This window comes from Balaenoptera musculus, chromosome 10 (assembly GCF_009873245.2).
Source record: "Balaenoptera musculus isolate JJ_BM4_2016_0621 chromosome 10, mBalMus1.pri.v3, whole genome shotgun sequence".
Lineage (NCBI taxonomy): Eukaryota > Metazoa > Chordata > Mammalia > Artiodactyla > Balaenopteridae > Balaenoptera > Balaenoptera musculus.
The window spans coordinates 772,479-833,809 of NC_045794.1; the positions used below are offsets into that span (position 1 = coordinate 772,479).

Sequence of the window (61,331 nt, forward strand, 5' to 3'; positions counted from 1 at the left end):
TAACAATTACTGGGGGCCTTTCATTTCTAGGTGGTTGGGTGCCTGGTTCTCTGTGTGCACTCACCTGAGGGGTTGGGGGTCGTGGTTACACACTGCACAGGAACAGATGCGGGAGTGTTGGGGATATTGCTAAATTGTCCAACAGATGCAGGAGCGTCGGGGATATTGCTAAATTGTCCAACAGATGCGGGAGCGTCGGGGATATTGCTAAATTGTCCAACAGATGCGGGAGCGTCGGGGATATTGCTAAATTGTCCAACAGGTGAGGGAGCGTCGGGGATATTGCTAAATTGTCCTGAGCCTTTCTTGTTCTAAGTAGCAGGGTCTGTGGGTTCTTATGTCCAAGAGAGCAAATCTTGTGACTATTTAGGATATGGCCACTAAGACCAGTAAAACTGTATGGTTAACTTCGGCAGCCATCAGCACAAACAAGCTGGTTTATTTTATTTTATTTTATTTATTTATTTATTTATTTTTAATAAATTTATTTTATTTTATTTTTATTTTTGGCTGCGTTGGGTCTTCGTTGCTGCGCGCGGGCTTTCTCTAGTTGCAGTGAGCGGGGGCTACTCTTCGTTGCGGTGCGCGGGCTTCTCATTGCAGTGGCTTCTCTTGCGGAGCACGGGCTCTAGGCAGGTGGGCTCAGTAGTTGTGGCGCACAGGCTTAGTTGCTCTGTGGCATGTGGGATCTTCCCGGACCAGGGCTCGAACCCGTGTCCCCTGCATTGACAGGCGGATTCTTAACCACTGTGCCACCAGGGAAGCCCCTGTTTCATTTTTTTAACTATGTAATTGTCAAAAATCTAAGAACAATGTTATGAACTCTAAAACCCATCTTCCAGATTCAGCAGTTATTAACATTTTGCCGCACTTGCTTTGCTTATCTCCCCCCCACACTTTTTTTTTTGTGGCGCTAAGATTTTAAAACAAATCCCTGATTTCTTGTCGTTTGAATCCTAAATTCTTCTGTGTGTATCTTTAGGAAAATAAGGGTATTTTGAACATAAGCAGAATGTGTGTGCGATGAAAGTGGCTTGACTTAGCTGACGCCAACAAAAGGAAAATGACAAACAGGTTAGGTTGGATTTTTCTGACAACTGAAAAACATCTTGTATGTTAACAGACAGTTCATAAAGTAAGAAATGGGATGAATTTTTAAAAAGAATAGTGTTCAACTTTGTAAATCCAAGAAATGCAGATTGAGAGGAGATAATCACTTTTTTGAACTTTGAAATTAACAAGATGTTTGATACTTGACAAACTCTTTGATACTGTGAAAATCATCCTTGGCCATCCTTAGCAGGGTCCATGTGAGTTGATACTGTTTTGGAAAACAACTTGTCAGTAGGTATTATGTCATTGTAATGTTTGCACTTTTTTGGCTTATTACTCTTGCTTTTAAGAATCTAGCTTAAAAGGGCTTCTCTGGTGGCACAGGGGTTAAGAATCCACCTGCCAATGCAGGGGACATGGGTTTGAGCCCTGGTCCTGGAAGGTCCCACATGCCGCGGAGCAACTAAGCCCGTGCGCCACAACTACTGAGCCTGCGCTCTAGAGCCCGCGAGCCACAACTACTGAGCCCACGCGCCTAGAGCCCGTGCTCCAGAACAAGAGAAGCCACCGCAATGAGAAGTCCGTGCACCACCACGAAGAGTAGCCCCCGCTCACCACAACTAGATAAAGCCCGCACGCAGCAACGAAGACCCAACGCAGCCAAAAATAAATAAATTAAAAAAAAAAAAGAATCTAGCTTAAGGAAAAGTCCATAATATGGAAAAATCAGTAAGCATGAAGAGTTCCTTATAGCATAATTTGTAGTAGCAGAAATGTGGAAAAACCTAAATGTCTGAAATAGGGGAAACCTAATGTTAGCGGAGTATTCACTCAGGATATTATGTAGCCAGAAACATGTGTAGGTGGTAGGTCTGTGTGTATTGATATGGAAAGGTAACCAAGGGATATCAATGAGAAAAAGGAAGACAGAAAAGAAAGCACAACATAGTACCATTTGTGTGTTAGCTAAAAGGTAAGAAAGTAGAACCATCCATGAAAAGTTTCTGGAAAATACACAAGAGGGAATGGTACTGGGCGGAGGAGGAAGCAAGAAACTTAATTTTTTTCCTATATCGTCTGTAGCAATTGAGTGTTTTTTAAAAAAAAACTCTGTGTTGTTACGGTAAAACAAAATTCTAAAAGATGGTTATGAAGGCTGTTGTAACAGATAAAAATGCTTCATGTCAAGCAAAAAAAACAAGATGCAAAATTGTACATGTAAGGTGCAGTCATAGCCGCGTGACGAACGTAAGAATAGAGAAAGGAGGTGAAAGGAAATACTGATCGGTTGTTTTAAAGTGCTGGGCTTATTTCTGAATTTCTCTATTTTCCAATTTAAAAAATTCCTTTATATTAATTATGTAAAAATAACTTTAACAAAATAGCTATATGCTTAAAAATACCTGAAAAGGCTTAATTCTTTGTTGCAGATGGATTTGCCCTATCGGCAACCCCAAGCCCTCACCTCGCGTTCGAGGCCCCGGCCGGCCCGAGGGTGGGGATGAGGCTCCCCCGTCCCCTCTGCCTCGACTCAGGGGCCGTTCTCGTCTCCCCTCCGTGCAGAGCCCTCCCACCTTCGGGTTCCTGTTGGACATCGATGGGGTGCTGGTTCGGGGCCACCAGGTCATCCCCGCCGCGAGGGAGGCCTTCCGCAGGCTCGTGGACCCCCAGGGGCAGCTGCGGGTGCCCGTGGTCTTCGTCACGAACGCGGGGAACATCTTACAGTGCAGCAAAGCCCAGGAGCTGTCAGCCCTGCTGGGCTTCCAGGTAAGGAGCAGCGGAGACAGGAGGCTGAGGACCTGCTTCCCGTGGAGCCCCCTCTCCAGCCCCGTGTCCCCTGCCCTGTGGGGGGACTATATGGATGAGCCCAGTACACATCTTCCTGCTGGAAAAAATAACTTGAAGTTCAAGGCCAAACTCAGAGGGCACAGCCTCATCAGCAGGGTCATCTTTTATGAAAACGTACATGTTGAGCACAGAAGTCCCACCTGTGGACTTGGCCATTTCCATCTTTCCTCCTGGCCTCAGGGTCATGTGTTTCTAAATCTCCGTGCACCAGGTGGGACTCTGAAGTGACAGCCCTCGTTTCCCATAAGTAAGATGACACAGCTCGAGCTCTGTCCCTCGCCACCCACCTGCGGCTCCCACCGTCCCCGCATTGACACGTTCTTTGTTGGCAGTGGATTTGGTTCTTGGAAGGAGTCCTTTGGAACCGAGAGAGTAAATCCCATGCTGATCAGCTGGGAGACACTGCTTGGGGAGGAGACCGGTTCCTACCCTGGTGTCTGGACAGTGGGGCCGTGCAGTTGCCATTAGCATAAATGCTGAAAAGCCAGGTCTTTACGTAGAACTGAAAATAGTCAGAGGTGGAGGCGGGTCTGAGCTCATGCACGAACCCTGTGGTTCCCAAGTCGGGCTGAGAAATCGGGGTGTTGGGAGCTGGGCCGGTGGGGCCCATGGTGGCCACATCTCCTGCGGGCTCTGGTGTCCGGGTCCCCTCACACCTGTCGGGGCAGTGCTGGAAGGGTTGGACCCCCCCTTCTGGGCAGGTTTATCCTTCCTGGGCCAGGGAGCCAGCTCCCTGTTCCCGCCCTCACATGCGTGTCCTCTGCTGTCCATCTCTCGGCTGCCCTGCAGGTGGAGCCCGACCAGGTGATACTGTCCCACAGCCCAATGAAGCTCTTCTCGCAGCATCACGACAAGCGGATGCTGGTGTCTGGGCAGGGGCCCCTGGTGGAAAATGCCCGAGCGTATCCTTTTGCTGCTTCCTGCTCTGCTGTCCTTGCCCGGCTGAAAGGACCAGGGTCAGGAGCTCTGGGCGCCTGTGGGAGGGAGGGAGGGAGGGCACCTCCCAGGGTGGCCAGCCCTGGCGCCCGGGGGTTCCCGAAAGCCAGCCCACCTCGGGGCCTGCTGGGCAGCTCACAGAGCAGATTCCTGCCCGTTCCCTGCAGAGTCTGACTCACTGGGTCTGAGAACCCAGGCGGTTCTGTGGTTCGATTTGGGACCCACGGCTCCCGGTGCGCGTCTGCAGGGAGCTCAGCCGCGGGCGTGTGCTCAGCGAGGATGTGTCCCTGCTCTCAAGCAGCTCGCTCCTCTGCTGCTCCCGCAAACCCAAGGGAGCTGAGCACCGCCTGTGCGTGGCCGCGTGCTCAGGGGCCAGAGCAGCACGCGGCCGGTGCTTCATCAGGGCTCCTGCTTGAGGGGGCGGAGTGACACACCAGGAACAGTGCAGGAGTGGTTAGGACGGCGTGTGACCAGAGGCTGGAAAGAGCAGAATGGGTCCGAGTGTCACAGATGCTGGGGGGGGACCACCCTGGAGCGGGGGTCACCTGTGGCTTCATGGGGGCTGGCTGTGCCACAGGAGGGGACGTAGCTGGGGAGCCTGCCGCGAGGAGGCTGGGAGGATGCCCGGAGCAGGAGGCCGGGATGGGGTCGGGTGGGGAAGGGGGCCAGGAAGGACGGCGCTGGGCTCAGGAACCTCAGATGTGAACGCTGAGGAGTACGGGTCTGTGCGGGTTTTATTGCTGATGGAAGCGTCATTTTGGGGAGGTGTGTTTTGAGGTGATCTGAATCTGCGTCCAGTTAAGACTGCCAGTGGGGACTGAGGACGGGAACACGGCGGCAGGTGTTGGAGGGTAAGGCTGCAGTGGGCGTGCTCCCCACGGCCTCCCTTCTGGCTGAATCCGGTCCATCGTCCAGATTGAGCTCCGGTCTGGCTTCTCCAGACTCTGCTCAGCTTCCTCCCCGCCGAGGAGTCTCCTCTGAACTGTCCTCAGAGCCCTGGTTCTCGTGGCCCTGGGCCAGCGTGAGCTCGAGGACAGGGCTTCCTGTGTGCCTTTGCGCGGGCGGTGCCCAGAGTAGGCCAGGCCCCCGGGTGTCCCCACTGCCTGCGCCCACGCCTGCCGGCAGCGCTCCTGGTCGGCGCTGGCCTCACGGGGCTCTGTCTGAGGTCGGGGCGGGTGGGGTTGTGGTTTGCGGTGGGTCCCTCACTTTAAAGGCGTCTCCCCGGCACTGGGCGGCTTTGCTTCCTGACCTCCCTCCAGACTGGGCTTCAAGCACGTGGTCACAGTGGACGAGCTGCGGGCGGCCTTCCCTGTGCTGGACATGGTGGATCTGCAGCGGCGGCCCAAGACCACGGTAATGGGACACGCTCGGGCCTCCCCGCTGGCCCTGCAGCCCCTCCCGCTCAGAGCTGCCTTCTCGGAGGGGAGGGCACGTCTGGCCGAGGCCTTTGTTCCCAGACACACGTTGTCGGGGGTGGTGAGCAGGGCTGTCCCCTCTCTTTCCAGAGCCCTCGTGTCCCCTCCAGGTGGGAGTTTTGTGATTTACCAGCTTTCCTAGAGTCGCTTGGAGAACCGCTAGTGTTAAGTTAGTCTCTGCTCTACTGTCCGGGAGCTCCTTACAGAGGGCTGGCCTGGTGGGAAGCGGCTTCCTGTGAAAGCACTGGCGGCTGTGAGCGTCTGCTCGGGTTCCTTTGGGTTTGGCTCATATTTGAACCTTATCTTTCCCAACCAGCGGTCACGGGGCCTCTCGTTGACCCTCTAGGGTGACCACCCGTCTCCTGATGCCCCTTCGCCCTCCCCTTCCCTGCGTGAACTCTGCGTCTATCACAGAGTGCCTATCACCGCCTGTTCGAAGTCAGTGCACGTCAAAGTTTGATGAACCGCAGTTACAAACAGACAGGCCTGCTTTTGTTTGTCTGTGTAGCTCTAGTCCCCGCCCGAGCTTTCCGAGGGCTCCCCCGCCTTTGAGCTGCGCACATTATGTGCAGAACCAGGTGCCAGAGTTGGCATGGCTCTCAGAGCAGCGCAGAGACAGCCCCGCCCCCTGCCCAGGGACGCGGCTCGGCCCAGGTCTCAGCTGGTTCCTGGCAGAGCCGAGGGCAGGGGAGCTGTTCCTAGAAGGAGCGGGCCCTCAGGCGGTGGTCCAGTGATGGCCCTGCCTCCTGAGTGACGTCAAGCTCCCGTCCCTTCCTGGGCTCACCTCGTCCTCCGCCACCTGATTCCAGACCCGCACCTCCTGTCCTTGCTGGAGGAGGACAGCTGAGCAGCCGTCCCCTGGCTGACCTACACACTTGGTGCCCGCCGGCCTGGGGTGTGGCCGGCCTGAGCGCGCTCTCCTCCTGCCCCCGAGGACCTCTGCCCTCTGTCCTGGCCGTTTCTCCTCGGCCTGGGCTAGACCGAAGGGTCTTCCATCTGTCAGGCACGGGTCTCTCCTCCCACCCCTTGGAAACCGGGCGTGGAAGGTGACCGTGGCATTGACGGGCTTGTTCTTTGTCTCTCGCAGCCCCTCCCAAGGAACGACTTCCCTGCGATCGAAGGTAATGAGGTCCCTGCGTGATGTGGGCGGGCTCTCCCTGCAGGCCCTGCAGCCTGGCGGTGTGGCTGGGACGTTGGGCACTGGGTCTCCTGGGCTCTGGCCTCGGATCTGCCGGTCACTACCTCTGAGACATTAGCTGCTAATCTTTCCTTCCCCGTGTCACTTGCCCTGTTGTTCCAGAAAAATCATAAGTGTAGAAAATCTAAGTGTGGAAAGGTGCCTAAGGTAACCTGGTCCAGTGTTTCTCAGCCCTATTACCCAGTTCTCCCTGGGTAACAAAAATATTGTGATGTCCCCTTTACTACCCTAAATGAATTCTTTCCTATACACAAATATTAAAAATTAATTAATTCATGGTAAAGCCCTAATTGTAATAGGGAGAAATAAAAGGAAACGTTTTTTAGTAAGGTAATCTGCATTTCAACATGTAGTAATTATCCAAGAAGGCATAATTAAGTAGCAAAATGATTATACCAAAAGTAGAATCCCCATGAATGTTACAGCTACAAATGCAGTGTGTTTACAGGTGTGTTTCATTGGTGACTCAGAAATTAGGAGCAGTGTTGTCACTGGTGATGTGGTTTTCCAAATAACTCTTGGTATAACTTGGTATAACTCTTGGAATAACTCTTGGTAAAGTTTTGAAAAAATAAAGTACGTCTTCTCTTGACTAACATAATAGTTGCATTTTTGGAAAAATCAGTGTTTATGAAAAGTCTACCAAAAATACTTTGTGTGGAATGGAATTAATGTTTAGGCTCAGTTAATTATAAGCAAGTTGTTCTCCTGTGTGAGTGTCAGCTATGAATAGACGTGGGGAAGGTTTTGATTCTGCGGAACTGTCCTGAGCCTCTTGCATCCCAGTCTTCTCCCGGTCCTCCCCAGGAGTGTCAGTCATTGCGACAGTGGAAACATCTCCCGGGGGTGGCCTGCCCGCTGGGGCCACGGTCTGGCCCAGCTCCCCGGTCTTGAAGCTGGCCTTGGCAGCGTACGTGCGGCATGGCTTCCGCGCTCTGTCAGGTCGCGTTTTTTTTTTTATTTTTATTTTTTTAAATTTTTTTTTATTTTTGGCTGTGTTGGGTCTTCGTTTCTGTGCGAGGGCTTTCTGTAGTTGCGGCGAGCGGGGGCCACTCCTCATCGCGGTGCGCGGGCCTCTCACCATCGCCGCCTCTCTTGTTGCGGAGCACAGGCTCCAGACGCGCAGGCTCAGTAATTGTGGCTCACGGGCCCAACCGCTCCGCGGCATGTGCGATCTTCCCAGACCAGGGCTCGAACCCGTGTCCCCTGCATTGGCAGGCGGACTCTCAACCACTGCGCCACCAGGGAAGCCCCCCAGGTCGCGTTTTTATCCTCCTCCCAGTAGTGGGCGTTGTCCTCATGTAGCTGAGGAAGCTTAGACACGGTGAGAACTGGCCCCCAGTCCCAGAGGGACGTGGACAGCGTCAGGCCTGTGACCCCGTCTCCCCGCCATGTGGCCAAGTGACCCCTGGGGCTTGGGGGACGTGGCCGGGCGGGTAGGGTGCTGGGCAGGGCGTCGGTCATCAGGGGCTGCTGCTCCTCTGCTTCTAACCCTCGGGACATCCTGGTGGACACACTGAGGAGCCCTCGGGAGCTCCTCCTGGGACCCATGCCCTCAGCGGGGCCGTGCAGCCCAGGCCTCCCGGGGGCCTTTGCGCCCGGCACTGCGGCTCACCCCACCCCCGCTCTGCAGGGGTGCTCCTCCTTGGGGAGCCCGTGCGCTGGGAGACGAGCCTGCAGCTGATCATGGACATCCTCCTCAGCGACGGGAACCCCGGCACCGGTCTGGCAACGGCCCCCTATCCCCACCTCCCTGTCCTGGCCAGCAACACGGACCTCCTCTGGATGGCCGAAGCCAAGATGCCCAGGTGAGGACGCGGGGTCCCTGCCTTGGCCCTGGGGGCCACCTCCAGCTGCCTCCTGGGCAGGCCTGCTGACGGTGCCTCGAGCCGCCCCAGTGCTCTGGGCTCAGACCCCTCCTCTAGGCCCTGGAGTTGCCATGGTAACCTGGCCTCCGGGAGCGGTCTCCAGGGTCACTTCACATACTGATTGATAAACGAAAACTACCACTTACTGAGCACGGAAGGTGGATCGAGATGGTCTTTAACCCCTGGCCCCGTTAGAGTCTAACAGGACATGCTTTTTCTGGCTAGTGGAACCCAAGTGATGCTTAGTTCCTGTTATCCAGCTGCCCTTCCCTCCCTGCCTTCACCCTGTGGCGCTGGCTCTTTCACTTCTTGGTTTCCTTCTGCCCATAAGACGTTGGGGAGGGGAGAGTAGGAGTGATTCCGAGGCCCCTGGACCAGTCACTTCCTCAGAGGCCCTCAGGCTCCAGGCAGGCCCCCACCCCGTCCGCCCTGGCACTGAGCACAGCACAGGCTGCCGTTTTGCTGGCCCTCAGGTTGCCTTCCTGGAAGGGCAGCTGTTGGTGCTATTTGGCTGCTCTTGTCTGCGAGGCCAAAGTCTGGAGTTTCTTCCCGTGCCCTGCCTCCCAGTGAGCTGTGTGGTGGATCCGTCACTGAGGGCCTGAGGGCCCAACACTGAGCCCAAGGAGATGGGGATCACCGTGTTCTCTCTCAAGTGCATTTCTGCAGCTCGAGGTCAGGTATTTTTTCTGGAACATTCTTCCTAGAGTTCGGGTTTGCTGACACTAGGTGAAGGGGGTTGGTTATGTAGGCTGTGGACTGAATGGCAGGAGGCAAATTACTATTTATAAAGCAGATTTGAGATCACTTTTTCATTCAATAATTTCAAAATTGAAAGTAAAATTCAGTATATAAATAAGTGACACTGAAATGTAACTTCAAGATACTGAACAGTATCTGATAGGATTTGATTTAGCAGCAAGGGATGAAAACCCAAAAGAAAAGAATCTTAAATGAGATGGAAGTTTGTTATTGTGAAAAAGTCCACCCATCAGGGACACAGGCACCTTAGCCTTTTACTATGTAATCCAAAAGGGCTGCCTGATCTCCAGCCATCATGTCAGCATTCCAGGCAGCAGGAGGGAGTACGGGGAGGGTAGAGAAGAGTACCCCCTCCCCAGTTTCCAGGCTACTTTCCAGGAGGTTAGTCCAGCACTTGCGATTTCATTGACTCTTAGGCTGTAGCTTAGTACTGCCCATACACTTAGCTGCAGTGGGGGCAGGGAGGATGCTTTCTGACACTCGGTGGCAGTATGCTCAGTGAAATTGGCACCAAGGAGTGAGGTGGGATGCCAGCCAGTATTCTGCCCAAGTCCAAGGCAGAATTGAAGCTGGGTCTCTGGTTCCAGCTCCACACCTTGGGCAGGTTACTCCATCTCTGGGCCTCAGTTTTCTCACCTGTGCAATGAGGAGAATGAACGCCATCTCATCGGGCTTTTCTAAGGGTTGAACGTGATGTGCCATCTACAGCACTGGGACAGCGCTCAATAGACGTTGCCAGATAGTCGCAGGCCATCAATGCACATCCTAAGTGTGACGGCTTCTCACCAGAAGTGATTCACTTTGCCCTGTCACCGTGCTCTGTGCCACCGCGAGAGGGTGGCACACAGGGCATGTTGGAGCCGTGGGGCCTGGGGAGGGGACCGAGCGCGGCTTTTCCTCTGGCAGGTTCGGCCACGGCACCTTCCTGCTGTGCCTGGAGGCCGTTTACCGGAAGGTGACGGGCAGAGAGCTGTGTTACGCGGGCCTGATGGGCAAGCCCAGCCTCCTCACCTACCAGTATGCAGAGGGCCTGCTCGCGAGGCAGGCGGCGCGGCGGGGCTGGGCGGCCCCGATCCGGAGTCTCTACGCCGTGGGGTGAGCCCCGCACCCCTCCTCCGCCCCCCGCGACGTGCCCCCCTTCCCCGGTGCTCACCCCTGGCCCCCGTGTCCCTGCTCCTCTGTCCCTCGAGACGCACCCCCCCTCCCCCAGTGGTCACCCGTGGGCCCCTGTGTCCCCGCCCTTCCACCCCCTGCGACGTGCCCCCCTCCCCTGGTGCTCACCCCCGGCCCCTGTGTCCCCGCCCCTCCTTCCCTGGAGACGTGCCCCCTTCCCCGGAGACGTGCCCCCTTCCCCAGTGGTCACCCGCGGGCCGCTCCCCCCCCGCTGTCCCTGCACCTCCACCAGCGCACTGAACTGGGCCTTCTCTCCCCAGTGACAACCCCATGTCCGACATCTATGGGGCCAACCTGTTCCACCAGCACCTGCAGACGAGGCGGGAGGGGGAGGCCCGGAGCTGCACCTCCATCCTGGTGTGCACTGGCGTGTACAGCCCCCAGGCCCCAGACCCCGTTGCTCCCGCCCCGGGTGGCGAGGGGCCTCCGTTCCACGGGCACCGGGACCTTGGCTTCAGCCCGGGGCTCCTGCAGGCGGCCCACGTGGTGAGCGACGTGCACGAGGCCGTGCGGCTGGTCCTGGGCAAGGAGGGCTGGGCTCTGTAGCAGGGAGGGAGGTGGGCCTGCTGGCCGTCCCCTGCCCCCCCTCCCCGCCAGCGCGGTGACACTCTCGCTCCTCCTGGGCGGGGCCGCACGATTGTTCCCGGGGTAGCATTTGGGTAGCAGCCTCAGATTTTTCTAGGCTGGTTCCTGTCTGCCTGTGCTGGCAGCCTGACCCCAGGCTCGTCCTCACTCTGGGGGGTCTTCTGCAGAAGAGGAGGGGGTGCCCGCCTCTGCCCGCTGCCAGCGCGGGCTGTAACTCACTCTCAGACACTACTTTTTGTGGTGGTTTAGCTTATTGCCCAGAGACTTTGGACTTATTTTTTTAAGTTAAAATAATTGTAATAAATATTCATTTTGCTGTCTCTTGTGAAGCTCTATCTGGAATGCACTAAAAAGTCCTGTGGGGGAAGGCTCGTGGGCTGGCGGGGTGGGTGACCTTGAGGCCCCAGCACTGGCGGTATTTCAGTCCTGTGAATGCTGACCCCAGCCCACCCCAGTCTGGGCCGCGAGCCCCGAGGCCTGCCGTCGACTTAGCCGCTTCCCTGACGTGGAAAGAAAGAGGAGCTTTTCCTCTGGTGACTCTAAAACCGTGTGTCTCGTACTCCTCCCTGTCGCAGTGGTTCAGCGAGACCCGTCGGTGCCGGCCCATCTAACTCCAGCAGCGCCGGCCGGCTGCTCCCTCCCTTCTCCACACCCTTGTCCCTGGGCAGCACCTGGGCTCCAGGGAGAGGTGAGGTGTGCCCTGTCCTTGAGCGCCAGGCCTGGGCCAGCCCACCTGCGAACCCAGCGCCCCAGACAGCAGCTCCTCCCCGCGTGCAGCCCGGCCTCACCTGCAGAGCCGCCCGGGCCGGGCCCCTCCAGCCCCCGACGCCCCCGGCAGCCTCCCCACCGCTCTACCCCACAGGCCCAGTCAGATGGGAGGTTTGGCCTCTCAGAGGGTCAGGCCCCCTGTGACTTCTCACCACAGCACGGGTGCCCCCCTTCCATCCTGTGCCACCACTTCCCCCGCCACGTTTCGTGGGTCCCCCATGTGCCCTCCTGCCTCAGGGCCTCTTGCACTCGCGGTTCCCTTCCTTCCGACATCCGCGAAGCTCTGTCCCTTTTTAAGGATCTGGGAATTGTCCCCTCGGAGAGACTCCCTCAACTTCCTATAGAAAGCAGCACTCTGGGACTTCCCTGGTGGTCTCGCAGTTAAGACTCCGCGCTTCCGCTTCAGGGGGCACTGGGTTCCATCCCTGGTTGGGGAACTAAGATCCCACGTGCCGTGCAGTGCAGCACAAAAAAAAGACAAAAACAAACAGCGCTCTCTGCTGTCCTGCATCATGTTCCCCACGGTCCTTGTCACCCCATGACCTGTATTTACTCCTTATTGTCCGTCTTCTGCTAAAGCACGAGCGCTGTGGACTGTCCACGTTGGTTCGTTCTCGAGTCCCCACACCCCCATGCCGGGCACTTGCAGACCCTGTAGGGCGTCCCACATCACAGGCAGATGTGGCTTCTGGCCTTTCTGTCACTTGGGGGTGGGCTGGGGCCCTAGCTCCCCGCTCACAGCCATGTAGCTGCGGGCGATCCTCTCCCCTCTCCAGCTCCTTCCTGTGTAGACTGGCGTTGGCGATGTGGACTTCACGAAGGAGCTATTTTAGGTGCCTCACTGTGTCATGTAGGATTTTGTTCAGCTGCCTGTTTCAGAAGCCTGACCACAGTGGCACGAATGCTTTCTGAGCGTCAGGACATCCGGAGCAGGCATCTCAAGCACTCCGCTCGCCCACCGTGCTGGCGTGCAGGCCCGCCCACCTGCAGCGTAGCCCCAGCATCCACGGAGAGGGGAGGAAAGGGCGAACACAGAGCAGGTGGGGCTGGACTCCCTTTAAAGAGCTTTCCCGGAAGGCCCGCCTCGCTGGGGACTCCAGTCCTGTCCGGCTGACCGGAGGCGGGTCACAGAGGCGGGGACCGGGCACACCATTGTGCCGACAAAATCAGGGCTTGTTCGTGAGGAAGGCGAGTAGAGGGGACGGCGGGCAGGTGGGCAGCAGTTCAGCCCCTGGGACCGAGCTCTGCACTGGCTCTCCGTCTGAGTGCCCAGAGGACGTGTCTGTTGGGCCACTGAGCCACTGGGTCGGGAGGCCTGCGACGCACATGCTGGCCTTTTCCAGAGCACCTTACACAGTCATCACTAGTCCAAGGTTAGTCAGAGCCTCTCAGAGCCCCTCGCGGAGACACGGTTCTCACCACCCCGGTTTATAAATGAGGGCACGAGGCAGGCCAGTGATCCTTTCCTTTCAGAAACACTGACTGAAGACCCGCTTGCTGCCAGGCCCCGTGCCGGGCGCCACAGCAGCGACCAGCCATTGGCAACCACACCTGCCCTCGTGGGGTTCGCCTGGTAGTGACCGCGCGTCCAAGGTCAGTTAGGAAATGGAGGGGCTGGGCTGACAGCTGGGCCTCCTACTCGGCATGTCCTCCGGGGACCCCGCCCGCCCTCAGCCAGCCCACTGTCCTTCCCGTGAGTCCTGGAGCAGCTGCGGTTGCGGGTGCAGCCCCGCGAGCCCCGGGGGTTCACAGGGGTGACTGGGGAGCGGGGCAGGAGTTGGGAAGTCAGCCGGGTGTGGCCGCGTGCCGAGGAGTCTTGCCAGAGCCCAGGTGGGAGGGACGGGGTGACAGCGTCTGTGTGCCTGCCCCTGGCTCTGCCCCGTGGCTGGCAGCTGCTCTCTGGGGCCTTTGCTCTCCCTTTCTTACTCCTGGTTTCCTGAAGGGGGCAGGAGCCCTTCCAGACGGGGTGCAGGAGGGCAGGCGGCTGCAGCAGCATCGCGCAGGTGCGGGGCCAAGGGCAGCCCTGGGCACTTGGCTCCGGACGGGTCTCATTGCTCAGGGGCTTTGTCTGGACCCTGGAACCAAAGCCCACAAGCAGCCGCTTCATTACCCAGCCTGACTGAGTGAAAATGTTATCTTCTTGTGTTTTGAAGGAGCCAAGTGATTACACACGAGACGCTGTGAGTCACTTTGAACAGGAAGTAAGTGCACGTTTATAGTAAAGTGGTCAGCCTGGAGCAGGACTGGACCGTCAGGTGCCCACTTGGGTCTCCAGTGCTGGACCCCGGCACTTTCTCAGTGTCCCCATGGTGGTGGCAGCTTCTGGCCTCCTGAGGACACCTCTGGGCTAAGGCAGGTGGGGAGCTAGCAGGTAGTCAGGGCTCCCAGCAGAGCTAGGGTTGCTGTAGCAACCAGATGCTGCCTTGAGGGCGGGTTTTTAAAATATCTTGGCTATAATAGTTTTTTCCCCCCAATCTCTCTGTCACTTCCCCCGTGCCGCGTGGTGTGGCGAGGCTGGGTCGCCCGGGGACGCCTGCCTGCTCTCTGCCTGGGGCTCCTGGCAGCTTCTTCGGGGGCTGGATGTGGGAGGAGTGTCTCCGGGTGTGAACTGCTGCGAAGCTGTCAGGGCTTCGGCTTTTGCTTCCAGCCTTCTCCAGCTCTTGGATCCAAAAACCTTCTGTCATTTTCTCTTTTCGGGGAGGCAGAGAAGAGGGGTCTAGCTTGAAACTCCCACCTCCCCCCCCCCAAAAAAAAACAACTCCTCTCCCTCCTCCCACTCTGGCCTATACCCCTACCAGAACAGCCGTGGCATCCTGGGACCACTCTCTGGAGGGGGAGGGGTGTCTCCTCTTGTCTGCTTTTTCCTTTGGTGTTTCTAACTTCCTCTTTTGGCTTCATTTATTCACTCAACAAATGCCTGTAGAGCACCTACTAAGCCCCTGAAAGAAATGAAAAACTGCCTTGTCATGGAGAAGTTCATCCCTGTCTTCATCTTGGACTTGGTCCTATCAGATTTCAAACTTTTTTCTAAAGTTACAGTAATTAAGACAGTGTTCTCTTGGCAGAGGGAGGGATACAAACCAATGAGACAAAACAGCACTCAGAAACACATATATGAAAATATGGCTTAACAAAATAAATGTGTGTTTTTTGCTCATTTCATAGGCTGATGTGGGCTACGTGCTGTTCTTGGCCTTTCCCTCCAGGTGGTGACTCGGGCATTCAGGCCCCTTCCATTTGTGATGCTGTCATCTTCAAAGAGGGAGGGAGGGTGGGTGAACGTGGAGGGACTTGGGTGAGACCTGGTCTTGGTGGTCAGCACTTCTGTCCGTGTCCACTGGCCACACACATGGTTCCAGTGCCACTCCCAAGAGGGCAGGGAACGTGAGGGAAAGGAAATGGGATCAGTCGGCATCTAGCCTGTCTCTGTTGCCCTATTGCTGTTTACTAGGATAAAGAAAATTGGATTTGCTTAGTTTTGTTTAAATTCGTGAATATATGTTGCAATTTGTTTCTGTATATTTATTGAGTTGATCATAAATGTTTTTCTCCTTTAATCTGTTCATTTGGTAAATGACATTCATAAATTTTCTTTTCATCTTTAACTCTGCCTTTCATTCCTGTGATAAAACCTAATTGGCTATGTTATATGTTGCTGTCTACCATTAGCTAGAATTTCGTTTATGTTCATAAATGAGACTGGCCTGTGCAGTTTAACTTTTTTCTACTGCCTTTGTTTGGTTTTGATATCAATTGTATTAGCCTCATAAAATAAATGGTGACACATTTCATCTTTTCCTATTTTTGGAACAGTTAGTTTAAAATGGGATTATCAGTGCCTTGAATATTGGTAGAACACACGAAACCATCTGAACCTGGTAAATTTTGGAGGGGAGACTTAATTATTGATTCAATTTCTCTAATAATTAAATGTATATTCAGACTTTTCTACTTAGTTTAGGAAAGTCATGTTTTTCTAGGGAATTTTCCATTTTTCTCTAAGTTTTCAAATACAGTGGTGTAACATTGTTCATAATATTCTCATCATTAAAAATCTGTTTCTGTAGTTAGACATCTTTTTCATTCCTATTATTGCTTTTATGTATGTTTTCTCCCTTTTTTTCTTAATAAATCATGTCAGATCTTTGTGTATTTAAACATCAGTTTTTATTATTTCTGTTTTTATCTTTAATATTTCCTTCTTTATGTTTTCATTGAATTTACTTGTTCTTTCTCCAATTTATTAATTTGAATGCTTAGCGTATTAATTTGTAGTCTTTCTGCATTTGTAACAAACATTTAAGGCTATAAATTTTCCTCCAAGTTTTGCTTTGGTTGTATCTCATTCATTTTCTCAAGTAGTATTTTCATGATCATTTAATTCTAAGTATTTTCTAATTTTTGTGCGAGTTATTTGGAAGAATGTTTAAAATTTTCCAACTGTTTGGGGAGTGATTGGTGATATTTCTGTTGCTGTGTTCTAATCTAATTGCTTTGAGGTCAAGGAATATAGTCTGTACATGGTCAGGTTTTATAAATGTTGCACATATATTTGTAAACTATGTGTGGTATCTAATTTTTTGTAGAGTTCTACATTCAGCCATTAGATCAACCTTGTGTTTAAACTTGTATATGTATTTACCAATGTTTTATCTGTTTGATCTGTTAATTACTGAGAGATGTGTTTACATCCCCCACTATAATTAGGTATTTGCCAATTTCTCATTATAATATTATCCATTTTGCTTTATATATATTTTAAGCTATGTTATTATGTACACGCAAGTTCAGAATTTTGCTGTCTTTCTGGAACTTGGTTCTTTTATAGCAGCAAATACTTATATAGTACAACATGCCAGCATTTTCTAAGTGCTCTCAGTATATTAATTTACTTATCCCTCATAATAACTCTAAGAAGTAGGTGCTATTATTGTCCCCATTTTACAGATGAGAAAATTGAGGACAGAGAAATTAAGTAACTTGACCAAGGTTACCCAGCTTCTGAGTGGTGGAGTCAGGATTTGAACTCAGATAGTCTGGCTCTAGCATGTGTGCCCTTAACTACTGTACTATACTGTCTCCTTTATCACTATATGGTGAAATTCTTTATTTCTAATAATTTTCTTGGGTATAAAGTTTATTTTTTTCTTTTCTTTTCTTTTTTGGCCACGCTGTGCAGCATGCAGGATCTTAGTTCCCTGACCAGAAATTGAACCCGTGCCCCCTGCATTGGGAGCACGGAGTCTTAACCACTGGACTGCCAGGGAAGTCCCAAAGTTTATTTTTTTCCTAATGTTAATATAGCCATGCCAGTTTTTTAAGTTAATATTTGCCTGGTTTATTTATATAAATGCATTAAAAAATATATATATATATATGTCTACATATTTTCTTCAGCCTTCACTTTCAATCTGTCTTTTTGTTTTAGAGATATTTCTTATATAAAAGCATATAGCTGGGAATTTAAAAAAATCTAATCCAATAATCTCTGTTATTTAATAGGACATTTATTGTGATTACTGATATATTTTGCTTTATTTTTTACCATCCATTGCACTCTGGCTTCTGTTATTTCTGATGAGAAGCCTGCTGTCAATCTGACTGTTGTGTTGTGATTTACTGTCTGGTTTCTCTTAAGATCTTTTCCTTTAGGTGCTCTCCAGTTTCACATCCGAGCATCTGGGAGCATATTTATTTTTATTAATCCTGTTTAGGATTCATTGAGATTCTCAAATCTGTGGATTGGAGAAGTTTTTTCACCAGCTTTGGAAAATTCTCAGCCAAAATTTCTTTGTTATCTTTCCCCCACTCTTTCAAGTTTCTCCTTCTGGAACTTCTATTAGGCATATTTTGAATCTTCCCAATCCACCCACCTTGTCTTTTGATTTCTTTTTATTTGTTACAACCTCTAGCTCTCTCTACTGCAGTCTAGAGAATGTCATCAGATATGTTATAACATTTACTAAGTCTCTTTAGTTGCCTCTAATCTGCTGCTTAATCCATCTTTTATTTATTTATTTATTTATTTATGTATTTATGTATTTATGGCTGTGTTGGGTCTTCATTGCTGCACGCGGGTTTTTCTCTGGTTGTGTCGAGCGGGGGCTACTCTGTTGCGGTGTGTGGGCTTCTCATTGCGGTGGCTTCTCTTGTTGCAGAGTACGGGCTCTAGACGCGTGGGCTTCAGTAGTTGCAGCACGCGGGCTCAATAGTTGTGGCTCGCGGGCTCTAGAGTGCAGGCTCAGTAGTTGTGGTGCACGGGCTTAGTTGCTCCGCGGCATGTGGGATCTTTCCGGACCAGGGCTCGAACCCGTGTCCCCTGCATTGGTAGGCGGATTCTTAACCACTGCACCACCAGGGAAGTCCCCATCTATTAATCTTTTTCAATGACTATATATTTGAAATCTGAAGTTCTTTTTAAAAAAAATCTTCATTTTTTTTGTAGTAAGAGATTTTTTCTCTAGTATAACATTTAATTCCATTAATGATTTTTAAACTGTTTTTTAAACATTTTCTTAGCGGTTGCTCTAGGGCTAATAATATACATCTTAGTTTATGATTTATACCAATTTAGTTTCAGTGAGATATAGAAACTATGTTTCTATATATTTCTGTTGCCCTCTTCCCTTTTTAGTACTATTATTGTTGCACATATTAGATCTATGTATGTTACAGAACACAATAATACAGTCTTATAATGATTACTTTTATATAATTTTATGTCTTAAAGAAGCTGAGGTCTACTCCCCTATGGGAGAGAAAGTATATATTTATAAAGTTTGTCATACTAAACTTATTTACCATTTCTGGTTCTCTTCATTTTTGAGGATTCAAGTTACCATCTGATGCCAGATCCTTGCTTTTTTACAGTTTCGCTCCCACCCACCTCCTTTGTGCTCTTATGGGCAAATATATTACATTTTTATATATTAAAGTTCCAACAATGCAGTTATAATTATATGGTTTTATGCGATTGCTTTTTTTTTTTAAGACAGTTTTTAAAATAGCAGTTTTATGTCCACAGCAAAATTGAGAGGAAGGTACAGAGATTTCCCACATACCACCCGCCCACCACGGCCCATATGCATAGCTCCCCCCAGCCCTGCTATCAGCATTCCCCACCAGATGGTACATTTGTTATCATCAAGGAAGCTGCATTAACACATCATCATCACCTGAGGTCCATGGTTTACATTAGGGTTCACTCTTGGTAGTGTGCATTGTATGGGTTTGGACAAATTATACTGATATGTATCCATTACAGTATCATACAGGGTATTCTCACTGCCCTCAAAGTCCTCTGGGCTTCACCTGTTCATCCCTCCCTCCCTCCCTCCTAACTTCCGGCAACCACTGATCTTTTTCCTGTCTCCATAGTTCTGCCTTTTCCAGAATGTCATATAGTTGGGATCATACAGTATGTAACCTTTTTCAGATTGACTTCTTTCATCTAGTAATATGTATTTAAGTTTCCTCATGTCTTTTCATGGCTTGAGAGCTCATTTCTTTTTAGTGCTCAATAGTATTCCATTGTGTGGATGTTCCCCAGTTTATTTATCATTTCACCTGCTGAGCCAAGCATCTTGGTTGCTTCCAAGTTTGGCAATTATGAATAAAGCTGCTATAAATATCCAAGTGCAGGTTTTTGTGTGGACATAAGTTTTCAACCCCTTTGGGTAAATACCAAGGAGCATGACTGCTGGAAAGGAATATGTTTAGTTTTGTTAAAACTCCAAACTGTCTTCCAAAGTGGCTGTACCTTTCTGCATTCCCGCTGACAACGAATGAGAGGTCCTGTTCTGCATCCTCACCAGCATTTGGTGTTGTCAGTGTTCTGGATTTTGGCCATGCTAATAGGTGTGCAGTGGTATCTCATTGCTGTTTTAATTTGCATTTCCCTGCTGACAAATGATGTTGAGCATCTTTTCATATGCTTATTTGCCATCTGTATATCTTCTTTGGTGAGGTGTCTGTTAAGGTTCTTCGGCCCATTTTTAATATTGGGTTGTTTGTTTTCTTATTGTTGAGTTTTAAGAATCCTATGTATATTTTGGATAACAGCCCTTTATCAGATGTGTCTTTTGCACACATTTTCTCGCAGTCTGTGGTTTGTCTTCTTCTCTTGGCAGTGTCTTTTGCAGAACAGACATTTTAAATTTTAATGAAGTCTAGTTTACCAATTCTTTCTTTTATAGATCATGTCTTTCTGGTGTTGTACGTAAAAAGTCATCGCCAAACCCCAAGATTTAGGTTATTTCTCTTGTTATCTTTTGGGACTTTTATATTTACTTTTGCATTTTACATTTAGGTATGGAATCCATTTTGAGTTAATTCTTGTGAAGGGTGTAAGGTCTGTGTCTAGATTCATTTTTTTGCTTGTGAATGTCCAGTTGTTCTAGCACCATTTGATGAAAAGATGGTATTGCTTTTTAACTAAGTTATAAGAAAGGAGAAGAAATACATATTTACATTATTTCCTATAATTACCTATATAATGACCTTTACTGGCAATCTTTGTTTGTGTGTGTGTGTGTGTGTGGATTTGAATTATTGTTTCCAGCCTGAAGAACTTCCTTCTATATAGTATTTTTTATAAGGCAGGTGTGCCAGCAACGTTTCTCAGATTTGTTATCAAGAAATGTATTAATTTCACCTTCAGTTTTGAAAGACAGTTTTGCTGGGTGTAAGAATTTTGTTTCACCTTTCCTTTCAGGACTTCTAATATGTCATCCCTCTGCCTTCTAGGCTCCACTCTTTCTGATGAGAAGTTTACTGTCACTCTTCTTGGAATTCCCTTGTTTGTGATGTGGTTTTTCTCTTGCTCTGTTCAAGATTTTCTCTTTGTCTTTATCTTTTAACATTTTGATTGTGATGTGTCTGGCTATGGATCTCTGCACTTAACCTGCTCAGAGTTTTTGAGTTTCTTGGATGTGTAGATTAATGTTTTTCATCAAATTTGGGAAGCTTTCAGACATTATTTCCCTGAATATCTTTTTTTTCTGCTCCTTTTTTCTCTCCTGTCCTTCAGATGCTCCTATCGTATGTATGTTGATGCAATCAGTTGTGTCCCATCTCTCTCTGAGGTTCTGTTCCTTTTTTTCTTAATTCTTTTTTCTTTGTTCTTCAGAGTGTTTAATTTCTATCAATGTATCTTTAAGTTGGCTGATTCTTCTGCCAGCTCAAATGTACAGTTGAGTCCCTCTTATTAGTTTTATATTTTAGCTAATGTACTTTTCAACTCCAAAATTTCCATTTGGTTCTTTCTTTTTATTATTATAATTTCTATCTCTTTATAGACATTCTCTATTTGATGAGACATTGTCAACATACTTTCCTTTAATTCTTTAAACATGGTTTCCTTCAGTTCTTTGAATATATTATAATAGCTGCTTTGGAGTCCTTGTCTGGTAAATCCAATATCTGGGCCCCTCAGAAGCAGTTTCTGTCGTTTGTATTTCTTTCCTTGTGTATGGGTCACACTTCCTAATTCTTTACGTCTCATAATTTTTTGTTGAAAACTGGGCATTTAAGATCATATATTGTAGCAACTCTGGAAACTGTGATCCCTTACCTCCCCCATCCCCAAGCCAGGATTTTTTGTTATTGGTACTTGATTTTTTGTTATTTAGTGATATGGGTGGATGAATTCAGTGAGGTCTGTTTTTCCTGTCGTGTGAAGCCTCTGATGTGTACACAAATCTCCCTGCCCCCTGGGATGGCCACAGTGTTAGCTGGGTTCTCATTGACTGTCTTTTCCCCAATCTCTTTGTTAACCTTCGGCAGCTCTACCTCTACTGGTATCACACTGAACTGTTAAGCTCCACTAATTGCTACCTGATTGCTCTGTTATTTTTGACAATGTCCTGGGACATAAACTGCTCCACATCTGATCTGATAAAGTTGGGCCCCTTTGCAGGGGTAGTTCTTAAGACCAGTCTTTGAGGCTTGCTCTGACCCCAGCTGGTTTCTTTTCAGCTGTCTCTCTGTTAAACTCCTGGCTGGTTTGTTTCACTTGTTCCATCAGGGAACGACCAGCCTCCTTTAAGTGACTCACCACCAAGGTCTTCCTTCTTTTCAGTAGTGCCCTTAGGCTTCAACTTCCCTGCACTCTGTTCCAAGTGAGCCAGTCTCCTTAGCCTGAGCTACAGAACCCTCTGTTTCTACACCCAAGGCAAAAGCTCCATGCCAACACTCTGGACCTGGGTACAGCAACCTGCTTCTCTTAGAGTGATACATCTTTTCCATGAGTTGGAAGGGGATGGGAGGAGGGGGTCATAGCCCCTTGTCTTCTCAGTTTGCCTCTCCCTGCACAGAACCTCTACCCTACAAGTGAGCTGGGACAGGTGATTGGCTCAAGGTAACCAAGGCCTGCCACACCTAGATTAGAGCTTCCAGTCTACAAGTGGGGACTGGGTGGAGGTAGGGAGCCTCAGGCCTCTCAGCTGTGCTTTTGTGGAACAGAGTTTCTGCACATGAAGCTGTGGGGCAGGGAGAGGGGAGATGAGAAATGCAGTGACCAGCCCCTCCGGAGAGAAACTATTGTCCTACACTCAGAGATGGGGAGGAGGGGCCCCTTCTTGGCCACACTCACCTGGAGGTGAGTTTCTGCCACACTGAGCTGGGGGAGGGAAGGGGACAGGTTGTGGCTTCAATGCCACAGACTCTCACTGTTCTTAATGAGATTTAGCAGATTTCTTGAATAAACGTTTTTCCATTTGCTGTATGCCCTAAGACAATTTTCAGAAGTTTTAAATGGGGGAATTCCCTGGTGGTCCAGTGGTTAGGACTCCACACTTCCAATGCCGGGGGCCCGGGCTCAATCCCTGGTCGGGGAACTAAAATCCTGCAAACAGTGTGTCACAGCCAAATTAAAAAAAAAAAGAAGAAAGAAATTTTAAATGTTTTTTTTAAATTTATTTTTTATTGAAGTATAGTTGAATTACAATGTTGTGTAAATGGTTGTTTTTTATAATTTCCACCAGTTATGATTATTTCACTGGGGAGAAAATTCACAGAGATCCACACACTGTGATTCTTGGATGTACTTTTCCCTGCCTTATTCTTTCTTTTTTCTCCACTATTCTTTTTCATAGTATTTTATTCTTTTTTATGCTCTTAATCATTGTAAACCTATTGGTATTATAGCCATCATCATCTGAAGTTCCTGGGGGGGTCTAATCTTGCTATATGTTTCATACACTGGCTTTCATTCATGATGGGTTATTTCCTTCTGTGTTTTGCAATTTGGTATTGTGAACTGACTTTTACTGGTGCTTTATCTGTGGGAATCCTCTAAGTCTTGGTTTGACGGTATGTCCCCCCAGAACTGTTCTGTATTTGCTTTTGCTAGGTATCCATGGTTATTACCAGCCTACAACCAATATTTATGTTACTTTCTCAGCTTGAGATTGTGCAAATCTCAAATCTATGGGTGGTATAGTCCAATGGTTATGAATTCCCAGGAGAGATTTTTATGCCACTTCAAACCTAGGCCAATGCTTATTCATTTGCCTGTGGCCTTCCTGTTTGGGTGGGAGATCTATTTTTCTGTTCACCCTTTCACTGAGTCCTGGTTTTATGTAGGAAGCTCAGCTCTGTGTTCTTGTCTCATTTGGGTTGAATGCCAGGTCTCCTGTTTCTGTTTGGCTATTAAATCCACCAGTGCTGCCCGAGAGGACATGCCACAGTGATGGAATTGCTCTGTATCTGCTGTTCCGTGTAGTAACCACCAGTCACGTGGGGCTTCTGAGCACTTGAAATGTGGTGAGTGAGACTGAGGAACTGAATTTGAAATTTTAACTTATTTCAAATGATATTTATTTATTTTTAATTTTATTATTATTATTATTATTTATTCATTTATTTACTTTTGGCCTCACCATGCAGCATGCAGGATCTTAGTTCCTTGACCAGGGATTGAACCCGGGCCCCCTGCAGTGGAAGCACGGAGTCCTAACCACTGGACCGCCAGGGAAGTCCCAGTTGATATTTATTTAAATACATTCAGATTTAGGTAGCTGCTTGTGGCTGGTCCCCACTGTATCAGACCAACCCCACATCTGAAGCATCATGTACTTCACTCGCCATTCCAGTTTCCAGTTTCCTCTTCATGGATGGCCCCAAGGGTTCATCTTACTCTCTTAACTGTGCATTTAAACTGTTCAGTTTTACCTGGTGTTTTTGGTAAGCTGGGAGGTCTTCTACATTTTGTTCACAATATCGCCAGAATGGAACACAGTCTCTGCTTCCATTTTCTCTCCCCTCCAGCCCATCGGTTCTGCTGCAAAGTAATTTTTCTATGGTGCAAATCTGTCCATGTTACATGTCTGCTTTCAAGAGATCCCTGTTCTCTCGGAATGTAGCCCAAGCTCAGCCTGGCCCCCGAGGTCCTCTGTGACCTGGCCCTGCCTATCCCCTCAGTTTACCCGTCATGCCCTTCTCCTTGTACTTCACACTGAAGCCAAGGATCCGTAATTCCTCAACGGTGCCTGGCTCCCTCACGCTGCGGGTCCTCCGTCCATCCTGCTCCTTCTCCCTGAAATGCCCGCCAGTCCTGAGTCCACCTCCCAGCTGCTAGCCAGCATCTGCTTACCTTTCCCAATAGTCCTCATGTCCTTTGCTCCTCTAGGCCCCATATAGAATTTGGCCATAACCTTCACAATACTTGACTGTGCTTTCTTGTTTATGTGTCTGTCTCCCTCCCAGCCTGGACGCCTAGGAAAGGACTTGCTGTTTCTAGCCTCTGGAGCCCTGGCACCCAGGCCAGGGGCTGAGTGACACCTGCAGGCACTGATGCCGGACCTTCTCCTTTGCCCACGAGGGTAGCGGCTCGCTGTGGGCCGTCCATGGGGTGGCCCAAGCCACAGGCTGGCTCCGGGCCTTAGGGGCGCTCTGCAGTGGGGTAGCTGGAGTGTTATTGTGACAGACTCTCCAAGGAGTTCTGAGGCTTCAGTTGCTAGTACGCTGAAGCTTCGCAGACCCGTCCTGCTCCAGCCACAGCTCCCTGCCCACTTCCCTTTCATTTCTGGGAGCCGGCGCCATGACTGTGATCGAGCACCAGAGGGCCTGCTGTGCCTTTCCACGGGGAGCCCTGGTGAGGCCCACATGCTCGTCGACGGCGCCCTTTGCACCTGCCCTTCATTCTCGCTGTGGGAGTGAAGAGGGCAGGATGACAGACAGACGCTGGGCCAGTGAGGACCGGGGCTTGGTTCAGTGCTGGGAGGGCTGGCCCTGCCCGCTGAGCTTTCCTGGGCTGCTGAGATGACGGGGGCATCTCTTCTCCCTCCCGGCCCATCTGCCGCTGCTCCAGGAGGATGAGGGTATCAGGTCTCCAAACGAGCCCCGCCCGTTTAACAGGTGCTCAGGGAAATGATTTTTGGATTGAAAACTGCTTAGTTTGTCCCTGACTCCCAGGATGCCATGCTAGGCTTGTGAGAAGGAGCGTGGTAGGTGGGTGAGAGTACTGGGCTGGGAGCCAGAGGTCTGCCCTGGACGAGCTGTGTGGCTGGGAGCAGGGTGCCCTCCTCTGTCTCTGTCCCCAGGTATCGCATGTAAGATGTAAGCACAGACCTTGGGGGCTTAGGAGCTGCTCGGTGACGGTGTTTTCCCTTTTCCAGATCCCTGTGGGATGTTTGTACTCACTTTATATACAAGAAAGCCTTAACTTCCTTCTTCTCATCCTAGCCACACCTTTGTCAAGCCCATCACGGGCTGAAGCAAAGGCTCTCTGTGTATGTGTGTGTGCATGTATGCGCCCAAGTGTGTACACAGATTAGACATAACCCAGCGCAAAGCCGAGGTCCCTCTGGTACTCGGACCACCAGCATACTCTGTCGTGTGCCCTGATTTCTTACCCTTATTATCTGTGGTCTTTTTATTCAGAGCCTCAGACCTGAAAGAAATTGGGTTAAAGAATCTCACACGGAAGTTACTCTGAGCAATTGAAGTCCATTTCCCAGAGATGCAAGGATAACTTCAAGGGGCTGGTACAACCCAAGTTCCCAGGGAGGAAACCCGTCCTCAGGAGGCACGCTGGGCGAGGGCTGGCCTGACGGGCAAGGGCAGGAGGGAGCTGGGCGAGTGGCCAGGGCAGCAGGTCTGGGGTGGGGTGGGGACAGGTTCACCAGTGTTGCCAGAACTGCAGCCCAGTTCTCAGCCTGCATCAGCTGCTCCTGCTGCTTCTACTGCTTCGCTGACGTGAGCAGGAGTTGTGGGCCAGCTTCCAGGTTAGCGGCTGCCTGGTGTTCTCCCTGGGGGACAGCTGGGAGCCAGGCTGTGATCTGTCCCATTAGCAGTTGGCAGCTCCCAGCCCGCTTTTTCACCTGGACCGGCTCCGTGCTGACATCGCCGGACCCGCTGTGACGCTCATGGATGCGGGCCACCTGCGCTGTTTGCTCCCCCCTTGCCCCGTGTGGGTGGCCTTGGCGCCAGCGGGCAGGGCTGAATCTCTCACACAGTGAAGCCTGTGACCAGCTCCAAGAACCGCTGCTCCCAGCGAGAGCCGCTCTGCTCTCTGGCATGTCGCGAAGCACAGAGCTGCCGGGGAGCTGAGCTTGGAACGTGGCCTCGGGAGGGGCTCCAGCCCAGAAAACAGTCATTAGTGGCCTGTGCTGTGAGTAAATGTTCCCGGGGCTTGAGACGTGAGCTAAATGGAATTGTGATGATAACACCTTTATCACACTTTAACACACTCCGTACCAGGCATTGGGCCAAACCCTTCGAACTCATGACCTCTCTTAATAGAACAGCCTGGGAAGGTAGATGTTGGTCCCTTTTTACAGTTGGATAATCCTAGCTAGGGTCAGAGAGGTGAAATAACCGGTCCAAGATCACACAGGCCACATGGCAGAGCTGAGACCACACTCCAGAGCTCAGCTGCCCCCCACACCTGCTGGGCTGCATGACGACTGGACACGGACCCGGTGTGTGCCCGGGGCGGGCTGCAGGCGCTAAACCCCACATCTGCCGTGGCTTGGTTGTACAGAGCTGTGCGCTTGTAGCTGCAGGGCTGCTGTGTTTCCGTCCACGGCCCCGTCTGTAGCATTCACCATCGCTGCTTTGGGCCTATGTTTCCATGGAGGCACCTCTAGGTGTTTAATTTCCTCTGCTAGCTGCCTCTTCCTATTGTTTCCCATTCCCGCTTTAAGAACGTCAGAGAATACTGAAAACCTGCTTGGCTGGGGCCACACGCACCGTTCTTTTACTGCTCCTTTCTTCCCAAGCATTTATATTCAGAGAGCTGCTCCATTCACTGGAAATTGGTACCTCCCCCCGGGGTGGTCACTGAACCCAGAGCGGGGCACATGAATATGTAGAAATATATGTTTGGGGCTCCCGGTCCTGGTCCTTGTAATCAGTGCGGCCTGGTTCCTCCTTCGGTTTTCAAGGGCCTTAGGGAGAGGCAGGACGGCCCAGCGGAAAGGGCACCCGACGAAGTAGAGGCCAAAGCTGCCCTGGTGCCTGCAGAGGTCTCAGCCTGGTGCTCAAAGGCATGGTCTACACTGAGACCAAAGCCACCCGGTCCCTAACGCCCCAGGGGTTCAGCTGGTGGGACCTCGGCGACCACCTCCCATCCCGCCGCCGGGATCCCATCGCGCCCCTCCGATTCCGACGCTGCGTCCTCCCCGCCCCAACTCCGCGCCCGGGCACCCCTCCCCTTCTTCCTGCCTGCACGGCGGCCGGGCTTTCCCGCCTCCCGGCCCCGAATCCAATCCCGGTTTCCCCGCCCCGCCCCCAGCTCTCGGCTGGGCCGCCCCGCGCGCCGTCACCGCCGCCGTCACCGCGCGTCGGCAGCAGCCCGCGCGCGCCCGGCCACGGGGCTCGGCTCCGGTGCGCGGCTCCGGCCGGGTAGGCGGGAGGGAGCCGAGGACAATGCGCCCCGCGCCCGGCGCCCCCCGCGCGGCCCCGCCCCCCGCCCGGCTGCAGCCCCGGTTCCCGCGCGGCCGGAGCGGCTCGGGCAGCAGCAGCGGCGGCAGCGGCGGCGACACCGGCAGCGGCAGCGGCAGCGGCAGCAGCGCGGGCGCCGAGCGGGAGGACGACGACGAGAGCGCCAGCATCAGCAGGCCGCTGGTGCCCGCCGGGCCCCCGGGGAGCGCCGCCACCTCCTGCGCCTCCACGCCCACCTCCCCGCGTAGCATGACCGCCGCCGACCTGGGCGCGGGCGCCGTGGCCGGGGCCGTCGGGGGCGCGGGCGGCGCCAGCCCCGGCCCCTCCTGCCGTTCGTGTTGCTGCTGCTGCGGTCGCCGGGCCCGGCCGGGACGCGGGGGTGGGCGCCGCGGCTGCGCCCCCGGCCCGGGCTGCCGCTGGGGCTACCAGGCGCTGTCCGTGGCGCTGCTGCTGGCGCAGGGCGGCCTGCTGGACGTGTACCTCATCGCTGTCACCGACCTGTACTGGTGCTCCTGGGTCGCCACCGACCTGGTGGTCGCGGCGGGCTGGGCCATCTTCTTCGCCAAGAACAGTCGGGGCCGTCGGGGCGCCGCGCACACCCACCACCCGCACCACCCGCACGCCGCGCCCCTGCACCTGCCCGCCGCCCCCGCCGCCGCTGCCGGGGCTGCGGGAGCCAAGGCGCGCGGCGGCCGCGGGGGCGCGGGCGGCCCGGGGCCGGCGGGGGCGGCCGGCGCGGCCGGCGAGTTCGCCTTCGCCTACCTGGCCTGGCTCATCTACTCCATCGCCTTCACGCCCAAGGTGGTGCTCATCCTGGGCACGTCCATCCTGGACCTCATCGAGCTGCGCGCGCCCTTCGGCACCACGGGCTTCCGCCTCACCCTGGCGCTCTCGGCGCCGCTGCTCTACTGCCTGGTGCGGGCCATCGGCGAGGCGGGCGCCACCCCCGGCTCCGCGGGCCCCCTGCTCCTGCAGCCCCAGCGGCACCGCGCCGCCGGCTGCTTCCTGGGCACGTGCCTGGACCTGCTGGACAGCTCCGCCCTGGTGGAGCTGATGCTGGACGGCCGCGCGCCGCTGCCCGCGCACCTGCGCTACCTGCTCCTCGCCGCCTACTTCCTCGCGCTCGCCTCGCCGGTGCTCTGGCTCCACGAGCTCCACGCCGCTGCCGCCTCGCCCCGGGGCCGCGCCTCGCGGCCGGGAGGCTGCAGCCGCCTGCTGCGCCTGCTGGGCGGCTGCCTCGTGGACGTACCCTTGCTGGCGCTGCGCTGCCTGTTGGCCGTGAGCTACCAGCAGCCGCTCTCCGTCTTCATGCTCAAGAACCTCTTCTTCCTCGGCTGCCGCGGCCTGGAGGCCCTGGAGGGCTGCTGGGACAGGGAGCCCCCAGCGTCCCCGAGTCGGGCCTGGGTGGGCTACGGCGCTCCGCCCTCCGCCCCGTCGGCGCCGGGAGCCCCCCAGCTGTGCCACTGCGTCTCGGAGGACGAGGGGGGCGCCCACGGCTACGTCAACACCCTGGCTGTGGCTTCCCAAAACTGAGGGGTCTGGGGGCTTGCTCTGGAGTTGGGAGACCCCGCTCCCTGCGACCTTCCCTCACCCAGACTGCATCAGCCTCTGTTTGGGGGAGGTAACTGTTAACAGGGCTGAGAGCCAGGGCGCCCCTCTGAACCCCTTGGGTCAAGACTGCTTGGAAGGAGACAGCCGCTAAAGAGAGGGGGGAGGGTCGCCGGCTCTCTTCTCCTCTCGACGCCCTTCCCCGATCCTGGCCTCCAGGGGCGGGGCACCTCTGCTTCTTGCTTCTCCCGCCTCACCCTAACTCCTCTCCCTTGCGGGGGAGAATCGAGGAAAGGGGGGCCCAGGGCCTTCGGCCACCCCCCTTGCTTGGACGTGCCAGCTTCTTTTAGGCTGTGGTTAGTGGTCCTTGACCCACACCTTGAAATGACCCAGAATCCCATGCTCCCCTGATGTGTCCATTGCATTTCTTCCAGATGGCAGATGCAAAGTCTGTGTGTGTGTGTGTGTGTGTGTGCGCGCGCACGTGCACGCGTGTGTTGTCTCCTCGTGTCCACCCTGTGCCCCTCACAATCAGCAGGAGATCTGGGGAGGCCCGGTCCTCCCCACCACACACTCCTCATTCCTACCCGGATCTGTGGCCATGAATTCCCAGACAGAGCTGGGCTCCTGGGGGCTGCCCAGTGGCCCTCCTCCGAGGGAGAAGCTCACCCAGGATCTTCCTCAATGCCACTCCTTTCCTCTCAGCTGGGGGGAGGGGAGGGTCCATACTCTAAGGACCAAACTACACCCTTTCTTGGGTGTCTCTACCTCCGTGCTTTCCACTTGTGTCGCATCACACACTGATGCTGCTTGCAAAAAATGACAAATACTCAGATGTTGCATTCAACGTGGCCACTGGATCCAGCTGGGGTTCGGTGCCAGTGTTATTACAGGGTCTGTGGAGGGTCAGCCATTGGCTGCCCTCCCTCTCTCCCTCCCTCTGTGCCCATAACTCCTATCCTTCCTGCAGCTGGTTGCTGGCTGGGTCAGATCTTGGCTCAGAACAGCTTTGGTGGGGTTTCTGGATAGAAAACCACGTAAACTGGGCCTCCCATGGGCCCGCAAGAGTCGGAAATCCACCTCCCCACCTGTCCTTCCTTTAGGAAGCATGGTGTACATCAGAAAGGGCGGTGGTGACCTTTGTCCTCTGCTCTGGTCACAGGAGTCTCTAGGGAAAAGGCAGGCTGCGTGGAGTAGGGTGGCTAAGCCCCACTTGGCCCAGCCTCCCTCCCTAGTGACAGGGCACATCCAGGGGTTGCCCACGTACAGTCTTGATGTAGGACCTCTCTCAGCATCTTTGAGGCAGGATGAGTATTTTGGGGGGAGGTCAGAGTGCAGGAAGAGTTGAGAGCCAGGCCAGGGGTACCTACTCCCCTCCACCCTGCAGTAGGATGGGGCTGGGGGAGGTTGTAGGAATCTGTTTCCCTCCCTCCTTGTGCCTGGAGAGCTTTGTGTGGTGTAATAAACTCTGGACAAAGGGCCAGAAGTCATGGGTTGTAGCTTTGACTCTGTCACCCACTAGCTTCAGTGACTTTTGCTTTCTGGGCCTCCGTTTTGCACTTGGGGCTCCTCTCTCTCAATTTCTTGGGGGCTTGTTGACAGAAGACAGAGACACAGACGGGGCTGATGGCCTGAGCCTCCCTGCTCTCGTGGGCGGGGCGGGGAGGGAGAAACATGTTTGCACTCAATGTCCCTGCTCCCAGCCCCTTGCACACCAGGTCCAGGATCAGCTGGTTGGATTTTGCAACTAATTGTTCTTTTCCTGCCTTCTCTCCTCCCCAGGACCCCTCTTCTTGCCCTTTGAATTCCATGTGGTCAAAGTTCTGGGGCCCAGACCCTGGGGGACCCAGGAGCTGCTCCCTCTGTTCCCACACCCTCTCTCCAGCTTTGCTGTTTCTCTGCTACCTAATCTCAGTGACTGAGAAGGACTTTGTGTCCGAGCCATGGCCCCAGGCCGGCCCCCTGCCCCACCCCTTCTCCTGTTTGGATGGCCGTCTCCCTGCTGAGTGACCGCTGCTGCGACATCTCCAGGGTGTCGGGTATTCTGGTGGGAGGCTGTGGTGGGTTCCGATGAGCTGCACTTGCCGGCACCCGGCTGGTCTGGCGGAGGCCAGGCCTGTTCCGGTCCAGCTGCCAGCCCCACTCACCCCAGGACAGATGTCCTCTTCGCGACACTTGGTGCCAGCCCTTGTGCTCAGGGGGTCAGCCCCTGCCTTCTGGGGTGTTTTTCTTGAGTCCTTTTACTTACTTCCCTTGCCCCATTCACAAAAAGAAATGCCCCGAAAGTTTCATTTTTCTTGTTTTCTAGGAACACCTGTAGTGCGGGGTCCAGCCAGAGATGCTGTGGTGTGCCTAGCAGGCGGGGGGCACGCCGTCCCCGGGCCCGCGCCCGCCGTGCAGGTCACGGAGGAGAAGCAGCTGGGCTCGGGTCCCGGGCTGCCCGCCTCCAACGTTGGGCAGGTCAGGCTGTCCTCCCCTGAGCCTCGGACTCCCTTATCTTTTTGGAAAGGGCTTGGACCAGACCTTCTCTAAGGACGTCTCCGAGTCCATGTGTTTTTGTGGAAGAGAGCGAGCTGGCAGTCAGAGCCTGGAGGACGGAAGTGGCACCTCGCTGGCATTTATCACGTTCTTTTCTCCTTCTCTTTTTAAAAATAAAACCAGCTTCTGTTCTGAAAATAAAAAACTTGAGACTTGTGACAAGCTTCCTGTGTGGTTTGTTTTAAGATCTTTCCTGTCCTGGTTTCCTTACTCAACTCTTAAATGTCACCGTGACATCTGTCATCATTTTGCAGGTCTGTGTTAACATTATGGGTGCACCTTGGCTACTTCCTTCCAGGCGGTTGGCGGGCTCTTGAGGAAGCGGCGTTGGCCTTGACCCGGCCAGCCTGGTGTGGCCCAGCCAGGCTTCCTCAACAGAGCCAAGTCCCCTGGGCTCTCAGCCCGAGGGTGATTCCCCAGCTCCTGGGCTCTCACTCCTTCTTCCTGAGAATAACTTGTTAGAGGGGGAAAGGCTGAGAAACGACTTTTTAAATACTCTGCCCTTCTCTCCCCAGCCAGGAGCATGAATTCTTATCACGAAGGAGAACAGGCCATGCTTGTTTGTTTTCAACACAATGGGGTCTGGGGAGTCTAAGAGAACATGGGGTCTGCACAAAAATAAGACTACGGTTGGACTTCCCTAGTGGCGCAGTGGTTAAGAATCCGCCTGCCAATGCACGGGACATGGGTTCGAGCCCTGGTCCAGGAAGATCCCACATGCCATGAGGCAACTAAGTTCGTGTGCCACAACTACTGAGCCTGTGCTCTAGAGCCCGTGCTCTGCAACAAGAGAAGCCCCCGCTCGCCGCAACAACGAAGACCCAACGCAGCCAAAAATAAATTTTAAAAAAAGACTACGGTCGTTGTTCTTTAGCACAGAAACAGCCGGCACTATTCAGGCGCTATTCAAACGGTGAGGCCAAGGGCCCGCCTCGCTTGCCCTGCCTGCCCCCCAGCTGGGCGCTGGCACCACCCGGCCTCCAGGGCCGTCCCTCACTTATAAGACAGCAGCGATGTCCCCTCCTTCACAGGCTGCAGTAATGGGGCGATATGTGCAAAAACGGTCCTTTCCGTCAAGACATTCACAATCGTAATGGGGACAAAACTTACACGTACAATAGTTTCAGAACAGCAAAGACCGTGTCTTCATTTCTCCCTAAATGCGGATGGACGGTAAGGTGACCACCTTGACGACGTTTCTCGTGGCTGAGCTGCCCCTCGCCTGCTCAAGAGGGGAGGTCGTGTCGGGTGAGTCTGGCCCTGCAGCCGGCCTGTGCTCCGCTGGCCGGCCCCTCCGGGTCCTCGCAGCCCCTCTGGGGAGCTTCCCCTCCAGCCCCGAGCCCAGAAGGATGGAGCCACTTGCTGGAGGTTGCACTGCGGTCAGGAAGGGAATCCGGGTCTGAACCATGTCCGTCGGCCGCGGGCAGCCTTCGGATGTGGCTTCCCTTTCGATGTCAGGTTCTGGCTAAAGAGCAGGGGCTGGATCCACATCCTGTGAGTCCCGCAGGACCCCAGTCAGGCTGCAGGCGGACTCTCTTCTCAGGAAGGGAAGGAGCCAGGGCGCTGAGTCACACTTAGGCGTGAAGAACCGAAGGTGACTCCCCCCAGGAAAGGGTGCCTGGGTATGGGGGGCATTGGACTAGACTTCTCCCATCCTTCCCCGTTCCTCTGACAGGCAAGGCTGGTCAGTACGCTTGGGCCCTCACCGGGCAGGTCTTCGCAGGAAGGCCCCTCCGTTGTTTACCTGGGAGGGGAGACTGCCCCCCGCGGAGCGCAAAGGCTGTAGGATGGAAACCGCCGTCGTTCTGTGAGCATCGCACTCTCCCTTCTTTCTGATTCAAAGGTAAGCAGGAAATCAGTAAAATCCATCACACCCGGCGTTCAGAGGCCCAGCTCAACCTGCTGAGTGGATATTTAAGGGATGAGCAAAACACCCTCCAAAACCTGAGGACCTTCCTGAGCAGAAAAGAGAAGCTGATTCAGAACCAACGAATCCGGCAAGGTCCATAGCCCCACATAATCATTCCTCGTCTTCCTACAGGAAAAGCCGTGGACATCCACGAGGGTCATGTGGCCGGGGGTCCTCCTGCCTCCTCGAGTCCCTTCTGTCACTCTGTCCAGGAGAGGAGTCCAGGGGTGGCGGTCACAGACCACAGGACATGGGCTCTTGGAGGACCTCTCTGGGTGAGGCAGGATTTTATTAGCCGAGGTTCAGAACAGCACGAGAAGAGAGGCCTGGCCTTATTCACACTTGATGCTCTCGGTGTTTGGCAAACGGCTGACACCACATTCAGGCTGACGGAGTCTCCAGCACTTGCGGCCAGCTGAGACCAGTGTGAGACTGGGGGCTCTGGGGGAGGGGGAGGGGGAGTGGGCGGAACAAGGTTGAGCACCTGGGGAACTTCACAACTCCGTTCACACCCTCCATGTCCACACAGGCACACCACGGAAGGGAGATTAGTGCTTGCCTAGCGACGGGAGGTTGGGGGTTGGGGTGATGATTAGGGGCTGGTTTCTTTGGGGGCATAAGAAAAATGTTCCAAAACTGATTATGCTGAAGGTTGCTGAACTCTGAGCCCCTAAAGCCTTGAACTGTACAGGGTCCATGGTGAGTTGTATGAGCTGTGAATCCTATCTCAGTAAAGCTGTTAGGAAAAAAGGCAGGAGCCCTGCTGATAAAGGGAACATAGTGGACAATGCCAATTGGGGACATCTGGCCTCAAAGGCCAGCAAAGCAAGAATCTGAGGTCTGTGGGGAAGGCGATCCAAATGGAGAGTGTGCTCCCGGGACCAGGACCACGTGGGCTGGCCATCCTGCCACAAGGCAGAGCCCCGGCTCCAGCTGCGGAATCCACACTCTGCACGTTGAACATGCGCTGACTGGAAGCAGGGGGACCGTCCCAGAAAGCCTGTGGGAGCCTGGACCCAATGACACCCACCTGCATCATCAGAGGGGTGGCGCCTCAGAGGCTGGTGGATGGGGAGGCTCAGCTCCTCTGTCCCCGTCTTAGTCCCCTCGGGCTGCTGTAACGGAACACTGCAGACTGGGCAGCTTATCAACGACAGAAACACCCCTCACGGTGCTGGAGACTGGAAGTCCAAGGTTAAGGTGCCGGCAGATTCCTGCTTCACAGACGGCCGTCTCGCTGTGTCCTCGCACGGCAGAAGGGCGAGGGGGCCCTGTGGGGTCTCCTATAAGGGCACTCGTCCCGTCCACGAGGCCCCACCCATGCCCTCACCTCCTCCCAGAGGTCCTCCCCAACACCATCACATTGGGGATTAGGTGTCAACCTAAGGATCTGGGGGGACACGGACGCCAGTCTATAGCACTCCCGCACCTGGTCCTTTGCTACCAGCGGGCTGGCTGTGAGCTATGCACTGTCCGGGGCCTGGGCCTCGAAGGCCTGCTGCTACCAGGCACAATCTCACCACGAGAAAGGCCTCTGCCACTAGGAACTTCTTGACCTATAGCAACGTGTGACTCGACTGCCAGGAATTCTAACCTGAGTTAACAAATTTATTCATTCTTTCATTGATGAGCTCTTTCACACGCATGCGTGCGCACACCCTGGTATCTGATTTCCCACCGAACTTCAGAATCCTCTCCTCCGGGCAGGAGCCTGGAGCTCCAGTTCAGGACTCAGGTACAGGCAAAGAGAACCCTCAATCCCAGGGGGGGACCCCAACGTGCACAGGGCTGGGGGCTCCCTGTGCTTCCCGAGCTCGGGGGCTGCAGCCCAGGGGCCCAGCCTGCAGCCCCGAAAGAATCCTCGGCCATAGGTCTCCCGCTGACCAAGGCCACGCGTGGGCTCAGGCCCTGCTGATGCCGTCAGGGGCCACGACCCTCACTTCTATCTGGTCTCTTTCCGAAAATGACTGGGTGTGTTTGGCCCTCAGCCTCCTGACGGCAGCAACTCATCCTGGTGAAGGAGCCCCAGCCACACCCAGCCTGGCCCCGAAGCCTCCCCGGGCTGCGCCCACCGCCTCGCCTTCCGCGGCAGGCTCGGTTACAGCCCTGCCCCGCTCGCCTGCGGCCCTCGGCCCGGGAAACGAGCTGCTCCTTCGGCTCAGACATGTCCTCCTCCAGAAGCTTCTCCCTGGGCCAGGTGCCCCTTCTGCAGACTTCACGGCCCCGGGCGAGCTTCTGGCAGCCTCTGCATCTCGCGCCCCACCCCATGTGCTACCCCGTCCCTCTCACTGGACGGGCCGCTCCTTGATGGTCAGGGCAATGCCGGGCACAAAATAAAGGCTGAAGGAACGCATGACGGACACCCAAGGACACTGCCATTAGCTCCTGGGAACAGGCTGTGGATTCTCGTGGGGAAGGTCACGGGAAGAAAGGTTAAGGGGACAGAGTCAAGGTGTTTACGTTTTAAAGGTACACGTCTCACACACGAGCATACACACGTCCACACGTGCACACCTACGGACACACGTGCTCACTGCCCTGGGCGGGGGAGGCCCCACACGGCGGCCCCTTGGGCTCCAGGCCAGGGTTCTTGCGGAGCTCCTGGAGGAAGAGCTGCAGCTGGAGGCGCCGCAGGCTCTCCAGGCCCTCGAGATACAGCGGCTGCGCACCCGGCCCCCTGCCCCCGTCCCCGTCGTCGTCGTCCGGGAGCTGCGGGGAGCTCCTGGAGATGTAGCCCTGGTCCGACTGCACCGACCGCCGCTGCTCCTCCCCAGGGCGCGCGCGCATGTCCTGGCAGCTCGGGCTCTGCTGCGGGGGCGGCAGCACGGAGCCGTCCGGCCGCCCCGCGGGGCTGCTGCGGACGGGCGGGTCCTCGGGGTGCACAGGGAGGAAGAGGATGCTGTTCCGCCCAGGGCCCCAGCCGCCCAGGAGCGGGCGGGCCTCGTCTCCCCCAGCCAGGGCCAGCCGGCTGGCGGCACCGCTCCTGACGGCCTGAGGCACGGGCTCCACCGCCTGCGCCGGAGGGGCCCTGTCCACCGGGACCACCGTGGTCTGGAGCGTCTGGGCCGCCGGCTGCTCCTGGGGCCAAGGCTGGGGCTCCAGCCGCGACGGGCCCCCTCTGTCCCCCGCGAGGAGCAGCTCCACCAGCAGGCTGCCCTGGGAGGCGGGTTCCAGCACCAGCAGCTCCTGCCGGACGATCCCTCCTCCCGGCGGCGGCTCCTCTAAGGCCTCCTCATCCAGGGACGGGAGGTCCTGGTCGTCTGCCAAGCAGAGGTTCTCGAGCTGGAACCAGTCGGGGCACTGGGCCTGCCAGCGTCGGAAGCGCTGCACGGCCTCGCGGAGCTGCTGGCCGCCGGGGCTCTGCAGGTAGTTCTGGGCCGTGAGCACCCCGACGCGGTGCATGCGGCCCGGCCCGAACATCTCCAGGTCCTGGATGCGGAAGTAGACCTCCTCAAACTTGTCCATGAGCGCGTAGCAGGAGGTGATGTTGAAGAGCTCGGGGATGTCGGCCTCGCAGCTGACGTCACTGAAGTAGCAGACGATGTAGGGGCCGAAGCAGGCCGGCCTCTTGAAGTCCGGCAGGATCATGTTCATGGCCGCCGTGAACAGGTCCCCCGCGGGCTTCCCGCAGTCACAGCGAAGCTGGACGGTGGCGTCCTCCCCGCCGAGGATGGCCTGCCACTTGGCCCGGGTGCCTCGGGAGCACAGGACGATGACCTTGGAGTTGCCCTCCACCACCTCCTGCTTCCGGCGGCCCACCCAGGTCATGACCCCCGCCTCCGAGATGGCCTGTTCCTCCAGCAGGTCGAGGGCCACTTCGGTGCCGCACACGGTGAGCAGGAACTGGGCGAACTTTAGGACCACGTCCACGTAGAGGGGGTGATCGGCCGAGTAAACGATCCACACCTTCCTGGGCTTCAAGGGTGGGGGGCTCAGGCTGGTGGCAGCGGGCAGGACATCTGAGGGAAACAAGGGAAGCCAGGCCGAGGGGTCAGGCATGTCGGCGCTGACCACACACCACAGGCCGGGGACAGCCCCGCCCGGCTGGCCGGAAGACTCCCGAGCCCCAAAAATGCAGCCGAGACCTCAGAATAAGCCCAAGGTGGCTTCCTTGCCTGTGCCGGCTGCCTGCAAAACAGCCTGTGCCTTCGGGGAAAAGAGTCTCTCTCTCACTTTTTTATCTGGCCTTTAGCCTACATGTTAATTAAAATTGCTTTTTTTCCTTACAAGACACAAAGGCCCGTTTATGGAATACACACAGCTGCTTTCGGGAGGACCTCTTTTCACAAAACACGGTGCCTTTACCTTCCCCTCCTCGTTCAGCGATGAGCAACTGTAAGCCCAGCCTCGCTGTTTGAGGTCCCCTCTGTTCGGAGCTAGAGGTGGGTCCCCGGCAGGTGCCATCTCCCGAGGGACAGGAGCTGACCGCGTAGCGCCTCCAGGCCACTGCGAACGGACTCACCCCAAACCCAGGCCGCCCAAACCGGGAGGTGCCCACCTGTGCATCTGGTGCCGTTTTCATATTTTCCGTGATGGGACCCTGAAAGGAAAAGAAATGCCGGAAGTAATACTCCAGAAGTGTCCTTGCAGGAAGCACAAATCTTACAAGATGGCTCAGAACGGCTCTTTTGGAAGAGAAACAGGGACCAGCTCACAGGGGCACCTGCTGGGAGCTCTGCCCCACTCCCGACCAAGGGAGGGGTCGAGGCAGCACTTCTTAGACGCTCTGGGCCTCTGCAGGGAGACCGTCTCTCCCATGACCGCTGTGTGACCTGCAGGAGGTATCAATGCCTCTGAAACTCAGCTTCTTCCTCTGTGAAATGCGTCTGTGTGTGAAGTGCCCGGTACACCCCACCAGCTGGGTCACAAGTATTCTGCAGCACTGACACGGCTGGGACCCCCAGAATGGTGCCTGGGAGGTTACACCCCAACAGTGGCCATCCCCAAGCAGAGCTCCCCTTCAGGGAAAGCCCCTTCCCCAGACGTGTCCTTTCAGGAGGCAAAAGTCTTCCGAGATGCCTCCAGAAGTAGAGCCACTGGGCCCCTTAAATTTCCTCCTGGTATTTTTTTTTTTGGCTGCGCCTCGCGGCTTGTGGGATCTTAGTTCCCCAACCAGAGAGTGAAGCCAGGCCCTTGGCAATGAGAGTGAGGAGACCTAAGCACTGAACCGCCAGGGACGTCCCTCCTGCTGGTATCCTGAGGGTGACGAGGTAAACCAGCGTGCTTAAGTGACCACTCCGTCCTGGGGCAGTGAAGGGCCCCGTGGAGCAGGGCTGACCACCAGAGCCATGTGGCCAACGAGTACGTTTGGAACCTTGATTTCAAGCCCCACCCTTTGGGCCTCTGCCTAGAACTCTTTGAGTTCCTCCCTCGCCCCGAGGAGCGGGCACTTCGGGAAAAGGTCAGACGTGCAGCACAAGAAGCAGACGGCCTCCCGACACCTGCAGAGACCTGGACGGCTGGACCCTCCCAGGGAACCTCTGCAGAAGGACCCTCTCGACAGGTCTCGCGCCCGGCTGGTGATCTTCCCCAGCATGAGCTGTGGCCACAGGGGAAACGGCCTCCCAGACCGGGGTCGTAGAGGGGCAGGGAGAGGCTAAGTCCCCACCCCGAAGACCCATGTTCTCTCCTGCTTAGATCGTGGCCAGAGAGGGCCGCAGCCGGAGGGAACCGATGCTTATTAACAGGCGGAAGGGCGGGGGTGCGTGGGGCTGTGAGCACAGTCTCCCAGCTGGTGCAGCGAGAAGGGGCACGGGAAGAGGGGCGGGGCAGAGGGGAAGCCCCAGGTGGGCCCACAGCCCCTGCCCTTACCCGGCAGCCGCCAGGCCATGCAGACGACCAGCAGGATGACGGAACCCACCAGCAGGATGGAGAGGCCGGGGATGCACCTGGACACCCACAGGGGCACGTAGTCTGTGGCAGGAGAACAGCGTGATGGCGCGGCAGGGAGGCCTGCGACACCAGCCCCGGGGGCCCGCCCGCTGCCCTCCCTGAGCTGCCCTCTCTGCTGTGTCAGCCCTGGGGTCCTCAACCCACCGCCCACCCCGGGGGGTCCTCCCTGACACCAAGACGGGCCGTGGTCCCGCCACCCAGGGCCGCCTCCTGGTGCAGGCCTTCTGCCTGGCTCCGCTGCAGGACGGCAGGGACCTCTGTGTCCCGAGGCGGCAGAGCCTGGGAGGAGTCGGCCTTACCTTCGACGGCGTCTGCAATGAGAACCAGGGGACAGACTCTCAGTTACTAGCAGCGGTCACCACACCCACCACCCGCGTGCCGGGGCCTGCTGACGGCCTGGCCCGACACCCAGCCCTTGGTACAGGTTATTAAACTTAGCGACACCACCTACAGGGGACACCTGAGCTGGTGGCCTACTGGGAGACACCCGCCTCCACCGGGAGGCCGGGTTCCGTCCAGGCCAGTGCAATGCCCGCGGCTTTTTGACTGGCGTCTGGCTGCAGGAGGCTTCTGAACGGGGAGTGGGCAGCACGCCGGGGTCTCAGGTCAGAACCGGGGCTCTGCCACTTCCTCGGTGTGTGACCTTGGACAAAGTGCCTGACATCTCTGTGCCTCAGTTTCCTCACCTATGAACCTGGCGAAGGGAGCCTCCGCTTCATGGTGTATGTTACATAGTACACAGTGCATAGTGCACAGTACTTAGTACACAGCACTCAGTATAAGGTACACAGTACTTAGTACACAGTACACACTTAGTACAAAGTATATAGTACCCAGAACCCAGTACATAGTACTTAGTACACAGTACTCAGTAAAATATACTTAGCTCTACAGTACACAGTACCTATACTGTGGTGCACAGTACCCAGTACTTAGTACACAGTACGTAGCACACAGCACTACAGTGCATAGCACCTAGTATACAGTACTTAGCAGGTAGTACTATGACTCACAGTTTGTGAGAATCAGAAATGGACACGTTAGAGCACGCTGTTCACTACATGGTCCTTAACTGTAACTATGACAAGAAGAATCCCCATTTTTCAAGTCACGGAGGTTTTGAAAGGTTAAGTGCTTTGCCCAAGGCCACACAGCTAACGAAAGGCCGTCCCCGCCCCAGGACCACGTCAGGGTTCGGGTCGGGCTGCTGACCCTCACCCACCCTCCCCCCGGGTGTGCCCCCGGCAACCGTGCGTCTCACCTGGGGTGTGCGGGACCTCCGGGCAGGGCACGACCACCGAGTGTCGGAGGCAGTCGTTGAGGCAGCTGCTGAAGAAGGGCTGGATCTGCGAGGACAGAGCGCAGGGATGAAAGGCAGGGGGGACGTGGGCACACCTCGGACCCCGCCGGCCCCTCCAGGACGTCCCCGCAGCTGCTGGGCAGGAGGGGGCAAAGGGCCCTGCCCAGGTGAGGCCGGGGGCCGGGCAAGAAATCCCAGGAGGTAGCGGTGCTGGGTCCCTGGGGAGCATGAGCTGCCCACCTGCACCTGTGCCCACCCCGTCTCCACCCCACTCCCCACCTGCACGTGGTGACGGCAGCACCAGCTGAGGTCTGGCAGGGTGAGCGTGACGTTGCAGCACTGCCGGGTGGCCTCCTGTGCAGGCTGCAGGGTAGAGGGACAGTGAGGCCCTGGCCTCTGCTGGGATGCACCCCCAGGAGGCGCCGGGGAGAGAGGCTGGCGGGTCCCGCTCCGGGAGGAGCGACCCCTCCCCAGGGCCGTGGGTGTGTTGACTCAGGACTGCATCCAGCACCCAGCTGCCCCTCTTGGCTTTGGCCGCTGGGGATCTTGGGGACAGACACGCGTGTCCTGCACTGGCCCTACCCTGGCATCATCTTATTCCCTCACCTTTACTTCCCTTTGTCTTCATTTCCACATTTTAAAGTCTTCAAATCCTTTGTGCAATAATGGAATTAACAAAGCTAAACAAAAAGAGGACCAGGAGAACGTGGGGGAGGGGAGGACAGAGGGCCGGGTGTGCAGGGCAGAGACAGCCGTGCCCGTCAGCTGTCGGAGCAACTACACGCCAGTCACACTCCAGACACACTCAGACACACACCAGCCACACTCAGACACACACCAGCCACACTCCAGTCACACATGGGAAGGGGGAAGGGCAGCCCAGGTCACGCCCTCCAGCGCAGCCTGAGCGCCTGGGCTTCGAGGCTTGGAGAGGTGTCTCTGAGCCAAGCTGGAGGGTTAGGAGAGCGGCAGAGGGAGTGGTTACCACGGTCAGATCCATGATGCGCTGGAAGCAGCTCCGGTTCTCCGCGGGTAGAAAGCTGTCCAGCAGGATCTGGTATTTGGTGGACTCGTTCCACGGGGTGAAGCTCAGCCGCAGCTGGTGGGCCTTGAGGGTCTCCACAGTGATGCTGGGGTCCCACAGGCTGCCTGTCCCACGGGGGCACAGACGTGGCCGGGAGTGAGGGGGCGGGCGAGCATACGTGCAGGTGTGCGTGTGTGCGTCTGCACCCAGGTAAAGCCCCCCCCAAGGCTGCCCGCCACAGCTACCTGAGCTCACGCAGGGCGTGGTGATCTTCATCCTGGGGTCCTCGCAGTCTGTGGACCGGGAAAAAGTGCAACCGTTAACGCGCCTCCCTTGGAAAGTTGGCTCCTACAGAGCCTCTGACAGCAGAGGGAACAACCTTCTGCCTCTGGGGAGCCTGTTCAAAGCTGGCCCTTCAGAGACGCCCCAGGATGGACACTGCCATGGGCCAGAGGCCCCACAGGCCTGGGACCGCCCTGGCCGTCTCAGCCCTCCTCCCTCCAGGAACCTTCTAGATCCAGGTGCAAGCTCCCTGGACTTGCTCTGGGACCGAGGGGTCCTGGTCCACTCCTGCTCCCTCTCCCCGGGGGCTCCCTCTCCAGAGCCGCCTCTGCCCTTGAGGAGAGACGGACTGTGTCCCCCTCAGCAAACGGCAGCATTTCCCCAACTTTCCCATGTCCTCACAGTAGTCTTGGGTTCAGCCCCTCTGGGGTGGGCCTGGGAAGCTGCATTTCTGACAAGTTCCCAGGTGATTCCGTGGTGCTGCGGACCCAGGGACCCCGTGAGGGCCACTCCTCTGGAGATGTCTTCTTGATCCCTCCATTTCCTTGACTACAACTTTTTACTTTGGTTTCAGAAGGCACGTGAGAGGCGTGAATCACTGCGAGTGACAGGGGCTGTGCCAGTCCGCTTTAGGGACAGGTGAGGGGGCGGGGGGGGGGTTACTCATTTGACAAATACTGGCTGAGCCCCCAATGTGTGCCAGGCCCTGTGTTAGGCCCTGGAGATACAGCGGTGAGGGAGACCAAGTCCCTGCCCTCCGAGGATGACGTTCCAGCAGGAGAGACCGTAAAAGCAAATAGCGTAATATCACGTCACGAATATGTCAAGATGATGGAATGTCAGGGAGCAGGGAGTGACACGAGGGGCAAGAAAGCCGGGCGAACAGATCGTGTGCGCACGTGTGCATGTGTATGTGCGTGTGCATGTGTACGTGCGTGTGCATCTGTGTGCATGTGCACGTATATGAGTATGCATGTGTGCACATGTGTGAGCAGGGGGTGCCCTGGAGATGAAGAAGTCTTCAACAAGCATTTCCCGATCACCTCCCACACGCAGGGCCATTTGTGAGGGTCTGGAGGCTGCACAGGCGGGTGCGGGGTCCAGGCCCTGTCCTCAAGGGGCTGGGCGTCTAGGTGTGCTTGGCTCTGAACAGTGAGAAAGGCAGGCAGTGGCAGAGACGCTGGGGAGAACAGAGATGCACCCCAGAGGTGCACACACATCAAATGACGCTTTGTAAGATGAGCCCGCCAGGCCTCCCGGGAGGAGGGAGTAGTGGCAAGAGGGGAAGGAAGGCGTGGGATAAATGCAGGTGGGATGTGGGGGAAGAACGAGGAACTGAGAGCTGGGGCGGGGCTGGGAGCAGGGCCACAGCTCTCCTGGGCCTGGCTTGTGTTCCTGACACGTTCTGGGCAGGAAACGTGCGTCTTCAGCCACACGGAGGGACTCCGGGTCCTGTGAAGCTCCTGGGGTCGTGGACCAACACTCACTGTTTGGTTGGCAAGAACGGGCTCCGCCTTCAGGGAGTGGAGGCTGCGGCCACTCAGCAAAGAACCTGGCCCTGCACCTGTTTGTCCCGTGGGTCCCACCCCACAGGCTGACTGCAGAGCGAGGGGTGAAGGGAAGGCTGGGGAGGGCGCTCTTACCGGGCACCAGGAAGTTTCTGGACTGGTGGTTTGGGTCCCCGTCAGGGATGGGCTTAGGCAGGTGGTGGACGGTCACCTCGTACTCCTGGCCGGGTTCCACCACGAAGTGGCTGAAGGCAAAACGCCACTAGGAGATGGGAGAAGGGGAGGGCAAACAGGTCACGGCTCTCACCCACCTGGGCCCAAAGTCCACCCCATCCACCCCCAAAGGATCAGTCAAAAGAGGGAGAAAACATCCACTACAGCAAGCTCCCAAATCGGAAGCATCTGTTTCTCTGTTCTTTGTTTCTTCTGGTCTTTCTTGCTTATAATTATTATTTTTTATTAATTAATTAATTTTATTTTTGGCTGCGTTGGGTCTTTGTTGCCGCGTATGGGCTTCCTCTAGTTGCGGCGAGCGGGGGCTACTCTTGGTTGCGGGGCACGGGCTTCTCATTGCAGTGGCTTCTCTTGTTGCAGAGCATGGGCTCTAGGCGCGTGGGCTTCAGTAGTTGTGGCATGTGGGCTCAGCAGTTGTGGCTCGCAGGCTCTAGAGCGCAGGCTCAGTAGTTGTGGCACATGGGCTTAGCTGCTCCGCGGCATGTGGGATCTTCCCGGACCAGGGCTTGAACCTGTGTCCCCTGCATTGGCAGGCGGATTCTTAACCACTACGCCACCAGGGAAGTCCCTTTCTTGCCTATTTTAAAAAACCTAGATCTGGCCTCATCAGGAGACAGTGGGGGCCAAAAGCAAGAGAATTTGGGGAAAGACGAAAGAGCCCCCTCCCCCATCGGCCCTCTCCAACTCCAGAGCACACAACGGGCAGCTAAAAACTACTTGTTAAGTGACTCTGCCTCCTTAAATGGGAAAGCCAGGGATCTCCTGAGAATGTCCTGGAGCACAAAAGTGCAGCGAGAAGGCTATGAGGTCCCCCCCCCCCCCCCCCGCCCACCTGCCCAGGCCTGACAGCATCTTTGTTGTGCAAACATTTTCTGGATGGTGCAGGTGACACACACTGACTCCAACTTCCCTGGTGGACCACGTGGGGGTCCCTGGTCCTCACCATCCTCCAGCAGTAGTTTGGGGGTCCCCACTAAACACGGGACAGGGGATCTGTCTTTGCTGCTTGTGTTTGCGGGAGCCCTGCCAGTGGCCGCTTTTCAGAGGTAAAGCAGCAGGTGTTCAGATGAGCCTGGGTCAGGACCACCTGGATGGCTTGTCACCAGCACCTGCTGCTGTTTAAACACCCCCAGCCTCTGATTCAGGGCGTCTGGGTGGGGCCCTAGAACCTGCATTTCTAACAGCTCCCAGGTCATGCTGCTCGTCCTGGGACCACGCGCTGAGCATCAGTGCTTCAACCAAACTCAAAGAGAAGCCACTTCTGGCTCTGAGCAGCAAAAGGAGCAGCAACTGCAGCAGAAACCACGGCAGCTCTGGTCTGGGCAGAGCCTCTCCTCCTGGAGGCCCCGGGCTGACCCAGGTACAGGGCAGGACGGCAGGCGTAGGTCGCGGAGCCGCAACAGTGAGCAGCAACGTAAGGTTGGAAGGAAGAGCGGGGTGTGTGTGTGTGTGTGTGTGCGCGCGCGCGCGCGTGCGTGTCCTGCTCCCCACGGTCACCACCATCCCCGCCCTCCCCCGCCCACCGCCCCGGCTGGAGTCTTACCCGCTTGTGATGATGCTTCAGTGTGGACAGAAACTCAAACTTGACACACAGACGTTCGTTGGTGTTCAGCTGCAGGACGGACAGTTCCGCCCCCTCCAGGTAGAGGATGCTGGCTGCAGGGCAGAGGGAGGAGAGGGGACGCAGCTGCAGAGCAAGGATGACTAACCGTCGGGGTCGGGGGGTCACGTCCCGTCTGGGATGCTTGCCTGTCTTACCCACCCTCCGCTTCCGCTCCTTCCAGCTCCCTTTGGGCTGGATTAGCCACTGCCTCGTGGACAGCTACCCCTGCTGGACACGGACAGCAACACTTTACCCAGGGCTAGAAGCGAAAGCTTTGCAAATTCGTGGCTAGGGCATTGGCGACACGGTGTGGGTGTCAAAGGGGCGTCCCTGAACTTGAAGAGGACACAGCAGCCAGCGGGGCTGGAGCCTCAGGAAGAGGACTCCCCCAGGCCGTCCACAGGTCTGGAGGCCCTGGTCACCCCGTCTTCCCAGTTCTGTGCACAGATCCACCCCTGAGAGGTTGGGGCACTGCTGTCAGGAGGGCCAGCCCTGCAGTCAGATAATTCACGACCTGACGCCTTTTCCAGGGTGATGAAGATTTTAGGCTGAAGAAAGGCCTTCCTTGAAGGATGGTGGGTTAACATCAAAACACTGAAAAAGGACTCACTGCCTGAAACGATGGGTCCTCTCACTAAATGGCCCCTCGTGTCTGAGCACAGGGCTGGGAGCCCAGTTCTGAGTCTGGGGGGAGGGCCGGGTGGTCCAATCTGTGGGTTCACCCGGAGGTGGGCAGCACTTCCAGACGCCCACTCACCATCTGTCTGAAGTGTCCACTCGATGTGAACCACGGGGAGCAGCTGTCCTTGCTGCGTGCGGGCAAAGCACAGCTGGGTCTGAACGTCTTTGGGGGACGAGGGGGTCAGGTTTCGAGGGTGGATCCAGGTGTCGTCCAGGCAGGTACCTGGCGGCCAGGAGAGGCAGAGATCAGAAACCAAAGATGCAGACCAAAGAAGACACCTCGCGGGGGTCCAGGGACCCAGGCCTTCACGGTCAGGCCGTGACCCTGAGACCGCGGCTGTGCTCTCAGCTGCCCAGCCCTGCTCGCTTTCCTGATGCCTGTCTGGGGTCACGGCAAAGCTCTGATGTCTAAAGGGCACCTTAGGAGAGATGACAAAGCATGCCCTTGGCTTTGAGAGGAAGCAGTGGCTGGAAGTGGGGCAGGAGAGTGGGGCAACTATAAGAGCTGCTCTATTGTTACGTGCAGGGGTCCCTAATGAGCACAGACACTTGAACTGTGCGCCTCCTCCTTGAATTAAAACACAAAACAAGGTCCCACCCCAGATGTCGCCCACTTCACGGTGACAGCTCTGGCAAAAGAGTCGTATTACAGATTCACCAGGGCAGCACCCCAGAGAAAATCCTAACGACAGGCCTGCGCCTCCCATCCTGACTGCTGTGCGATGAGCGTCCTTGACGGAGGTGCAGATGCGGCCCCAAATCTCAGGGGTCCTCACTGGGGGCTGGGACCCTCGTCAGCTCAGCACGGGGTCAGCGCTTCATCGCGGCAACATGAGAAAAACAAAAACCGGTGACTTACTGTTCTTGACTATGCAGTTCAGCCCCTGCGGAAAAGAGAGGCAGGTAATTACAGACAAGAAAGAACTTGAATCCACAAGCTGGGCTCTGGCGTCCCCGGGCTCATTCTCAAGAATGAAACGCAGGCACCCTCCCTCTCTCTTTGAGGGACACTCTCAGGGGGGACCGCACTTCTCTCCTGTCAACTGAGGAGACACAGGGTGAGAAGTGGGCATAGCACATGGCAAATGGAACTGGAATTTTCTGAGTGCTTTTAGGAGCTGGGAGGCACCTTAGCCTCTTTCCCTGCCCTGATCTCAGAATGCTGGCATGGGGACTTCCCTGGTGGTCCAGTGGTTAAGACGCCACACTCCCAATGCATGGGGGCCTGGGTTCGATCCCTGCTCGGGGAACTAAGATCCCACATACCGCAACTAAGCCTGCATGCCGCTACTGAGCCCGAGTGCCGCAACTAGAGAAGCCTGTGCCCCACAACCAGAGGTGCCACAATGAAGACCCAGCACAGCCAAAAAAAAAAAAAAAAAAAGAATGCTGGCAGCCAAGCCCAGAGAAAAGACCTCTGGATTTCGACATCTGAGAGTTGCCCAACAGACAGGCCACATTCACCACCAGCCTGACCCTTACAGTAAGTTCAGAGATCAAAACGCCCATCTACACAGGGCATCCAGTCAGCTTTTAGGACCTCAGTCTTGAAATATTCTCAGACAGCCAAAGGGTACCAGATATTTAAGAAGGATTTCCTGTATGAAAAATAGGTTAAAACCCCCCAAATTAAAAAAAAAAAAAAAAAAAGCTCTTGGAGGAAATAAGACAATGCTGGGAACAGGATAAAATTAAAACAAACAAAATATAACAGTTTCAAAGAAATAAGAGAGGACACTTCATCCACATGAGAAGGACAGGGTACTGTGGAAAAATGAGCAAGCAGAGAATAAAAACGAATCTTGAAAATAAAAAATTCCACAGAGGACTGGGCTATAAAATTCAGGAAATTTCTCCAAAAGTAGAACAAATACAAACAGAAACAGGAGAAACAATATATGAATATTTAGAGAATCAATTCAGGAATGATAAGACATGATTAACTAGATTTCCAGAAGAAGATTACACAGAAAATAGAGGGAAGAAATTAAAAAGAAAAGAAAAAGAAATTCTAGAACTGATAATTTCCATATTAAAAAGGTCCACTGAATGGCCTTCACAGCAAATGAAAAAAAGACCTAGACCAAGGCCCATCATGAGACTTCTGGAATACCAGGAGTGAAAAGAAAATCATAATGTTTACAGAGAGAAAAAAAATAGGCAACAGAGAGGAATCAGAGTGGCATTGGCTTTCTTAGCATCTGTGCTGTGGGCTGGAAGGCAGCAAAGCAGTGCCTTAAAAATCCTGAGGGAAAAGTATTTTTAACCTGCGATTTTTATACCCAGCCAAACTATCAAAAAAGTGTGAGGGGAGAATAAAGACATTTTAGACACATAAAGACTTAAAAAAAAAAATCGATTCATCTATCTATACCTCTCACACCCTCATACATTTTCTTAGGAAACTGCGGGATATGCTCCAGCAAAATGAGGGAGTTAACCTCTGAGAAGGAAGATTGACCCACTGCCGCAGGCCTGGGGAGTAATCGGTCCAGGCTGGGGTTGGAGAATACAGAATGAAACTGATGGAATATGTGACATATGACAAATATCTGAATATCTGACATATGACAAACACATATGACAAAATCTCATAGAAGAAAACCAACATTAGTTACATGGAAAATTATGGAAGTGAAGAATGAAAGGAATTATCATCTCCAGGAGGAAAGAGAAATTATACCAGAAAAGAAATACAACCAAAGCACATGTACTTGCCTCAGCAGTGAAGATTAGCATTTGTTATAGTATAAACACTGACCATTGGGACTTCCTTGGTGGCACAGTGGCTAAGACTCCACGCTCCCAATGCAGGGGGCCCAGGTTCGATCCCTGGTCAGGGAACTAGATCCCACATGCATGCCGCAACTAAGAGTTTGCATGCCGCAACTAAGGAGCTGGTGACTCACAACTAAGGAGCCTGCCTGCCGAAACTAAGACCCGTAAGACCCAGTGCAACCAAATAAAACAGACAAACAAAAAAACACTGACCACTGATAGAACCACAATGGGAAGACTGGGAGGGGAAGCAGTGGGAGGAGGTAATGTAAGAAATTTAAATTTTCATCTATTATAAGTCAGTAGGTAATATCTAAAACTGACAAATGAAGAATAACAATATAAGTACATTTAGAAGTATGGAGGCAAATGCCAGAAGAAATAACTAGAAGTAGTATAAGTGATCCTCTTTGGGGAACTGTTTTAGGGGTTGTGGGGGGGGTGCAGGGACCTGCTGGGTTTTGTTATAAACATCTTTGTACCATTTTAAAAGGATCACCATATATCACCTTGATAAGAGTTAATTAAAAGGTAGAATTTCATCTATGACATTACTCCAAACAAAGGAAAGGATTAAAATGTGAGACAGACAAATGAAAACATGAATTTGTTTAGGGGAAGGCACAGCAGACCTTTTCTTCTTATAATTTAATTTCTATGAGGAATTTACATTAATGTAATGTTTTCAATCGTGTAAAAAAATGCATTCAGGATCTTCTCTGGATACCACCAGGACAGATCCTGCTTTATTCCCCTCCAAAAAGTCACCCCTCATTTCTTTGTTTCAAATGCCCATTTCAAAAAGCAGTAGGATCAGAACATTATTTATGAGCTTGTGAACAGCACTACGTCAGGGCCTCCTGCAGAAACCCAAGAGGGGATGCCCACGGTGATGAAGATGACGGCAGTGGCCAGTGTTCACCGAGCTCTCCTTCTGTGCCAGGCATCACGCTAACACTTTGTACACACGTCTCATTTAATCTTAACAACGGTCCTATGAGGTCGGTACCATCATGCCCTTTTTACTCATGACAAAACTGAGGCACAGGGAGGTCAGCTAAGCGGCCCAAGGCTCCACAGAGCTGACACTCAAACCCGTGCAGTTTGGCTTCAGAACCCCGCTCTTAATAACAGCCACGCGGCCTCTACATAAAAAGGGGTGCTCACAACAGGTGGGCCCACCCTCTCCATCCGCAGTGGTGAAGATTACAAGGAAGGACTCAGACAATTCCACGGACGTCAACAAGAGCCTGGTAGAGAGAAGAGGGCTGGGTGGTCACACACAGCTCTGCTTTGGTCCACCTTGGCCGGCCGCCTAACGTCTCCGAGACAGGTGAATGGTGCCGGCCCGGCAGCCCGTCGAGAGCTCTGAATGAAGGTATGCCTGTCACCCCCGGCACAGAGGCTGCATGAAGCTGCAGGTCACTGTTCATGCCCCAGCACACCCAGCGCACAAGCCCCTGGTCCGCCCAGCGTGTTATGTGCTCTCCCCACGATCCCGTGAGGCGAGAGTCATCCCTGAATGGCCGGGAACGCTGGGTCACAGCGGTGGAGGGACTGGCCAGGGCTGCAGGGCGGCTGAGAGAAGCTCCACCCAAGGCCCAGGCCTGCCTCAGCCACGTCCCCTCCTGCTGCTGATGCTACGTGCTGTCCGTCGCATCTCAGACAGAGGCTGGCAGCCAGTGGAGGAGCCCATGGACTCCGCGGTGATGCTGCCAGCACTGGCCGCAGCCCTGACTGCCCGGTGCCCACACGACACAACTTGACACTCGGGGAGGGGCACGGTCGAAAGCCCTGGCGACCAGAAGGTGGGGTTAAACCCGCGGCTGTTCCACCCCCAGTCAGAGCTGCAAGTGCTTGGGGAAAAGAAGAATTTGTAAGGAACGCACATCCTGTCTAGAAACTTCTGCGTTAACACTCCCACCGACCAGCTCCAAGTTGCGGGCTTTCTTCTGGGCTGGCGGTCATGGTCATGGGAAGCTGAGAAGGCCCAGGTGGGAAGGGTCCCCCAGGGAAACACAGTTTCTCCAGTAAGGATCGGATGGGAGGGGGGGGGCACTCAGAGTCCCCTGGGTTTTGAGGCGCTAAATCCAAGCAACCAGAACCAACCTTGCTTGGTCTCCGCCTGTCACTGCTTCGTGGGCAGAGCTGGCTTCGTCATTCATCTGCCCGCCCTCCCCTTCATCCTTTCGGTCCACAATCATCTGTCAGCCCCCATGTCCCGCGCTTGCAGCACTGGGCTGTAGGTGGTGAAGTCAGGATGCAAACCCAGGTCCTCCGGGGTCAAGTGTGGGCTTCCCCTAACACTACGTGGTGCTCTATCCACTGAAACGCCAGCGGAGGGAGAGAAATCTGGAGGGCGTTGCTCCTCTCTTTTCAGGGCAGCCGCGGGCCGTGGGGGGCGTGTGTCTGTGGCCAGGTGTATGGCGGGGGCGGGAAGGCAGAGCCCGGGGGGTGCAGACGAATCTGCCAGGGGATCCCTCTCTGCTAACCCCACACCCCCATCAGGCCGAGCCCCTGTTCCCGCTGAGCAACTGAGGTCAAGCCCTTTCAGCACAGCTCAGGGGAGCCCCTCCCTTATTTCCCGATGCTTCTCTCACTTTCCTGCCACTCAGACCCCCCAGTCCTCATCCTGCCCACCCATGGGCCTTGGCTCAGCGCTTTCCACCTCCTGGAACGCTCCAGACCTCTGTCTTGGAGGGCCGCCCAAGTGTCTTCTCGGCCACAAAGAACACCCTAGGCTGCAGGAGTTTCTCTTTTCCCTGGAATTCTGTACACTCACTGGCTGCACAGAGAGCACGCGCTGCAGGCTCCTGGGTGAGTCACCACCCCTCCGGTCATCAGGGAGTGTGTCTCTGTCCTTTCAGGACCTTGTATGTTGCAGGTGCCTGGCAAGTGGCCACCAAGAAATGAACCGAGTCCAAGCGAAGGACCTGCTGAGCGGGTCCCACGCTTTGCCCAGGAGCGGGAGTCACAAGGACGGTCCCCAAATCATTCACGTTAAAAGAAAAGTTTCTGTTAAACAGTCGCTGACCCTCCTCCACCCTCTTGTGGTGAATCCTCGACAAAATTAGGTCAGGAGAAATACCGCTTCGATTGTTTCACATCCTCTGACTCAGATACTGAGGGTTATTTCTTAGCGCCAGTGGCAGAGAGGAGTGGGCCGAGGAAAACAAGAGGAGCGGAGGGGGCAGGACGGAGTGTGTGTGTGTGTGTGTGTGTGTGTGTGTGTGTGTGTGTGCGCACAACAGTGTCTGTCTCTTTTCCCTTAAGCCGGGCTTCCACCCCAAGGCCACTACCCGGCGGTGGGTGTGTCGCTTCCTGTGGGCACAGCGGAGCAGCTGCCCGGCGTATACAGACCAGCGGGACCCCAGACTCGGGCGGTGGCGGCCGCAGGGGCGGCGTCCTGAGGGTTCGCGCGGTCCCCAGGGCTCGCGCCGGAGGGGTCATCGCTCTGCCCTCACAACTCTCCCCGGAAGCTGCCGCCGCAGCCCCGGGGCCCGTGCGCCAGGCGCTGCGGTCGCGGGATCCCCGAGGCGCGGGCTCCGGCGGAGGAGGGTTCCAGGACCCGGGCTGGAACCGGGTCTGCTCCCGCCTCGCCCTCCCTAGGCCCCTCCCCACCCTTTACTAACCAGCGCGCCCCGCCTCCGGCGGGTCATGCCTCCTCCGAGTCCCTCCTCAAGTGTGGGCCCCCCGCGGAGGCGCCACCCGCCCCCCCCCCCCCCCCGCGCTGGGACGCCGGCCCAGGTTGTGCAACCGGCGCTGCGCGATCTTTCCCAGCAAACTCCGTGTCTTCCCGGGTCCGCATAGCAACTCCCGTCTCTCCGGGAGTCCTCCCCACGGCGGCCCGCTCTGTGCCCAAGCCTCGGAGCCCCCGAGACCCCGCGCGGACCTCCAGTCACTCGGCAACCCCGCGCCCCCGGCCCTCGGCCCCCGCCCCCCGGGATGCGTCGGGGTCTCACCTGCTGGGTGCACACGGGCACCGGGTGGTCCAAGAGCCTCGGGGAGGCGCGACCCAGGCCCGGGGCGCACAGGAGCAGGAGGAGAAGCAGGAGCGACGGCACCGGCGGGGACCCCTGGGACGCGCGCGGCCGGCGGCGCGGAGCCCCCATGGCCCCGGCCTTCGCGGAGGGCTCGCGCCCGGGCTGGGGGCGCAGCGAGGGCGCGCCCCTGGCTTCCACTCGTCTGAGTCCCGAGTTAGCTCCCTCGCGTCCGCTTCCGGCTTCCAGTCCTGCCCCGGGCGGGCCGCGCAGAGGGGAGGGCTCAGGCCAGGACAGTCCTTCCGCGGGTTCCTCCCCGACGTGCGTCCCAGGTGCGCGCTCCTCCCCGCGCTCCTCCCGGGCTCCTCCCCGAGCTCCTCCCCGAGCTCGTTCAGCCGCGCCTGCGCCGCGAGCCGCAGGTCAGCGTTTCCTGCGCTCCAGCTCAGCTCGCTGCCATATTTTATCCCTGCTCTTACCGGCAGGCTGTAAAACTCTATCTTAATACCTTCCCCTAGCTCTCGACCCCGGTCTTACTCTCTTCTTTTTCTTCGTCAAAGGAAGTCCTTTTTCTCAGTCCCTGTCTCTCTGTATCCTCACCCTCTTACCCAGATTTTGCTTTCCTGGCTTGCCCTCCTCCTTCTCGAGGTCTGGACAACTCCGCGCTCCGACGACGCTGGCCCCCCCGAGGAGGTGGGAGCGCTGGTCCCCACGCAGCTGCGCGGGCTCTGGGCCTCCCTTGCCCTCGGCCGTCTGTGCCCCTAGCGCTGAGCCTGCGCGTTCGCCAGAGACCCGCCCCGCGTCTGCTGAGGGTCCGCCTGGCTTATCACCTCTTTTCAGTCTCCGGTCCGGAGGAGCCTGCCTTTGGAGCCTGCGGACTAAGACCCTCCTCCCCGGCCTTCCAAGACCCCCAGTCCCCTGGGCGGCCCCCTTCTTGGGTCCCCGCCACCCCCTGTCCCAGGCCTTGCCCTCCCGTTTTATCCTACACGCTGCTGACAAGTGTGCCTCCCGGAAATGCACTTTTCATTCTTTTCCTTCCTACATCCTAAGCCCAGCGTCGTCTGCATTTCCTCCCCTGACAACTGACCGCCTCTGCTGGCCCGCGACACCCGTGCACCCAGACGCGCTTAGCCCTTGTAATGTAGACAGGCCTCCCAGGTCTGGGGAGGTGGATCTTTTCGCTGTCCAAAGCACCCCTCACCCTTTGCCCTTTGCCCGCTGTTGGCAGACCCCTGACCTCCCACTGCCCAACAGGACCCAGCTGCATTAGGCCTGGAGCTCCGCCGTCTCCAAACACTTTTACTTGTTTATTGTAAAAGAATTTTGGAAAACTCTGCATCCTTCCATACATTTTTAAGATGACACCCGAAAATTTTCATCCTAAGTGTAAACAGATGTAGAGGCTATAATTACTAAAATTTGACATTTGGAGTAGGCAGCTTCTGAGATGTCCCCCACCCCATCCCACCTCCTAGTATTTGCCTTCTTCTGTATCTCCCTCCCTTGAGTGTGCGCTGGGCCTAGTGACCTGTTTCCAGCAATAGAATATGAGTAGGATGAGACAAAAGACAATGGGATGTCACTGACAAGATTAGGCTACGAAAGACCCGGACTTGGGGTTGCTCAACCGTTTCCCGGTTGCTGTGCGCTGCCCACGGAAAGGCCCAGGCGGCCAAGAGCTGAGAAAGTTCTGGTCAACAGCCAGGAAGAAGCCAAGTCCGTCATTTCACAATGACGATGATCAGGAGTCAGTGATCAAAATAATGCAACTGTAACGCAAGTTTTGGTAAGTCCTCATTAAACATAATAACAAACTGTTATTTGAACTTCACTTCTTAATGAGATGCATGGCTTTTCCTCCAACTGAGTTCATGTATCTATGGACAAAAACTGCTTATTCACAGAATGGGACATTCAGCATTTTAAATATTTCAACTGTAAAACTCAAAAAACCTTGTTTACATAATTATGTCACTAGCTCTGTCATAACCATGTTACTCAATTCTTTGAACGATTTCTGAGTTATGTGCCTAAAATCACATAGCCATCTGTCACCAAATATTTTTAATGATTTGGCAGCTGGAAACTTGATGGAGTCCTTTTCAGTTTTGGTAAAGCAATACTTGGAACCCTCCTGACTTGAAAACGTGTCGTCGGAATCTTACTAGGCTCGGGTATTTGGAATTGTTCCTTTGCTTAGGAGGTTTTTACACCCCGGGGCTGATGACAGGCCTCCCTCTCTTTTGAAAGTGAGAGACGGGCAGGTGGGAAGAAGAGGTGGGAAAGGAGGAGGATCTCCCCGCACCTGACCCTCGACCTCTGGCACCTTCCCAGATGGGTAAGTTCTTGGAAGACAACACAGGGGCGCTGGGCTCTGGAGACCCACCTCCCTTCAAGCTGGGGTCAGCAAGCTCTTCCTGCAAAGGGTCCGAGAGTAGATGTTTTAGGCTTTGCAGCCATATAGTTGACTCTGCCCTACACCCCCAAAGCCGCCAGAGACAGTAGGTAAATGCAGGATTGTGGCTGTGTTCCAAGAAAATGTTACTTATGGAGACTGATGTTTGAATTTCATGTACTTTTCATGTGTCCCAAGATATTATTCCTCTTTTTTTTGATATTTTCTCCCAACCACTTAGAAGTGTAAAAACCATCTCAGCTCCTCTGGTGGCCAGATTTGGAACAAGGCCCTAGTTTTCCGGCCCTGCTCCCAGGCTCCGAGGGGCCTATGCAGCTGCGCCCCTTGGAAAGGGGGTGTGCCTTTGAAATCCCCCGGGGACATGTTAGGATCACAGGGTGCTGCCCCACTCTCTCCACACTGATTCAGTTGGTCTGGGCGGGGGGAGGGGGGGTGGTGGGGGGGGTGGGGTGGGGTTGGGGGGGGTTCTGCTCATAAGTGTTTTTTCGTTTCCCAGGTGATTCTAAGGTGTAGCCTGTCCTAATTGCGGCAGACTCTACGCAGTTCTCAGGGTACGGTGCTGCTTGTGCCACAGTTACTGTATTTCAGCCAGTGGAAAGCATCACCATTGTAAGCTAAAGTTCACTTTTTTAATTGAAATATAGTTGATTTACAATATTGTATTATTTTCAGGTGTACAACGTAGTGAGTCTCCATTTTTATACATTATGGTCACCACAGTAAGAGCAGTTACCATCCATCACCACAAAGTTGTTACAATATTGTCGACTATATTTCAATACAATTAATATCAATAATATGATCATCATGAATATATCCTACATAATCATCTTTTTCATGACTTGAAATTTCCTTCTAGTACATTTGATGTTTTCCCCCTTCCGGAATACCATTACAGGCTCATGATTTTTCTCAGATTTGTTCCAATGAAATATAATGATTATTTCCTCTTCAGTGTTCAAATCGTAACATCTCAGCCAGTTGACGATCCTTTGAGCTTGTTCTTGTGTTCTCAGTGCCACCGGATGGTCTGAAAGCATCTTGCTTTCCAGGAATAAGGTATTTCAGGCAACAGGGTACTGAATTAGCTACTTTTCACCAAGCTTTGGTTCTTTTAGTGGTGTATTAGAGACCCCATTCAGGGTCCTAGGGCTGCATATTGTGAAAATAAGGGAAACCTCACTAAAATAGAGTTGGGAGGACAGAAGGGAGAGCTCTCACGCAGGTACCACTTGAGGTCAATTATAGGAAAGAATCATCAGTCACAGCCCCCAACAGGAAAAGACGTGCATTGCATCCCCTATAAGAAATCACCCGGCAAATCAGCCAGTGAGAACCGATATATCATCACCTTGGACTCTCACTTTTCTTCAAAAGACTTTTGTTCAAAACAACCCGTCCCAACTTCCTCCTTTTTCTTTATAAATGTTTTATTCCTCTCCTTCATTGGATTTGCCTATGGCTTTTACTATAGCTTGCTTCTTCCGAATTACAATTCCTTTGTTATTCCTGAATAAACCCATTTTAGCAGGAAAAATAACAGTTTTATTTTTAAGGTCAGCATTACCAAATTGTTCCATGAGTCTGAATTGGTGATTTTCCTGTGGATCGGTTTCAGTGATAGAGCTAGAAAAAGTTATACTTTTGAAAGATTTTACAACGATGTTTTTATAGAATTCCTACTGTACTCAACTTAATTGTTGTTCTGATAGAAAAAGATTTCAAAATGATTTTATTTACAATGTGTCTATTTAAATTCAACACAACAGCCCCAACTAAATTTAGCAAAAGCTGAATTTCCAAATTGCTAAACATTTTATGGAACAAATTGAAAGATGGAGAGAAATTACCTGAGGGGAGAGGTCCATCAAATTCTACAAATGATTAGCTTTCATTTCCAGGAGGCAAATAAACAGCTGTATGGGGCTTTCTTGCCTAAATCACTTACCTTCATAGCACAGGGATTTTCCAGAATCCTGGCTCATCAGAATGTGTGGTGAGGAATGTCAGCACCATTCTTGGGGGTATGTTTTTAGCAAGGATGGAAATTGCTACTTTTCTGTTTCCATTTCTAAGAAGACTTAGAACCAGAAAGAGCCATTGGAAAAAAAAAAAAAGGCATTTAGCCCCAGGGATTGTTAAACTGAGGTCCTTGGATAGTCTGTAGGAAGTCTGTAAACTCTTGGAAATGATCTGCCAAATGTTCATTGGTGAATGTGCTTTCCCCTGGATAAAGAGTTCATAAACTTCATCAGATTCTTGAAGGAGTTTTGGGATTAACCAAACCAAACCATCACCACAACAAAACCACAACATGGATTTAGTCTAATCTTTTCACTTAATGTTAAGTAAACTGAGGCTCTACGGAGTAAATTGCTGCCTTGAGGCAACAGTGAGTCAGGGGCAGAACTCAGGGAGAGAGCCGGGGGCGGGGTGGGGGTGGGGTGGGGTGGGGGAGGGTGAGCCTGGTAAAGGCATTTGAAGTTCTGTCCTCTTGGACTGGGTTTCCCAGAGCAGGGAGTCATCACATCCAGGAATAATGATTATGTTTTTAAAAAGGGAACATTGAAATTTGAAGGAAGAGAGGAAAGGGATGTAGATGGTGGAACAGAAATAATGTTGGGAGAAATTGAGCAAAGATGAATCAAAAGAATTAGAAGTGATGCCTGTAAAGGTGAGGGAGGTGGTGAGGGGTGCAGACCTCTGTGGCGTGGCTACAGGGTGTTGTGGTCACTGAGAAGGCAGTAGAGTGTAAAAACGTTTGCAGAATATTTCTCAGTCAAAAGCCTCCAGGCTTTTTCATGGGAATTGACAAGCTGATTCTAAACTTTACATGGAAACGCAAAGGACTAAGCTGCCTTGGAAAAGAATAAAGTTGGGGAACGTATGTTAACAATAAATTTTTTTTTTTTTTAATTTTTAAATTTTTGTCCGTACTGCACAGCTTGCCGGATCTTAGTTCCCCGACCAGGGATTCAACCCAGGCCCCTGGTACTGAAAGCCCAGAATCCTAACCACTGGACCACCAGGGAATTCCCCAGGCTTCTTCTAAAGCTACAGTAATCAAAACTGGGTGGTACTGGCATAAGGATCAACAGATAAATCAATGGAGCAAAAGGAGCTCCCGGAAGTAGATGCACAGTTATGTGGGCACTTGGATTTGATGAGGTGCCAGAGCAATTCAATGAGAAAAGGAAAGTTTTGTTTGTTTGTTTCTTTTTGTTTTTTTAAACAAAGAGTACTGGAACAACCGGGTATCCTTACAGAAAAAAGTGAGCCTCTATCCCTGCCTCACACCATACACAGAAATTAATTCAAGATGGACTCCAGGTCTAAGGATAAAAGCTAAAATTCTAAAGCCTCCAGAAAAAAACATAGGAGACTATCTATGTGACTTGGGAATAGATTAATAAGTTTTCTTAGACACAGAAAGTAATAACCGTGAAAGAATAAGTGATAAATTAGACTTCATAAAAATTAAGAACTTCTGTTCATCAAACACACTGTTAAGAAAATGAGAAGACAAGACATAGACAGGGAAAAAATATTTTGCAAGACATACATCTGACAAAGAACTGATATTCAGAATATATAAAGAAATCCTTAATTCAATAGTAAAGAGACAAACAACTCAATTTTAACAAATAGGCAATAGACACTTTATAAATTAATGTATATGTATAGCCAGTAAGCACATGAAAAGGGGCTTATCATCATTATTCATTAGAGAAATGCAAATTAAAACCACAATGAAATGTAGAGCTACACACCTACCAGAATGGCTAAAGTTAAGAACTCTGACAATCCTAAATGCTGGCAAAGATCTGATACAACCAGAATTTTCATACATTGTTGGTGGGAATGTAAAATTTTGTAGTTACTTTGGAAAGAGGTCTAACAGTTTCTTAGAAAACTAAGCCTACAACTGCTCTGTGATCTAGCTATTCCGTTCTTAGGTGTTTACCCAAGAGAAATACAAAATATATGTCCACAAAAAGACTTGTGTAAACAAGTTCATAGAAGCTTTATTTATAATAGCCCCAAACTGGAAACAGCCCAGGTATACATCAATAGGAGAAGAGATAATAGTGGTATATTTATAAAATGTACAAACTATTATTAGACGCAAGAGCATGAATGAATCTCACAAATGCTATGTTGGGGAAAGAAATCTTTCACAAAACAGCATACACTTTATGATTCCAATTTATAAGGTGGAATAGTTGATAGCAGGCAAAACTGATTTATGGTCGCAAAAAAAAAAAAAAAAAAATCAGACCAGTGGTTGCATGCAGGGGACAGGGATCCAGGATTGCCTGGGAAGGGTTATGAATAGAATTGCCAGACAAAATACAGAAAGCCCAGTTACACTGGAATTTCAGATAGACAGTTAATAATTTGTTAGGACAAGTGTTTGCCAATGCAGTAGTTGGGGCATACTTATACTAAAAAATTATCTGTTCTTTATCTGAGACTCAAATGTAACTGGGCATTCTATTATCTTTCCTTCTAACTTTGGCAGCCTTGAGCAGGCCGGATGATTCTAAAGTGACGGTAATTCTCATCTCCTTACAGTGGTAAGTGTAGACACACTGCTGTAAAGGTATAGAAATAAGCAGAGACATAAGAAAAAGTGCACCAAATCCATGGTGTTACTACTTTGTACTAGGTTTAGAGAAAAAAAATGTGAAATCATCATGGTAATGTGAATGTATTATTTGTTTCTTAAGGCATTTGAAATATTTTTAATTTAATTTAATTTAATTTATTTATTTTTTTGGCTGTGTTGGGTCTTCATTGCTGAGCACAGGCTTTCTCTAGTTGCGGCGAGCGGAGGCTACTCTTCATTGCAGTGCGCAGGCTTCTCATTGCAGTGGCTTCTCTTGTTGCACAGCGTGGGCTCTAGGCACGTGGGCTTCAGTAGTTGCAGCGCACGGCCTCAGTAGTTGTGGCTCACAGGCTCTAGAGCGCAGTATCAGTAGTTGCGGCGCATGGACTTAGTTGCTCCGCGGCATGTGGGATCTTCCCAGACCAGGGATCGAACCCGTGTCCCTAGCATTGGCAGGTGGATTCTTAACCACTGGGCCACCAGGGAAGTCCGGCATTTGAAATATTTAGGAGAATGTCATGTTAGAGGATCTGATGTGTTATACTTGTGATATTAATTTGAAACATTTAAGAGGATTTGATATTAGTCTTGTGATTTATTTATTTATTTTTTAAAAATTATTTATTTATTTATTTATTTATTTATGGCTGTGTTGGGTCTTCGTTTCTGTGCGAGGGCTTTCTCTAGTTGTGGCAAGCGGGGGCCACTCTTCATCGCGGTGCGTGGGCCTCTCACTATCGCAGCCTCTCTTGTTGCGGAGCACAGGCTCCAGACGTGCAGGCTCAGTAATTGTGGCTCACGGGCCCTGTTGCTCCATGGCATGTGGGATCTTCCCAGACCAGGGCTCGAACCCGTGTCCCCTGCATTGGCAGGCAGATTCTCAACCACTGCGCCACCAGAGAAGCCCCTTAGGTGCTTGTATATTTTCTGAGTTCTCTCTTTAATTAAATTAAATTTAATTAATTCTCTCGTTAATTTGTTCTCATTAATAATGACTTCTCCTCCTCCTCCCACTCCTTTCTAATTTGACAGATGTGCCAGGTTCTAAAATCTCTCTAAAGACACAAATTGTGCTTATTTTCAAATATTTTTCCTCTCCCTATTCTCTTCCTCCCGATGTGTTCATTCATCTGTTACGTGAGTGTGGTGACTTCTTTTTTGACATTGGTTTGCCCCCAGTACTTTGGGGTGACTGTTACCACTCTTTGTGATCGAGAGCCCAGTACACAACTCTGTGGATCAAGTTCTCGTTGCAGGAGCATCTCTGGGGACCATGGAAGACAAGACGAGACGTGCTGCCAGGTGGGGTGGACAGGTAGCTTCTCTGAAAGGGTGGGTTCCCTTGTGGGCCCTGCTCTACTTTTTAGACCCCAAAGCCCAGGCTGTGGCGACAGGGCTCTGCTTTCAGCTTGTGGGCATCAGCAAACGCTCTCCAAACGCGGCTCCCCAAGGAGGCAGTGTGGTTGTGGCCCCAGCTGTCCTGGTGCCTGGCCCCTGTGGACCCTGAGCTTGGGGAGGCCCTGGACGCTCTCGCTCCTTCACAG

At 53.6% G+C, this 61,331-nt stretch overlaps 3 protein-coding genes across 10 annotated transcripts in view; 2 read left to right on the forward strand and 1 right to left on the reverse strand.

Moving 5' to 3' along the window:
• The window catches only part of HDHD5 (haloacid dehalogenase like hydrolase domain containing 5), a 13,254-nt gene extending 2,099 nt beyond the window's left edge, over positions 1-11,155 (forward strand). Inside the window, exons 2-8 of the mRNA XM_036865115.1 lie at positions 2,617-2,820; positions 3,691-3,803; positions 5,097-5,190; positions 6,340-6,373; positions 8,084-8,258; positions 9,984-10,172; positions 10,511-11,155. Coding sequence (XP_036721010.1) covers positions 2,617-2,820; positions 3,691-3,803; positions 5,097-5,190; positions 6,340-6,373; positions 8,084-8,258; positions 9,984-10,172; positions 10,511-10,796 — 1,095 coding nt within the window. The 3' untranslated portion in view covers positions 10,797-11,155. The remainder of the gene's footprint in view (positions 1-2,616; positions 2,821-3,690; positions 3,804-5,096; positions 5,191-6,339; positions 6,374-8,083; positions 8,259-9,983; positions 10,173-10,510) is intronic.
• A 13,487-nt stretch (positions 11,156-24,642) lies between these two features.
• TMEM121B (transmembrane protein 121B) lies at positions 24,643-31,963 on the forward strand. The gene is made up of 3 exons (XM_036865811.1): positions 24,643-24,696; positions 25,895-25,991; positions 27,139-31,963. The coding sequence occupies exons 1-3, from the start codon at positions 24,643-24,645 to the stop codon at positions 29,019-29,021; spliced, it is 2,034 nt and encodes a 677-aa protein (XP_036721706.1). The 3' UTR covers positions 29,022-31,963.
• Positions 31,964-32,461: 498 nt separating this feature from the next.
• IL17RA (interleukin 17 receptor A) lies at positions 32,462-53,032 on the reverse strand. 8 transcript variants are annotated; one of them, XR_005021439.1, is made up of 14 exons: positions 52,748-53,031; positions 46,867-46,891; positions 46,084-46,230; positions 45,267-45,379; positions 43,625-43,751; positions 41,945-41,992; positions 41,661-41,824; positions 40,955-41,038; positions 40,637-40,721; positions 39,675-39,686; positions 39,295-39,396; positions 37,982-38,023; positions 34,514-37,442; positions 32,465-33,924 (listed from the first exon to the last, which is right to left on the reverse strand). XR_005021439.1 is itself a non-coding variant. In XM_036865111.1 (13 exons), the coding sequence occupies exons 1-13, from the start codon at positions 52,895-52,897 to the stop codon at positions 35,998-36,000; spliced, it is 2,544 nt and encodes an 847-aa protein (XP_036721006.1). In that variant the 5' UTR covers positions 52,898-53,031; the 3' UTR covers positions 32,462-35,997. The 8 variants fall into 8 exon arrangements, 1 of the variants encoding a protein (XP_036721006.1); XM_036865111.1 differs by having other exon boundaries at positions 32,462-37,442; XR_005021440.1 differs by lacking the exon at positions 40,955-41,038 and having other exon boundaries at positions 32,464-33,924.
• Positions 53,033-61,331: the final 8,299 nt, after the last annotated feature.

Bases quoted from the DNA above. Each gene is read 5' to 3' on its own strand.
- TMEM121B (XM_036865811.1), top strand. From the start codon at position 24,643: ATGACTGTGATCGAGCACCAGAGGGCCTGCTGTGCCTTTCCACGGGGA. The intron at 24,697-25,894 runs GTGAGGCCCACA...CTGTCCCATTAG, and splicing joins CCTTTCCACGGGGAGCCCTG to CAGTTGGCAGCTCCCAGCCC. The intron at 25,992-27,138 runs GTTTGCTCCCCC...CTAACGCCCCAG, and splicing joins GGATGCGGGCCACCTGCGCT to GGGTTCAGCTGGTGGGACCT.
- IL17RA (XM_036865111.1), bottom strand. From the start codon at position 52,897: ATGGGGGCTCCGCGCCGCCGGCCGCGCGCGTCCCAGGGGTCCCCGCCG. The intron at 46,892-52,747 runs GTGAGACCCCGA...TCTTTTCCGCAG, and splicing joins TGCCCGTGTGCACCCAGCAG to GGGCTGAACTGCATAGTCAA. The intron at 46,231-46,866 runs GTAAGTCACCGG...CCTGGCCGCCAG, and splicing joins GAACTGCATAGTCAAGAACA to GTACCTGCCTGGACGACACC.